General features: G+C 39.2%; 1 protein-coding gene and 2 non-coding genes across 4 annotated transcripts; 1 reads left to right on the top strand and 2 right to left on the bottom strand.

Annotated features, from left to right (window-relative positions):
* Positions 1–25,671: 25,671 nt before the first annotated feature.
* On the bottom strand, positions 25,672–51,846 carry UHMK1 (U2AF homology motif kinase 1). Of its 2 annotated transcripts, XM_005890484.2 has the most exons (8): positions 51,415–51,846; positions 49,838–50,130; positions 48,883–49,074; positions 46,893–46,987; positions 41,669–41,745; positions 41,422–41,520; positions 36,811–36,899; positions 25,672–32,756 (listed from the first exon to the last, which is right to left on the bottom strand). In XM_005890484.2, exons 1-8 carry the CDS (start codon positions 51,680–51,682, stop codon positions 32,610–32,612), a joined length of 1,260 nt encoding a protein of 419 aa, XP_005890546.2. In that variant the 5' UTR covers positions 51,683–51,846; the 3' UTR covers positions 25,672–32,609. The 2 variants fall into 2 exon arrangements, with proteins under 2 accessions (XP_005890546.2, XP_070222750.1); XM_070366649.1 differs by lacking the exon at positions 41,422–41,520.
* On the top strand, positions 39,041–39,111 carry TRNAD-GUC (transfer RNA aspartic acid (anticodon GUC)). The gene has a single exon. It is a non-coding gene; the product is annotated as a tRNA-Asp (tRNA).
* TRNAC-GCA (transfer RNA cysteine (anticodon GCA)) lies at positions 49,666–49,738 on the bottom strand. Its single transcript has one exon. It is a non-coding gene; the product is annotated as a tRNA-Cys (tRNA).
* Positions 51,847–72,089: the final 20,243 nt, after the last annotated feature.

Here is a 72,089-nt window from a genome sequence, read left to right as displayed (position 1 = left end):
GACCTGAGAAACAGAGTGCCTAAAGAACTATGGACAGAGGTTCATGACATTGTACAGGAGGCAGTGACCAAGACCATCGCCAAGAAAAAGAAATGAAAAAGGAAAAATGGTTGTCTGAGGAGCCCTTACAAATAGCTGAGAAAAGAAGAGAAGCTAAAGGCAAAGGAAAAAAGGAAAGATATACCCATCTGAATGCAAAGTTCCAAAGAATAGCAAGGAGACATAAGAAAGCCTTCCTCAGTGATCAATGCAAAAATATAGAGAAAAATAATAGAATGGGAAAGACTAGCGATCTCTTCAAGAAAATTAGAGATACCTAGGGAACATTTCATGCAAAGATGGGCACAATAAAGGACAGAAATGGTATGGACCTAAGAGAAGCAGATGAAATAAAGAAGTGAGTAAAAGTCATGTCTGACTCTTCGCAACACCATGGATTGTAGCCCACCAGGCTCCTCTGTCCATGAAATTTTCCAGGTAAGAATACTGGAATGGTTTGCTATTCCATTCTTCAGGGGAGCATCCTGACCCAGGTATTGAACCCAGGTCTCCTGCATTGCAGGCAGAATTTTTACTGTCTGAGCCACCAGGGGAGCCCATATTAAGAAGAGGTGGCAAGAACACACAGAAGAACTATACAAAAAAGATCTTCATGACCCAGATAATTACAATGGTGTGATCATTCACCTAGAGCCAGACATCCTGGAGTGCAAAGTAAAACAGGCCTTAAGAAGAATCACTACAAACAAAGCTAGTGAAGATGATGGAATTCCAGTTGAGCTATTTCAAATCCTAAAAGATAATGCTGTGAAAGTGCTGCACTCAATATGCAAGCAAATTTGGAAAACTCAGCAGTGGCCACAGCACTAGAAAAAAGGTCAGTTTTCATTCCAATCCCAAAGATAGGCAATGTCAAAGAATGTTCAAACTACCACACAACTGCACTCACCTCACACACTAGCAAAGTAATGCTCAAAATTCTCCAAGCGAGGCTTCAATAGTACATGAACCAAGAACTTTCAGATGTAAAAGCTGGATTCAGAAAAGGCAGAGGAACCAGAGATCAAATTGCCAACATCCACTGCATCATAGAAACAGCAATGAAAAACATCTACTTCTGCTTTATTGACTATGTCAAAGCCTTTGACTGTGTGGATCATGACAAAATGTGGAAAATTCTTAAAGAGATGGGAATACCAGACCACCTTACCTGCCTCCTGAGAAATCTGTATTCAGGTCAAAAAGCAACAGTTAGAACCGAACATGGAAAACAGACTGGTTCAAAATTGAGAAAGGAGTACGGTAAGGCTGTATATTGTCAGCCTCTTCTTTAACTCATATGCCGAGTACATCATGCAAAATGCTGGGCTGGATGAAGCACAACCTGGAATCAAGATTGCTGGGAGAAATATCAATAACTTCAGATATTCAGATGACACCATCCTTATGGCAGAAAGTGAAGAGGAACTAAAGAGCCTCTTGATGAAAATGAAAGAGGACAGTGACAAAGGTGGCTTAAAACTCAACATTCAAGAAACAAAGATCATGGCATCTGGTCCCATCACTTCATGGCAAATAGATGGGGAAACAATGGAAACAGTGACAGAGTTTATTTTCTTTGGCTCCAAAACCACTTCAGATGGTGACTGTAGCCATGAAATTAAAAGACACTTGGTCCTTAGAAGAAAAGCTATGACCAATCTATACAGTGTATTAAAAAGCAGAGGCATTACTTTGCCAACAAAGGTCCATTTAGTCAAAGCTATAGTTTTCCCAGTAGTCATGTACGGATGTGAGAGTTGGACTATAAAGAAACCTGACTGCTGAAGAATTGATGTTTTTAAACTGTGGTGTTGAAGAAGGCTCTTGAGAGTCTCTTGGTCTTCAAAGAGATCAAATCAGTCAATCCTACAGGAAATCAGTCCTGAATATTCATGGGAAGGACTGATGTTGAAGCTGAAGCTCCAATTCTTTGGCCACCTAATGTGAAGAACTGACTCATTGGAAGAGACCCTGATGATGGGAAAGACTGAAGGCAGGAGGAGAAGGAGGTGACAGAGGATGAGATGGTTGGATGGCATCACTGACTCGATGGACATGAGCTTGAGCAAGCTCTGGGAGTTGGTGACTGACAGGGAAGCCTGGTCTGCTGCAGTCCATTGGGTTGCAAAGAGTCAGACACTGACTGAACTATTTCACGTCTTTTTTTTTTTTTCTCAAAGCAAAAAAAGTCTGTATAACCTTCTCCTCCTTGCTCATTCTCAGCACATAACCTTGCTTCTCTCTTCATTGAGAAAACAGAAACAATCAGAAAAGAGCTCCACAAGCTCCCATCTAGCATATCTGTACCCATATTTTTATCTTATTTCCAAGTGCGTAAATAAACTATCATGATCCAATCCCTCTACCCATGAGCTGGGTCCCATCCCCTTATACCTTCTTAAAGATATCATGAATCCCTCATAGATATCTCAGAACTGGCATACTTTTCACTTTCTCTAGTCCCAGATTCAATCTACAGTAAATCCCATGGGCTCCATCATCAAAATGTATCCAGAATCCTACTAGTTTTCACTATCACTTGTTTCCATCCTTGTCTAATCCAGTATCATCTCTTACTTGAATTATATAGAGCCATAGCCCCCAATAGATCTCCTTGCTACCACCCTTGCGCCTATACAGGCCACTCTCAATAATAGCAGCCAGAATGACCTCTGGAATTACATCACTCTTCTGCATGAAACCCTCTAACAGCTTTTTATCTCACTGGGAATAAAAGGCAAAATCATCAAAAGACCCACAAAGTTCAACAAGGTCTCAGCTACCCAACCCTGGCCCCTGCGTACAATCCTTCTCTAATTTCCCCCCTTCCCCCATTTATGTTCTCCATATTCTGCCCTAGTTCACCAGACTCCAGCCACACTGCAGCTTAGAATTTGTCCTGAGGTCATTGGGAAGCCCCTGACATGTTTTATAAGCCATCTTTCTATCTTCTTTGCCTATAGCATAGGGCAAATGATAGACATTAATATCACAGACTGCATATTATGAAGTTGTTGTAATGGGCCTTACTGCTCCCAGCAAGGAAATAAAGGATCCCTTTGTGGGGCTTGAGATTCATTTTTTATTTTCCTTTTTGTTCAAAAGAAAGATTAAAAGCAGAAAATTTAAAGACTGAAACTTTCAGTGTTTTTAAAAGTTTTTTCTTAAATTTTTTGTATTATATGAGTATCATAAATATTAAAATTTGGAACGTACAAAAGAGATATGGAAGGAAGGAGGGAGAAAGGAAGCAAGGAGAGAGGGAAGGAGAAGGAGAAAAGAGGGAGAAAGAAAAAGTGATAGAAAGGAAGAAAAGCAAGAAAGGAAGGGAGGGAGGAAGGAAGGGAAAGAAAAGACAGAGATAGAAAGAGAAAAGGGGAAAAAAAATCATCCCAAGAGCCTGGCACACAGAACAAGTCCTATTACTAATTATGTTAAAGTGTTTTTTAAGCCACCACCCCAGTTATTCTCCCGGGGAAGTGAGAGGAACAGTGCCTTCTCCTCTAAAGTCCTGACTTCATTTAGGATGCCACACCCTGCCCTAGTTGAGCTCACTTCTCATGCGCAAGTTTGGAAAAGACTTACTGGGGTTTAAGAGTCCGACCTTTTTATCTTTCAATTTGTTAATGTAGTGTATCACACTGATTGATTTGTGAATATTGAAGAATCCTTGCATCCCTGGGATAAAGCCCACTTGGTCATGATGTATGATCTTTTTAATATATTGTTGGATTCTGTTTGCTAGAATTTTGCTAAGGATTTTTGCATCTATGTTCATAAGTGATATTGGCCTGTAGCCTTCTTTTTTGTGGCATCGTTGTCTGGTTTTGGTATTACAGTGATGGTGACCTCATAGAATAGGTTTGGGAGTTTACCTTCCTCTGCGATTTTCTGGAAGACTTTGGGTACGATAGGTGTTTGCTCTTCTCTAAATTTTTGTTAGAATTCAGCTGTGAAGCCATCTGGTCCGAGGCTTTTGTTTGCTGGAAGATTTCTGATTACGGTTTCAATTTCCATGCTTGTGATGGGTCTGTTAAGAATTTCTGTCTTCCTGGTTCAGTTTTGGAAAGTTACACTTTTCTAAGAATTTTTCCATTTCTTCCAAGTTGTCCATTTTATTGGCATATAGTTGCTGATAGTAGTCTCTTATGATCCTTTGTATTTCTGTGTTGTCTATTGTGATTTCTCTATTTTCATTTCTAATTTTGTTGATTTGATTCTTCTCCCTTTTTTTTCTTCATAAGTCTGGCTAATTGTTTGTCTATTTTATCTTCTCAAAGAACCAGCTTTTAGTTTTGTTGATTTTTGCTAGTCTTTGTTTCTTTTTCATTTATTTCTGCTCTAATTTTTATTATTTCTTTCCTTCTACTAACCCTGGGGTTCTTCATTTCCTCTTTTTCTAATTGCTTTAGGTGTAGAGGTAGGTTATTTATTTGATTTTTCTCTTGTTTCTTGAGGTAAGCGTGTATTGCTATGAACCTTCTCACTGCTTTTATTGAATCCCATAGGTTTTGTGTTGTTGTGTTTTCCTTTTCATTTGCTTCTATGCATATTTTGATTTCTTCCATGATTTGTTGGCTATTCAGAAACGTGTTGTTTAGCCTCCAAATGTTTGTATTTTTAATAGTCCCCCCGTAGTTGATATCTAATCTTACTGCATTGTGATCAGAAAAGATGTAGACAACAGTTAGGCCTAACTGGTCCATTGTATCATTTAAAGCTTGTGCTTCCTTGTTAATTTTCTATTTGGTTGATCTAACCACAGGTGTGAGTGGGGTATTAAAGTCTCCCACTATTATTGTGTTACTGTTAATTTCCCCTTTCATACTCGTTAGCTTTTCCTGTATGTATTGAGGTGCTCCTATGTTGGGTGCATATATATTTATAATTGTTATATCTTCTTCTTGGATTGATCCTTTCAGTATTATGTAGTGTCCTTATTTGTCTCTTTTTACAGTCTTTTTTTCAAAGTCTATTTTATCTGATATGATTATCTCAATAGATGCAGAGAGCGCTTTTGACAAAATTCAACACCCATTTATAATAAAAACTCTCTAGAAAGCAGGCATAGAAGAAACATACCTCATATGTTTCTTATGGCTTTTATTATGAGTCAACATAATAAAAGCCATATATGATAAACCCACAGCAAACATTATCCTCAAAGGTGAAAAATTGAAAGCATTTCCCCTAAAGTCAGGAACAAGACAAGGGTGCCCACTCTCACCACTACTATTCAACATAGTTTTGGAAGTTTCAGCCACAGCAATCAGAGGAAAAAAAGAAATAAAAGGAATCCAGACTGGAAAAGAAGTAAAACTCTCACTATTTGCAGATGACATGATCCTCTACATAGAAAACCTTAAAGACACCACTAGAAAATTACTAGAGCTAATCAATGAATATAGTAAAGTTGCAGGATATAAAATTAATACAGAAATACAGAAATTCCTTGCATTCCTATACACTAACAATGACAAAACAGAAAGAAATTAAAGAAACAATCCCATTCACCATTGTGATGAAAAGGATAAAATACTTAAGAATAACTCTACCTAAAGAAACAAAAGACCTATATATAGAAAACTATAAAACACTGATGAAAGAAATCAAAGACGACACAAATAGATGGAGAAAAATACCATGTTCATGGATCGGAAAAATCATCATAGTGAAAATGAATATACTATCCAAAGCAATCTATAGATTCCATGTAATCCCTATCAAGCTACCAAGGTATTTTTCAGAGAACTAGAACAAATAATTTCACAGTTTGTATGGAAATACAAAAAACCTCAAATAGCCAAAGCAATCTTGAGAAAGAAGAATGGAACTGGAGGAATCAACCTACCTGACTTCAGACTATACTACAAAGCTACTGTCTTCAAGACAGTATGGTACTGGCACAAAGACAGAAATATAGATCAATGGAACAAAACAGAAAGCCCAGAGATAAATCTACGCACCTATGGACACCTTATCTTTGACAAAGGAGGCAAGAATATACAATGGAGAAAAGACAATCTCTTTAACAAGTAGTGCTGGGATAACTGGTCAATCACCTGTAAAAGAATGAAAGTAAAACACTTTCTAACACCATACACAAAAATAAACTCAAAATGGATTAAAGATATAAATGTAAGACCAGAAACTATAAAACTCCTAGAGGAAAACAGGCAGAACACTCTCTGACATAAATCACAGCAAGAACTTTTATGACCCACTTCCTAGAGTAATGGAAATAAAAGCAAAAATAAACAAATGGGACCTAATTAAACTTAAAAGCTTTTGCACAATGAAGGAAATTATAAGCCAGGTGAAAAGACAGCCTTCATAATGGGAGAAAATAATAGCAAATGAAGCAATGGACAAATAATTAATCTCAAAAATATAAAAGCAGCTCATGCAGCTAAATACCAGAAAAATAAATGACCCAATAGAAAAATGGGCTAAAGAACTAAACAGACATTTCTCCAAAGAAGACATACAGATGGCTAACAAACACATAAAAAGATGCCCAACATCACTCATTATCAGAGAAATGCAAATCAAAACCACAATGAGGTACCATCTCACGCCAGTCAGAATGGCTGTTATCAAAAAGTCTACAAACAATAAATGCTGGAAAGGGTGTGGAGAAAAGGGAACCCTCTTACACTGTTGGTAGGAATGCAAACTAGTACAGCCACTATGGAGAACAGTGTGGAGATTCCTTAAAAAACTGGAAATAGAACTGCCACACTACCCAGCAATCCAACTGCTGGGCATACACGCCAAGGAAACCAGAATTGAAAGAGACACGTGTACCCCAATGTTCATCACAGCACTGTTTACAATAGCTAGGACATGGAAGCACCCTAGATGTCCATTGGCAGACAAACGGATAAGAAAGTTGTGGTACATATACACAATAGAATATTACTCAGCTATTGAAAAGGACACATCTAAATCAGTTCTAAAGAAGTGGATGAGACCAGTCTATTGTCCAGAGTGAAGTAAATCAGGGAAAAAAAACACCAGTACAGTATATTAATGCATATATATGAAATTTAGAAAGATGGTAACGATGACCCTATATGCAAGACAGTAAAAGAGACACAGATATAAAGAACGGATTTTTGGACTCTGTAGGAGAAGGCAAGGGTAGGATGACTTGAGAGAACAGCACAGAAACATGTATATTACCATATGTGAAACATGATCAGTCCAAGTTTGATGCAAAGAAACAGAGACAACCCAGAGGGATGGGACGGGGAGGGAGGCAGGAGGGGGGTTCAGGATGGGGGACACATGTGCACCCATGGCTGATTCATGTCAATGTATGGCAAAGCCATCACACTATTGTAAAGTAATTAGCCTACAATTAGAATAAATTAATTAATTTTTTAAGGAAAAAAATAGAGTCCATGACCTTTGTGACATTTCACTCCAGTAACTCCTGACTAGGTTTTGTCTTGGCCATAAGCCCGGTTTTAAAAAAGATTCTGGGTTTTTTCCTCTTGACAGAAAAAGATAAATTTAGTAGTACTATATTTTCAGCAGTTATAATGAATGAGTGATTAAAATATAAACGGGCCACCCAAGAACAGAATACCCTTGACTGAAATGAACATACAAACTCTCATCTTCTCACCAAAATACTATTAAATTACATCAGGGTAGAATTCTACTGATCTCTGTTTTTTGAAAGTTGATTTTTTTCCTTTTATTTGTCACTGGACTATCCTACACGGGCTATACTATCCTATATGTACTATACCATCCTATGGGCTTCCCAGGTGGCACTCGTCTTAAAGAACCTGCCTACAAATACAGGAGACATAAGAGTTGAGAGTTCAACCCACGGGTCAGGAAGATCCCCTGGAGGAGGACATGGCAACCCACTCCAGTATTCTTGCCTGGAGAACCCCATGGACAGGGGAGCCTGGCAGGGTCCATAGGGTCACAAAGAGTCAGGCACAACTGACTGACTTTCATTTTTTTCATACTATACTACTAGTATTAGGTTTTATTAGGTTCTATTGTAAATATATAATAAAAACTTATATTTTGTTCAAAGATCATCATTTTTGTTTAAATGACTGTTTAAAGATTGATATTTATTGTTAGCCATAAAAGATGCAGCTTTAGGTCACAATTTAGTACACAGAAATAGTTATTTTATAAAAAGTAATTTAGAAGTTTAAAAATGTAAATGAAACTTTCCAAATGGCAGTTGGTGACTCATTGATTATAGCATCTGATTATATAGTCAGCTTGGATTATTTTTAGAATAAGGGAAGTACACACTTAATTAACAAACAATATGAAATCTTTCCAAATATGTACAAAAATTTAAGAACATTTTCTAATAATTATTTTGGTCATTTTTTAATTGCCTATTCTCTTCACAATTGATCCAATAAAAGTCCATATCCATGAACTATGCAGAGCTGGACACGACTGAGGGACTTTCACTTTACTAGAAATGTTAAGTGGCTTTTGCAAGATTTCATACCAGTGGGAGATTTTTAATTTGAACACATATGTGTCTGACTAAAAATTTCATGTTCTTAATCACTATTTCAATAAATCCATATATCTCCAACCTTTTAATTTCCAAAATAGTAAATAATGTTCTCACTATTCACCATCCATTTAGATAAATGTTGCATGAAGTGAAGTGAAGTGAAAGTCGTTCAGTTGTGTCCAACTCTTTGTGAACCCATGGTCTATACAGTCCATGGAATTCTCCAGGCCAGAATACTGGAGTGGGTAGCCTTTCCCTTCTCTGGGGATCTTCCCAACCCAGGGATCAAACTCAGGTCTCCCACATTGTGGGTGGATTCTTTACCAGCTGAGCCACCAGGGAAGCCCAAATATTGCATGGTGATGTCTAAAAAAGACAATGGTGATTAATTAAGTACCTGTATACCTCTAATCAGTAGTGTAGTGATGTCTTATGGTTTTAATTTGCATTTCTCTGATGACATATAATGGAGAGCATTTTTCATGTTTATTCACCAACCATGTATATATCTTCTTTGGTGAGGTGATAAGGTCTTTGGTGTATTTTTTAAGAACTGAGTTGGTATATTATTCTTTTATCTTTTTATTTTCAGCCAGCTGTATCATTAATTCTGAAATTTATCTCATAGACAACATATAATTGTATCTTGACCTTTGTCCAGTCTGACAACCTCTGCCACTTAATCAGTGTTTAGTCCATTCACATTTAATGGAATTATTAATATGGTTGGATTTATACTTGGCATTTTGCTATTTGTTTTCTTTATGTCTCATGTCTTTTTTGACTGCTGCTCTTCCTTTCTTGCTCTCCCTATGTTAAATACTTTTTGTGCAGCATTTTAATTTCTCTGCTGGTTTGACTATAATTGTTTGCTGTTATATTCCTATGGTTACTTTAAGAAATACAGTATGCTTTCTAAGTTTTCACAATCTACTTTTGGTTAATAGTAACAATCCTGGCAACGTGTAGCAACTTTGCTCCAATATAGCCTCATTTTCTCATATATATTACATATTGATATGTTATAAATCCAAAAGTGTTAAAATTATTCTTTTGTACAGGAGATGGTGACAAAAACCACCCTCAAGAAAAAGAAACACAACAAGGCAAAATGGTTGTCTGAGGAGGCCTTACAAATAGCTGAGAAAAGAAGTAAAAGGCAAGGAAGAAAAGGAAAGATATATCCATCTCAAGTCAGAGTTCCAAGAAATAGCAAGGAGAGATAAGAAAGCCTACTTAAGTGAACAATGCAAAGAAATAGAGGAAAACAATAGAATGGGAAAGACTAGCGATCTTTTCAAGAAAATTAGAGATACCAAAGGAACATTTCATGCAAAGATGGGCACAATAAAGGACAGAAATGGTATGGACCTAACAGAACCAGACGATATTAAGGAGAGATGGCAAGAATATAGAGAAGAACTGTACAAAAGAGATCTTAATGACTGGGGTAACCACAGTGGTGTGATCACCCACCTAGAATCAGACATCCTGGACTGTGAAGTCAAGTGGGCCTTAGGAAAATGTTACTATGAACAAAGTTAGTGGAGGTGATGGAATTCCAGCTGAGATATTTCAAATTCTAAAAAATGATGCTGTTAAACTGCTACACTCAATATGTCAGCAAATTTGGAAAACTCAGCAGTGGCCACAGGACTGGAAAAGGTTAGTTTTCATTCCAATCCCAAAGAAGGGCAATGCAAAAAAAAAGTTCAAACTACCAATCAAGCTCATTTTACATGCTAGCAAGGTAATGCTTTAAATCTTTCAAGCTAGTCTGCAACAGTATGTGAACCAAGAATTTTCAGATGTAAAAGCTGGATTTAGAAAAGGCAGAGAAACCAGAGGTCAAATTGGCAACATCTGCTGGATCACAGAAAATGCAAGAGACTTCCAAAAATCATCTACTTCTGCTTCATTGACTACGCTAAACCCTTTGACTATGTGGATCACAACAAACTGTGGAAAATTCTTAAAGAGATGGGAATACCAGAACACCTTACCTGTCTCCTGAGAAACCTGTATACAGATCCAGAAGCAGTAAATAGAATTGGACATGGAGTGACAGACTGGTTCAAATTTGGGAAAGGAGTACATCAAGACTGTATATTGTCACCCTGCTTATTTAACTTACATGCAGAGTACATCATGTGATGGATGGATCAGTGAAAACGATCCATCCATCCAGTGACAATGTAAACAGTGAGACTTTATTTTCTTGGGCTCCAACTCACTGCAGATGGTGACTGCAGCCATGAAGTTAAAAGATGCTTGGTCCTTGGAAGAAAAGCTATGACAAACATGCTGCTAAGCCGCTTCAGTCGTGTCCGACTCTGTGCGACCCCAGAGACGGCAGCCCACCAGGCTCCTCTGTCCCTGGGATTCTCCAGGCAAGAGCACTGGAGTGAGTTGCCATTTCCTTCTCCAATGCGTGAAACTGAAAAGTGAAAGTGAAGTCACTCAGTCGTGTCCGACCCTCAGCAACCCCATGGACTGCAGCCTTCCAGTCTCCTCCATCCATGGGATTTTCCAGGCAAGAGTACTGGAGTGGGGTGCCATTGCCTTCTCCAATGACAAACCTAGACAACATTAAAAAATCAGAGACATGACTTTGCCAACAAAGGTCCATCTAGTCAAGGCTATGGTTTTTCCAGTAGTCATGTATGGATCTGAAAGTTGAACTATAAAGAAAGCTGAGCACCAAAGAATTGATGCTTTTGAACTGTGGTGTTGGAGAAGACTCTTGAGAGTCCCTTGGACTGCAAGGAGATCCAACCAGTCAATCCTAAACGAAATCAATCCTGAATATTCATTGGAACGACTGATGCTAAAGCTGAAGCTCCAATACTTTGGCTACCTGATGCAAAGAACTGACTCATTTGAAAAGACCCTGATGCTGGGAAAGATCGAAGGCAGGAGGAGAAAGGGACAACAGAGGATGACATGGTTGGATGGCATCACCAACTCGATGGACATGAGTCTGAGCACACTCCGGGAATTGGTGATGGACAGGGAGGCCAGGAGTGCTGTAGTCCACGGGGTCGCAAAGAGTTGGACACAACTGAGCGACAGAACTGAACTGAACTGAACATCATGCGAAATGCCACCTGGATGAAGCACAAGCTTGAATTAAAATTGCTGGAAGAAATATCAATAACCTCAGATATGCAGATGATACCACTTTAATGACAAAGTGAACTAAAGAGCTCTTGATGAAGGTGAGAGAGGAGAGTGAAAAAGCTCTTAAAACTCAACATTCATAAAACAAAGATCACGGCATCTGGTCCCATCAGTTCAATTCAGTTCAGTCGCTCGCTCAGTCGTGTCCGACTCTTTGTGACCCCATGAATTGCAGTACACCAGGCCTCCCTGTCCATCACCGACTTCCGGAGTTCACTCAAACTCATGTCCATAGAGTCGGTGATGCCATCCAGCCATCTCATCCTCTGTCATCCCCTTCTCCTCCTGCCCCCAATCCCTCCCAGCATCAGAGTCTTTTCCAATGAGTCAACTCTTCGCATGAGGTGGCCAAAGTACTGGACTTTCAGCTTTAGCATCATTCCTTCCAAAGAAATCCCAGGGTTGATCTCCTTCAGAATGGACTGGTTGGATCTCCTTGCAGTCCAAGGGACTCTCAAGAGTCTTCTCCAACACCACAGTTCAAAAGCATCAATTCTTCGGCGCTCAGCTTTCTTCACAGTCCAACTCTCACACCCGTACATGACCATTGGAAAAACCATAGCCTTGACTAGGCGGACCTTTATTGACAAAGTAATGTCTCTGCTTTTCAATATGCTATCTAGGTTGGTCATAACTTTTCTCTCAAGGAGTAAGCGTCTTTTAATTTCATGGCTGCAGTCACCATCTTAGTCTTTAATAAAAAAGTTAAGAGAAGAAAATATTAAAGTCTATTTTTAAGTCATATTTACACACATATTTACCATTTCTGATACTCTTCATTTCTTTGCATGTATTCAAATTGCCTTCTGGCATCACAATGTCCTTTCAGCCTGTAGTATATCTTTTAGCATTTCTTAGAGGCAAGCCTACTAGGAATAAATTTCCTAACATTTTTTAAAATCTGGGAATATTTGTAATTTGCCTTCATTTTCCTTTGCCCTCATTTTGAAGGATAGTTTTCTAGAACATGAGATTCACTCATTTCTTTCTCATAAAATCTGCTGTTTTTACTGACAATGCCAGTGAATATGGATTTCTCACTTTCCAGCCCCTTCTTGCAGTGAAGCTGCTGGTTTTTACAGCCAGCCCCACCTTGGTAGTACTATCAAGCGTGGGCTTGGGGAAGAGGAAACATTCCGAGGCAAGATTACCACAGACTCCCACTGCTTGTTCAGAAGTTCAGCAGTTTCTCACAAGTAAATACTTCCTGATTTGTTGTCTTTGGTCTTTTCCCAGACTCCTGAAACGATTATTTTTTGAAAATTTTGTCTAGTTTTACACTTGTTTCTTAAGAACATTTTCTGCTAGAAATACTGCTCTCTGGTTCTATATAGATTAGATATTCTCATAGAATTAACTCATAGAATAGCCATTGACTTAAGAATACTTTATAATTTGGGCTGCTCAGGGTAGTAGAGGTGATTTTCTGTACTATCATAGAAATTTATTGCTTTAGAATATCACATTATAACTTTTTTCTGCTGGAAGTACAGTTAGTTCCTTTTCATCAGAGATAAGAGACTTACATTCACTGAGCATATATACCAGGCCAATGGCATGATACATTCTCTAATGCTCTAGTTCTTTTCAAAATAATGATTGTGGGCTTTTTGTAATTGTAAATGTAACATACCCTTGTTTTTGAAAAATTGAACAGAAAAGAGTCCTCTCCCCAGAAATATTTTGTAATGATACCACCTAGAGAAAGACATATTTAATATCATCCCCTCTCCCCTTCTCTCCTTTCAATCTCTATGTGTGTTTGTGTGTCTGTATTAACATTAGCTTCAGGAGGTGCAAATAAATCTCCTATTGCTCTGAAGATCATAGCCCTCTTCCAAGGTTCTAAAATTTGTAAAAAGTCTTTTTTCTCATACCAGCTACTGGGGTAGAAGAGAAAGCTATAGCCCTCTGAATCTGAAGAGTGCCTAAGACATACATTTTGGTTATACAAAGATCAACAAAGATTCTGTTCTTTAAGGAGAAAACAGATGTTTAGCTCAAAAAAAAAAAAAAAAAAACCTATGTTGCTCTTGATATGCAAAACTTTTCTTCCTTGTGGGTGCATATTTCATCCTTTAAGAATTTTTAAAATATAACATGGACTGAGACCGATTTGCTCTCAAAAGCTATCATTGACAGTAGGATGGACGACCATCACGAGAAAACTTGGACTAGCAAAGAAAAGAATCTTAATTTGAGTCAGCGCCACCCTCCCTTTTTATAGGAAACAAAAAGTATTTATAGCCAGGCCTGCTAAGTCGCTTCAGTGGTGTCCAACTCTGTGTGACCCCATAGACGGCAGCCCACCAGGCTCCCACATCCCTGAGATTCTCCAGGTAAGAACACTGGAGTGGGTTGCCATTTCCTTCTCCAGTGCATGAAAGTGAAAAGTGAAAGTGAAGTCGCTCAGTCGTGTCCGACTCTTAGCGACCCCATGGACTACAGCCCACCAGGCTCCTCCATCCATGGGATTTTCCAGGCAAGAGTACTGGAGTGGGGTGCCATTGCCTTCTCCGATAGCCAGGCCTAGGAAAAAGCAAATCTTCAATAACTAAGGGGATGTTGGTTGAAAGGAGCAGCCAAATCAAGTCATCTTTAATGTTTTATCATGTTTCTTAAAGGGAAAAAATAAATGCTCTTGGTTAGTTTGAGCCTTACTCATTCATTCAGTTCAGTTCAGTTCAGTCGCTCAGTAGTGTCCGACTCTTTGCGACCCCATGAATCGCAGCACGCAAGGCCTCCCTGTCCATCAGCAACTCCCGAGTTCACTCAAGCTTGCATCCATCTAGTCTTTAGGTGAAGTCAATAGGAAATCATTGGTTACTCTCATTGATAGGGAAACAATTGGAACTGGAGCATCCTCTTCACGCTCAGTCCAGAAAGAACAGCTGGTTCCTCTTATCCCAGGAGCTGACACAGTCTGAGTGGGAAGGAGTCATCATCACCATTTAACCAAAGCTGGGAGCATTTCCCTGAAATGCTGAGGAAGAGTCAGAGAAGAAAAAGTTCCTTCTTTGTTGAGGTCCTTTAATGGACCGGAACCTGGTGATCTGGAGTCAAGGATAAGACAGTAAAAGAGAGGGAGAAACAGGCTGATGATATTCCTTGGTTTACACAGAAAACCAATAAAGCTCTTGGCACAGAGCTTGCACTGCTTCATGTAGGCACTGGGCGCCCTCTCGAGGGAGTGAAGGCACAGTGCGCCTTCTAGAGAAGGTCTTAGAAGCCTGGGCAAGAAAGAGAGCTCAGTGGGCTTCTGTGCTCCAAAGAATTAGCCCGGGGGGGTGGGGAGAGAGAGACAGAGAGAGAGAGAGAAAGAAAGACAGACACGGGGACCTACGCTCTGATGGAGGAAAGGTGTTTTATTCAACATAGTGTGGGTATATATACTGTCTTACAAGGTAGCTATTTTCAGCAAAGATAAAAATCAAAAGTCCAGACTTACAAATTATCATAAGGCAATCCATATCAAAGAGAGATGTTTGTAAATAACCACTTTTACCGTATGGTTCATAGAAAGGAAGAGGGTCGTAAATAGTTACTTATCACCGTATGGAAAAACTAACGAAGGAAATGCATGCATTCCTTAGCCCCGGGAGCAGTTTGCCAACTCCTCTTAATTCCTGAATATTCAGGAATTAATAAGGGACAGAGGATTCATGACAGATCCAAAACAGGACACAGGAAGCCTCCTGTTAAATGCTTCCTGACACTTCTTCAGTAGGTGGGACTAGAATTCCCCAAGAGAATAGTAGCTGTGGGTGATTCAATTGAGGGAGTTTGATGGCAGAGGATGAGAGAGAACAGAGAACTGAGGGAAGAAGGGGTGTGGAAGAAGACTGATCAGTCAGTGGGCATTCTGAAAACCCATTTGGTAGCCATGATGAGGATCTGCTCTTGACTCAGTTCTAAGGAAGCTGTTAGTCTAAGATACACGTTGTCACTGCACCAGAGTTCCTAACTATCTCAGTGGACCCAATATGTACAGCACCTGTACTGTAGGTTTTTAGCTTCCTGAGAGCAACGTATTTTTGATATCCAAACAAAATAATCCCAATTTCTTGTGTTTGGCTTCCCCACTGCAGAAAATCAGGTGACCACTCAACTTTCTCTGTAGCTAAGGAGCCCAGTCCTGGCTATTCAAAGCAGTTTGGCTCCTTATTTCCACACACTAGTCTGTGAGTACTACCTTTACGCAGCCCAAATGCCCATAAGTTGCTCCCCCAAAGAAAAGCTGAATTCTCCCTGGAGCTATGAATTGCAACTTGTAAAATCATAATAGTTTTGCAATCTGTGATGGTCACCTCAAAACTCTGTTAAAATGATCAGGGATTCCCTGGTTTCTTGTTCAGAGCATATATATAGTATCTTAATTATTCCATCTAATTTTTTTTTTAACATGGTAACTGTTTTATTACAAATAATATCTTTGGGTGGGAGAAATGCAACTTCATATATCATAGAAGGGTTCTGTTATCCTGCAGGCTTGGCTGCTAACTCAGCATGGTCAGGCAGACCTGCCCTCTTCTGTAGATGGGCTATGAGCATTTGCTGGGCTGTTTTAACAAAGATCAGTTATCATACTTACCTTGATTAAGAACTTTGTTTTTCCATAAACAAAGTTTCAAGTCTCTATGTTGCTGAGGAACTTTAGAAGGGCTGAACGGCAGTGTGGTGCAAGAATAATGAAAGGCCTGTGAAGTCGGGCAACCAGAAGGCTGAGACATGTTGTGGTCAGAGTCCATTTACATTCTCTGAGGTCACTCATTACTAGTGTGTGTGATTTTTGTTTTCTCTCAAAAAACTAGAAAATTAGTGTCCCAGATCATGTTTCTCAAAGAAATATCATAAGCAATGAATAAAGTATGGATTTTATCCAAGCACTGTAGTCTGCCTACACAGAGTGTAGGGATGTGAAGCATAGCTACAAAACTGTTCAGCCAACTGTGAAAAGCATAACTAAGGAGGGACTTAAGGCTGGAAATTCTGGCTACACTGGGGATAGACTGAATTAGGTCACAAAACTTTACTCTTGACACATAAACCAACAGCTTAAGAAAAAAATTAGCCCATGCAGGGTTGCACCTACATTAACAGAAAAATATCTTTTGTAAATTATCAGGCAACCTACTACGTTTTTCATCCTGAAATAATAATCCTCTTTCAGCTAATCACACAGCTATAAGCAAAGTGAAATGCTCAAGATCTTTGGAAGGAAAAGAGAATACTAAAATCCAAAACAAAAATCTTGCTCCAATCTTCATTTTGACCCGCCTGATAGCAAGACTGTATTAATGAGGTTAACTTGATAATAATTTTATATGAAATAAAAATTTGATGGTTGCAGTATTTATTTTTTGCCCACAACATCAAAGAGTAAAGAATATATAGTTTATATTTACTTATTTCCTAGGAAGGCTTAAGAACTTACAATAATAATAACAGTGATAACAGGGAAGAATGAAAAAGCCTTAATAATTATACTCTGGATCCATCATAGTTGACATATTTTCCAACAGTTTCAAGTAGAAATGAGTTTTCCAACTCCAAACTTGTTAGAAATAAAAAAGGATGGATTTACAAAAAAAAAAAAAAAAAAAACCTTCTATTTGGGATGTTTCTTACATCAAATGTGGTCAGGATTAACTGTGTACTAAACCAACAGGGTTGGAAAAATGGAGATAATACTGAAAGGAGAAAGCTGTGAAACCCTGATACGATTTGAGTAATTAGGATGATGATGAAAACAAAGCAAAAGGAAAGAAGAAACTCTTACTAGGGCATTGCATGTAAATTAGTTCATTTAGTCATCATAACAATTTTATGATGTAATTACAACCATTATCTGTTACAATGAGTTAACCAAGGCTTGGAGAGTTTAAGGACCTGCTTGTGTGCATGTCTGACTCTTTGGGACCCTATGGACTGTAGCCTGCCAGGCTCCTCTGTCATGGGTTTCTCTAGGCAAGTACACTGGAGTGGGTTGCCACTTCTTTTCCAGGGGATCTTCCTGACCCAGGGATCCAACTTGGGTCTTCCGCATTGCAGGCAGATTCTTTACCATCTGAGCTACCAGGGAAGCCCTAAGCAGCTGCTTAAGTCATAGTATTAATGTGTGATGGTCTCTCCAAGTCTAAAACTGTGATGGTGAATCATACAGTCCCTTATCACTGAAACTTACCAGTCTGTCTTCATTTCCAAGACACTTCCTTTGTGTGGTCTTTAAATGTCTAATTCCATCTCTGTGTGTCTTTGTCTCTCTCTCTCTCTCTCATACACTCACATGTATGGCATCAGATTATCTCTTTTATTGTAGTAATTTGGCCTTTGTAAGCAGACAAGTAGCCCTGATGTTCTATCCAAAAAGATACTGGGGAAAATATAGCATTGAAAAGAGCAGATACTAAAAAGAAAAAGAACCTTCTGTTCCTTTAACCCTTGGCCATTATGTCCAACTGCTAATACCAACCAGTGTTGCACCATCAATAGGCCTTGCCAGATAGATCTTCCCTATTCCTAAAGGTTAGCCAATTAGTTGATTTTCCTTTGGATTGGAAGAAAAAAAATGATTATGTGCATAAATAGGTATATGAATAAGTTTATGGAAGCCATTTTGAGTGACAGAATTCCAATCTGCCCAAACCTTGAAAATGACACCAACTCACTACTTCGAAGCAGCCTAGGTCAGAGGCTACAACTCCATGTTACCTATCATCAGAGCACCAACCTCCAAGTTCTCTTGGCTACAATCTAAACGTCAGATGCTGAGGTCCTTGATGACTATGCAGCAATGACAAGAAGAGACGATAAGCTGGGAACCATCTCTGAATCAAAGTGCTGGCCCCACTGCAGCTGTTCCATGTAGAAGGAACACATTTACAGTTTTACCCTTGCCATCATTCCATGTTCTTACCTGCTCATTTTTACAGGACCGTGAGTGAACCGAAGGGTAAATTTGGGAACAGGAAGGGGGGCATTCATAACTCATCTTTCCTTTGGCTCTGTACAAAGCACAGGTTTTCTGCAAATGTCAGCCATTTGGTAAGCTTAGTAGCAAATCCTCTGCACTTTCTGGGAGAGGCTGTCCCTGGATGCTAAGTCTAATTCAATCATATGGTATTAGAAGCTTGTTATAGTCATGCACCTGAACTGCATAAAGGTCAAGGAATGAATTTTAAATGACACTTAAGGTGTAGGATGGGCAGGACTTAACTGACTGCATATTGACAATGAGGGAGAAACTGGGTGGCTCCTGTTCCCGACATAGGTAACTGGGTGGATAGGCTATTACCAGGAAAGAGGACAATCAAGGCAGGTTCCCCACCCCCCCCACACACACAGCATGCAGGATTTTAGTTCCCTGACCAGGGATCAGACCCACGCCCCCTGCATGGAGTCCCAACCACGGGACCACCAGGGAAGTCCATTTTTGATTTTTTTCCAAGTTAAGTTTTGAGATACCTCCTCGGCTAATGAGCAACTGTTCCTTTTACAAAGGCTGCTCCCTGCCAAAGGAAGAGTCACAACAGTCTGCACAGTGGAGGCCAGCCATCTGGTCGTATCTTGTTGGTCTAGAATGGACACTTAAAAATACTGTGCCAAATAGATCATCTTTCTGATGGCTTGGGATCAGATCTATAGAAGGACAAAGTTTTCAAATCGTGGCTGGAATTTTAATTGTGCTGTGGGCAACCATATCCAGAGAGAAAACAGCAGTAGTAGTAGCAGGAAGAAGAGGAAGAGAGACACGACCAAGGCAGGCACACCCCCAAACTAGCAGAGAGTAAGAAAATAACCTGAGAGAGTATTGGCAGCGTCCCATTTTTGGTCCTTGTGTCTAAGACCTGGCTATATTGCTACCCATGTATTTCATAACCTCAGCTGTGTCCTTACATTTTTTGTCTCTTCTCTATTCAATTCAGCTCTATTTTATGCATCATGTAGGGATAAAGATCACATACTGGGTTTTGGACATACAAAATCTGAAGTATCCAAGTGCAAACATCTGTAGGATATTTGATATATTAGTCTGGTGTGCAATAAAGGAGGGAAATGGCTGGGATGAAATACGTATTTAATAAATACATGTTTGGCATATAGGTTGAGGTTGAGTGAGAATGGCTATGGTCACTTAGATCATAGGAAAGGAGCTAAATACAATCATCTTAAAAGAGGATTAAAGCGCTATTAAAGTGCTGCACTCAATATGCCAGAAAATTTGGAAAACTCAGCAGTGGCCACAAGACTGGAAAAGGTCAGTTTTTATCCCAACGAAAGGCAATGCCAAAGAATATTCAAACTACCAGACAATAGTGCTCATTTAACACACTAGCAAGGTAATGCTCAAAATCCTTCAAGCTAGACGGAGGAGCCTGGTGGGCTGAAGTCCATGGCGTCGCTAGAGTCGGACACGACTGAGCGACTTCACTTTCACTTTTCACTTTCATGCATTGGAGAAGGAAATGGCAACCCACTCCAGTGTTCTTGCCTGGAGAATCCCAGAGATGGGGAAGCCCGGTGGGCTGCCGTCTCTGGGGTCGCACAGAGTCGGACACGACTGAAGCGACTTAGCAGCAACAGCAGCAGGTTGCAACAGTACATGAATCAAGAACTTTCAGATGTATGAACTGGATTTAGAAAAGGCAGAGGAATCAGAGATCAAATTGCCAACATCCACTGGATCACAGAAAAAGCAAGGGAATTCCAAAGAAACATCTGCTTCATTGACTATGCTAAAGCCTTTGACTGTGTAGATCACAACAAATTGAAAAATTCTTAAAAGAGATGGGCAGAGAAATCTTCTTTAAACAGGTTGAATAAATTGACTAGAAAAATTTAAAAAAAGAGAGAGAGAGAGATGGAACACCAGACTACCTTACCTGTCTCCTGAGAAACCTGTATGCAGATCAAGAAGCAACAGTTAGAACTAGACATGGAACAACAGACTGGTTCAAAAATGGGAAAGGAGTATGTCAAGGCTGTATACTGTCACCCTGCTTGTAACTTATCATGATGCGAAATGCTGGGTGGGAAGGTTCACAAGCTGGAATCAAGGTTGCCAGGAGAACTATCAACCTCAGGTATGCAGATGATACCACTCTAATGGCAGAAAGTGAAGAGAAACTAAAGAGCCTCTTGATGAAAGAGGAGAGTGAAAAAGTTGGCTTAAAATCCAACATTCAAAAAACAAAGATCATGGCATCCATGATCTTCAAAAAACGAAGATCATGGCATCCAGTCACATCACTTCATGGTAAACAGATGGGGAAAAAGTGGAAATAGTGACAGATTTTATTTTCTGTGGATGTTGACTACAGCCAGAAAATTAAAAACTCTTGCTTTCTGAAGAAAAGCTATGACATACCTAGACAGTATATTGAAAAAGAGAGACATCACTTTGCTGACAAAGTTCTGTATCGTCAAAGCTATGTTTTTTCCAGTAGTCATGTATGGATGTGAGAGTTGGACCATAAAGGCTGAGCACCGAAGAAATTGATGCTTTTGAGCTGTGGTGCTGGAGAAGACTCTTGAGAGTCTCTTGGACAGCAAGGAGATCAAATCAGTCAATCCTAAACGAAATCAACCCTGAATATTCACTGGAAGGACTGATGCTGAAGCTGAAGCTCCAATACTTTGGCCACCTGATGCAAGACCCAACTCATTGGAAAAGACCCTGATGCTGGAAAAGATTGAGGGCGAGAGGTGAAAGCGGCAACAGAAGATGAGATGGTGGATGGTATCACCAACTCAATGGACAGGAGTCTGAGCAAACTCCGGGAGACAAGTGAAGGACAGGGAAGCCTGGCGTGCTGCAGTCCATGGGGTCACAAAGAGCTGGACACGACTGAGCGACTGAACAACAGGAACTGAACACAAGACACCGATTCTGGAGGAAAGTCAAAGACCTGCGATTTCTGAGGTCGTGAAAAACATCCTTTGGTTTCTGTGGTTAAAAACAGAATCTTCCCTAACTTTTCAAATTATTAAGTATGATTAAAGTCTAGAAACATAATTAATCTAATAATATTGTAAATGATGAGTAATGGCATACAGTGTTAGAAAGAAACTTCTACATGCAAAATTGACATAGTAGCATTTATTTCAGACGAGCAAGAATGTTCATGCGATTTTCCATCTTCTTTCAGGAAAACCCAGCTACTAGTGGACAACTTTGATCCCCTGTCACCTAATTCACAGAATACAGAAAGTCAGGATGCAGTACAACTGATTTCACTAAAGAGTTTGGGAAGGATTTCTCCAGTTAGCTACAAATGATGACCAGAATGCCTCATGGAGTCAAAACTTTACCACACCTAGTAAATTAGCAGGGCCTCTGGGATATTGTCTGGTATGATTCCCAAACATGTGTTAAGCATTATTTGTCATGGAACTTTGTGCAATAAAAGTTTATCTTTTTTATTAAAGATCACTAAGACATCTGTCAATTAAGATGGTTCCTTGGATCTTACTTGTTCCCTCCTTTTCCTTTTAAAGTCATATATTCCATTAAAATATTTTTTTAAAGTTTAGTCCCTGAAGCATATGCCATTTTCAGCATGCCAATTCTTCTGCCCCAAAAATGACAAGAAAGAAACATATTTTAATTCTTCCAGGTTTTCTTTGACCATGGAATTTGTCATCAGAAATAGAATGTAAAAAAATCTACTTGCTTGTATATTAAATTTAAGAGGTGGAGGGCTTCCCTTGTGGCTCAGTGGTAAAGAATCTGCCTGCCAATGCAGGAGACACAGAGTTGATCCCTGTTCTGGGAAGATCCCGGAATTCCCTAGTAGCTCAGCTGGTAAAGAATCCACCTGCAATGCAGGAAACCCGTTTGATTCCTGGGTCAGGAAGATCTACTGGAGAAGGGATAAGCTACCCACTCAAGTATTCTTGGGCTTCCCAAGTGGCTCAGCTGGTAAAGAATCTGCCCACAATGCAGGAGACCTGGGTTCGATCCTTGGGTTGGGAAGATCCCCTAGAGAAGGGACTGTCTACCCACTCCAGTATTCTGGCCTGGAAAATTCCACAGACTATATAGCCAATGGCTGACAAAGAGTCAGACAGGATTGAGCAACTTTCACTTTCTGGGAAGATCCCACAGGCCACAGAACAACTAATCTAATAAGCCCATGTGCCACAACTACTGAGCCTGTGCTCCAGAGCCAAGGAGCACCAATTAAACAATCTATGTGCCACAGCTACTGAAGTCTGCATGCCCTACAGTCTGTGCTCCACGAGAAGCCACTGCAATGAGAAGCCTGCATACCACAGCTAGAGAGCAGCCCCTGCTCACTGTAACCAGAGAAAAGCCCACAGAACAATAAAATCCCAGCACAGCCAAAAACAAATGAATAAAATTTTTCAAAAATTAAAAGGCATAGTCTTGAAAATAGTTAATTTTCTGTAGGATATTTACTATTTTGTCAGACATAGTCTTACTATAGTTCTACTTCCCCTGTGGACTGAGAAATCCACAAGATAAAATATACAGTACAGGCAATACAGTTTCCCCTAAAAACACACATTTTTAAATTTTTTAATTTTTTGGCCATGCTACATACCTTATGGGATCTTGATTTCCTGACTAGGGACTTAACCCATACCATGGCAGTGAAAGCAGTGAGTCCTAACCACCGGACCACCAAGGAATTGCTGGAAAACACATTTTAAATGAAGCGTTAGCATTTATTACAAGAAAAGGGACAGATTTAAATATAAATCTAAGCTAGTGTTTTGCAAACTATTCTGCAGGACACTAACATCCCACAAATTCTCAATAGGCATTTTTAAACATAGAAGAATTTTGATTGGGTCTTGCTGCTGCTAAGTCGCGTCAGTCGTGTCCGACTCTGTGCGAACCCATAGACGGCAGTCCAACAGGCTCCTCTGTCCCTGGGATTCTCCAGAAAAGAACACTGGAGTGGGTTGCCATTTCCTTCTCCAATCATGAAGTGAAAAGTGAAAGTGAGGTCGCTCAGTCGTGTCCAACTCTTAGCGACCCCATGGACTGCAGCCCACCAGGTTCCTCCATCCATGGGATTTTCCAGCCAAGAGTACTGGAGTGGGGTGCCATTGCCTTCTCCGTGATTGGGTCTTAGGGAGGAGAAAAAAAAAGGTTATAAAAGATATTGAGACAGTTGAAACAAACTGAATATAGACTGTGTATTGAATATTGCTGTATCAATGCTAAATTCCAAGTGTGTGATAAAGCTTTCATGGTTGTCGAAAGGTTGGGCAGACTTAGCTTCCACTGCAGGTCCAGATGCATGACGACAGTGGTCCCTGTGCCAACCTTAGCACTTCTCCACCAATAGATCTGCACTTGTATGCACGGTACCTGTCCCCAAATATAGGAAAAAGCATGGAATGTGTAAAAAGATGGGTAGTTTAGTATAGACAAAGCATAAACAGAGAGAGGGAGGAAATGCAGCACGATTTGTAGAAGCCAGATTGTGAAAAATCTTATGTGCCAATCCAAGGGAATTAGATATTATTTTGAAGGCAAATAGGCAGAAAAAGAGATAGGAAATAATGTGAAGAATTTTTGAAGTACAGAGTAGCATGATCAGGTTTATTTCTAAGAATTAAAACTGTCAACACTGCAAAGTAGAGGCTGGAGAGCATGAGACTGAAGATGAGGATCTTGTTAGAAGATAAAGTAAGGAGATCAAGGACTAATATAAGTAGCATCAGAGAAAATGGAAAAGGGAAGATGGACCAGAGAGGAATTGTTGAGCTGCCTAGAAGGCAATCCAGCATAGTGGTGTTAAGAGCACTATTTTAGAGCCAGGCATTCATTTACCTACTGTATAACCATCAGCAGTAAATCATCTAAATGAGCATTCCACCCCACCCCCCCACAATGAAGTGAATACCAGTTATCTTCTTCACTGGCTTGTGATTAAGGATTAAATGTGGGGTAAAAAATGATAATGTACAAAAAAGTGTCAGCACAGTGCCAGGCACAAAAGAAGTTCTGTTAGTTAATATTATTACTGCAGTAATCAGGGAGAAGAAGGGATTGACAATGATTCCCAATTAGCTAGAATTTGGTCTGGCTTTTCAATCATACAGCCCACACCCTTTGTTCAGACCAGTGCTTCTCAAAGTATGGTCTCCAGAGTACCAGCAGCCGTATAACCCAACAACTTGGTAGAAATGCAAATTCTCAAACCCAGCGAAAACTACAGTTATAAACTCTAGAGCTTAGGGTCCAGCACTCTACATTTTAACAAGCCCTCCCTGGTGACTCTGTTATACACGGAGTGTGAGAATTACTCATTTAAATACTCCTTTTCTCTAGTCTGAGCTCTTAAAACAGTCTCTTAGGGTATCCTTCTCGGCAGTCTCTTTCCCTTGAATTCATCACACAGAACAGCCAGGTTTTTTTCCTAAAAAACATGCCACACCAGGATATGATTACCATCTGTAAGTCACAGTAAATGTTGGGCAAGTTTATTTATCCTATTTGGGCTTTAGTTTTCATAAACGTAAAAGGGAACGTTAAACATGACATAATCTAAAATAGTACCATCATCTAGGAGATGCTCCACACTGATGGTTGAACCTACGATCTCACTCTGTTGTCAGAAATTAAGTCACTTGATTAAAGCCATCCAACTTGATAAAAGATTCAAGATTAGAACACAAGTTTCTCAATTATGAATTCTGGTTCTTTTCATGAGATAAGGCTGTTTCTACATCATCAAAAACATTTATTCCAAAATAAAAAATTACATTTTGGTATTGTCAGTTTATGCACTATTTTCAAAAGTGAAAAATTATATTCTTTAGAAATGAATGAAAGAAGCTACATGAAAAGTTTTCAATGGTAGCTCTCAGTAAAAATTAAATCATAAAATAAGTATACTTACCTGTTATCTAAACTTGAATATTTATACTAAAGACAGAAATAGTTGAAATATAAAAAGCAATTCATTTGTTTTTAAGCTTTATTTTATCACCCTTATCAAACAAACACACATCAAAAAGCATATCAACAGTGCATCTTATGGTAAGTCAGTTTACAACAAAACTGAACAAGGCAATCGTGTTTACAGATAAAGTTTTCAGCAAAAAAACTATATGCAATTCAGTTAATTGAAATGCTGTGTCCATACATTTTTAGCATATAGGAAAGTGGAAAATAAAAGTTCTTTGCTACTCAGCAAGAAAAAACATGTTTAAAAGACTTGAATAGAAATCAGAAATATAGAGATTTGAGAAAAGAATTTCTTGGTACTGATACACATCTACATTTATAGTCCCACTCAGTTATTTTTTTTTTTAATCACAAAAAAATAAGACATCACCGAGAACAGAGAACCATAGTGCCAAGAAATGCCAAGAAATACCACTGAAACAACTGGTAGAAATGTTACAGACAGCTGTTGTGTACTGTAATATTCTTGTAGTTCTGAGGTGAAGGTAAACCAACAGGAGAGAATACTCCTTATAACTGGCTTTGGTTTAAGTGATCGTTCACATTTTTCTAACCATACCTTCTAAGCAAGAACACAGCTATTACATGTTATTGAGGGAAAACAGTAGTAGGTTTTAATATTCACAACCAACCACTCCAGTGCCGATACAGGAAGCCATAAATTCTCAAAATCTATTGATCGTAACTGGATTTCAAAGAGTGAACAAAAGAACAAAGATGGAGTCCTTTGGGGGGAAAAATCTGTTCTACCCCAGATTTGACACTGTTTGGAGGATATAAAGGAATGTTAAATTATTTAAGATTTTTTTTCAAAAAAAAAAAAAAAAAAGAATGAAGGAGTTAAATTCTGCTGGAAAGAGATATGACAGCTTTACACTCTGCAAAGTAAATATTCCACAGAGATGCATCTTAACTTTTTCTTTATTGTACTTAACACTACTTACTTCCATAAGGTGCTACAACACTGCAGCTAGTGCATACTAATGCCACCCACTGTACCCCATGTGCAAAGGGAAACAGAGAAGGCTAGTCCCCAGTTGCTTTCTGATCCTTGATTTGCATAAGTGCTGATGTATACCAAATACACAAAAGATAGAGTCCCATTTAAATATTTAGTTTTAAAAATTTGACCAAACTGAATATGGATATTTAATCTGGTCTCATTCACTCTTAAAATAATTTTTTGGGCAAACAATGATGAGGAATGTATAGAAAAGGCAATGTTTCTATGTTACAGGTACCAAAGTTGGATTTTTAAAAATAAATATCATTTTTAGGTCATAAACTATATGAACAATTAATAACACCTTAAAAAGGAAGCCATTTTCTTCCCCTCATCTCTTTGTTTATATTACTTTTCTCTTCTTTACTCTTAAATCTGGGAGATTTTTGACAACCCATGCTAATAAAATAGCTATAGATAATTCAAAAAACTGAAAAGATTTTGAGTCCATAAATGCATGATTTTGGATGTGTGATACAGAACACCTCACTACATTTTCTTTTACACACTCACTATCCTGACATCATGAATACTATTAAGGAGAGAGCTTAGAAAGGGAAGGGAATTCCCACTGGGACAGAACCGACTACATATAATTCTCTTGCTGACAATCAAGAGTTTATGATAAGAAATAGCTCTGATGTTATTACCTAAGAGTTTTGCAAATAGGAATAAAAATTCTGACAACTCCAGTTTGGGGTTTTTTCCTTCAGAGTGTGACTTATGTTCATCATACAAAGTAGTATAACAAAATAAGCTCTTTTACTTCACAACAAGGATCAACAGTCACATGGATCAATAGTCACATAAGGCAAGACGATACAGAATGCTCTGTTCTCTCTGATCACAAAGCTAATCATAAAACATACATGACTTTCAAAAAAGCCCTCGGTTTCCTTTAGGATGCCGAATAACTTGCAATCATTTGATAAATTTCCCATGAATTCTGGCACTGATAGTGCCACAAACATAACTGCCATGATTATGACAACTCTCTGAAAAGCACAAATAAAGCAAATAAAACATTAATCCTTCTACATAGTAAACAGTAATGGACAACAAAAGTGCTGAGTTGTAGGAAAATGAAAACAAACTTCACATCAGGAGAACAAAGGTTATGTAAACCATGTATCTCATATCCTGAAGATCACCTTCATGACCACCCATAAACAATTTCCTAAATGCTCTCTGGTTTACAGGTACTTCTTTTACAGCCCATTTCTCCTATAAAAGCCCAAAATTGCAGCAAAAAGGTAAAACTGTATGCCTTCTTAAATGTCCATAAGTGCTTGTCAATCACATGTCACTGTGTTAATCTACTGGTCACTCACTGTGTGAATTAAAACATTTTTCACTGTGTTATCCAGTGAAAAACACTGGATAACAAACATGACATATCCTGTGGTGTCACAGAAGACGCTAACCTAAAACAAAACAAAATCTCTAAAATTTTGGGTACTTCAAAAACTAAAACCATACTCCTCTATCACTAAGAAAATGTAACTTATCCAAATATACCACAAGAGGCTCAGATGAATTCCATTTCACAGAGATTCAACATTCTTTTATTCATTGAGAAAGCTAGAAAGGGATCCTAACCTGAAAAGGCTAACATTTCAAAAGTAAAGGTGATTTATTGAGCACCTTAAGAAATGGAAATTCTTTTGAGCTGTGACCAAAGTTTGGTCTGTATTGTGACCACAATTAACAAGAAATTAATTTTATCAGAGAGCTAGAGTAGTAAGATTTGAAGAAGGAACGTAGTATTAAAAATGGAACTACATCCAAGGAAGGATTAGATTCTGCTAGACAACTGTGACTTTCCATTATACGTAATACTGGGGGAAAAAACCCAAATATGAACAGTTTTACACATACAAAAAAAAAAAAGGCAAACCAAGGATGTGTTGGAGTTTTATACTACATGACTCAAACTAAAAGCTATTCCAAGGAAAAGGCAAAGGAGCAGTAACTACTATCATCTGGGAAGGTTTCACCCAAATGAGTTTTAATATTTTCCAGGAAACACAAGGCACTTGCTTAAATCTTTGAGTGTCTACACATCCACCAGACTAAAAGTCATGATGTGAGTCCATCTGTACCCTAACCTGAATAAAGCCACCTAGCACGTACCCTTGCATGAAAGGCCAGGTAAAACATGTGGTTACTGAGTGTCTCCCCCACCCCCACCCAGTAACTATGTCAGTATAATTACCATCAGCTACTATGGTGCTGATTTTCATTAAATTATAAAAAATAAAATGTCACGCTGCCAAGTATAACTAATAGCAGAAATTATGTAAGCTAGGCCTAATTTTATATGGTTAGGATAAAAGCCTAAGAAAATGATGCCAAAATGTCAGTTACCTGCATTTGAGAAATAACTCAAATGAGTCATAACACAGCATCTGAGTATTGTAACTCTGGCTACAATTTATTCCAGAAAGGTAACTGACTCCCTTACCAGCATGAAGCCCAGTGAACTAAGACAGAAACAAACTTTAGCCTATAGTTTCTCTTCTACTTCCTTTACACGGCAGCACTCTTTCTGGCAACATTCCTTATAATAAATTTGCAAGTACAAGTAACATGATTCTAGAAGAGAAGTTAAATAATAATTCAGATTTTTTTTAAAGGCTAATTTAACATAGCTCAGCACTCTTTTATTTAGCAGCCAGAGTACCTTTAAAAAGAAGGCAATACCTGTTTCAATGAAAACAGGGAGAAGGATGAGAAAAACTGTATTTATGGTTTTGTTCTAAAAGCAGCCATAGCAGTGGCTCGAGGCATAGCAGAGAAACTTTTTTCCTAAAGATGTGCTATCTGATGGCCACAAAACAAGGAAGACATCCAGTAATAATAAATGCGATCGATCTCTTATTGCAAGAGGCTCATTTTGTTATTATGCCTTTAAAATGCAGCAAATAGTTTCTTTTGGCTAGTGCTATCTTTTACTGAGGCATCCAACCCCATTTATTCTTCTCTAAATACAGCATTAAAGTTTCGAAAGTGGCCAACTAGCCACCTCCTCCAAATATGTTTCCAAAGAACCAAAGATTTCCTACAGAATAATCAATTTACATGCCTTTTCTGGGACAAAAATGTACCAGGACAACATCATGGGACAATAAAGAAGAAACTTGAAGGCAAGAGGGAAGGAAGGAAGTACAGATATTAATTTAGGGAAAGAAAAATTACCTGAGATAAAATTTTCCCAAACTGGTAGGGGTTAAGTGAACATGAACCTTTGTTATGTTTACCCTACCTCTCCAAAAGAAATTTTTTTAAAACTTCAAGAAATCAAAATCTCTGTGTACGTATTTCATCCTAAAGGATGATGAAAACTGTATCTTTTAATATTTGGTTCAGGTTTTAAAAAGTTAGCAAGATTAAACTTCTTATAATATTAGAAGAGGGAGGAAAAATCTGCAAATGTCATCTTTGGTAGTAACGGGCTAAGAGCTATAAAATAACAATTTAAATCAAAAGAGGCATCTTTTTTCAATTTTGTGGCTCAAATATAAAACATTTAATTCAATGCATGATTACTTAGGCTCATCAGTTATTTCCTCAGCACACTTAAAATCTAGTTAGCATCTTCTGTAATAGAATTCTACAGTGTTAAACACTACATATACTCATGATGAATACATCAACAATAAGACGATCAAAGAATGCTGTGAAATTCAGCATCAAGATGTTAGCAGCACACTGCATCATTAAGCTTAGAAGCCTACCTGCAGTTTATTTGTAAGGACTTTTCTTTTTGGTGCGGTGGGGAAGGGAAATGAGAAAGGTGTACGTGCTAACCAGAATACTTGCCCTGAAAAGAGCTCATATGCACTGTGCTCATCAGTCTGTACGGAAGGACCTGGTGCTTTTAATCACCACAGAAGCTGCACCCACACAAACATTTATGTTTTAGGAAAGCTCAGGTCTCCATAATACTCTCTCCAATTTTCACCTGAAACCAAACCAGCTAATAAACCTCTGAAAGGGCCAAAATGAAAAACAATAGCTCTTCCTCCTCAGGGCACATATTAGAAGCTACTTATACAATTTTCCCTCGGGCACCAGGCCACAAGGTCTTTTGGCAAGTCATTATTTATCCTCCTTATACCAAATTTGGCTTCATAATAAATATTAAAGAGAGTTCTGAAGAATTAGGTAACTATGATTAACTAAAATATCAAATAGTAACTGTGTGAACAGGGTAAAATAATTCATCCTCTAAGACGTCAATTCTTAACTGGGCTCTCAATAACCTGCATGGCACCCACAGGGAAAACCATATGAGGAGCCTTCCAGCAGGGCAAGATAGAAAAGTGTTTTCCTTAGGAAAATAAATAAATAAATAAAATTTTCATTTAGTTATGAAAACAAAAAATTCATAACCTGTATATAACTTTTTTTGTATAATCAGTGCTTTATAAAGATTTCCTAAGATTTAAATCTCTGAAGACAATCTACTGTAAAGTGAGAGGAATCCATAATTAGAATTCCTAAGAGCATGTAATCAACCTGTACCCATGAACTCATGAATACTAGTAGCCTCTACCTGGGGTCACGTTAGATTGCTATAAATCTTTTTAAGAATTCTTCATGAGTTTTTCTTTCTTTCTACTTCCACCTTATTATAGCTACACCTTTCTTAACTTCCTTGCAGTCAAAAGTCAGACCACCTGACCAGCTAGGATGCTTTCCTCTAACTTCTCTTCAGCTAAGGATAGACAAAGAATGGAGGAAGAGGAAAAGAGGGTGTGGGACGGAGATGAGAGAAAAAGGAAGAATAAAGAATCCTTGATTATGCACCCTTCACCTATTGTTTTTTCTTTTCCCTTCACTGAACAACTAATTCTTTCTTTTTAATCAATATAAATTTTCCATCATAGTAGGCAGAACTCTATCTTGAGAAATCTTAACAATGATCCTAGAAGAGTCAGTACAAAACAGATGAGCTAATACAGGGTCGAAATCAGACCCTGAAAGATGGGGCAATCTATGTATACCAAAACTCTTACAAGAGTTTTCTTACTTTAAGAGAGGTTCAATGTAATCCAGTCTAGACTTGTGTGTTCTGGGCCTCTCAGGAATGGACTATTTTCTCATTTCATTGTTTCAGACACACCAACTCCCAAAAAACCTGTATCCTAAATCTTATAGACATTAAACAGGTAGGGAAGAAATGGGCATAGACTGTATTAACCCACAAGATTCACACTATAAAGAATGCTACTCAAATATTCTCTAACCTTTCATACCTGCACACTCACTCGAGCATACATACTAGACATAAAAATTGTGCAAGATCAAGCATCAGCTTTCTATTTTAAAAGCCTTAATTAAAAAAAAAATATATAGATAGGCTCACCGCAGTTTCTTTAAAGGAATATTCAGTACTACAGTACTCCTTTAAAAAAAATCATAACTCAGTGTTAAGAACACAGTAGGGAACTGCTGCTTGACAATTACTTAGAATTACCGAGAACATCCAGTGCCAACTACGGATATCAATAAGGAAGAACCACCTAACAACATAAAGGAATAATCTGTAGGTGATGTCACCAATGCTAACAAATTTGTTAATATTCCTATGACAGGATAGTATTCATCCCTGCTTCATGATCACATGAAAAAGTATCTTTTTAAGTTACATACTGAAGAGCAGCACTTGCCCTACTGCACAAATAAAAGATGCCCACATGGATGCTCTAAAACCCCTCAATGAATAGCTAAAAGGGCTTGTCCTAAGCAGTGCCTAATGTCTGCAACCCAGTCACTGCTTGAGCAATGGCTGCACATTAGCAGGATTGAATAAAGATACAAAGTATTCCCTTAAAATAGTAAGGGGGGTACTCCTGCATTCAGATGTAGAATAACCCAGGAGATGGAAGAGGAGAAACAGGAAACAGTCCTCAGGTTACTGATTAAAGCAAAGTTTGATACAGATATCCCCTCTTGTAGGCACTCAGTGGGTAAAATGTAGCCACAACAAACTTTCCATCAAACATCCTTCCAGTCAGTAATTTCTGAGCAGCTTTGGAATCACCAGCATTGGCATACTCAACAAAGACCTGTAAGAGAATAGAGAAAACAAAGTAACTTCATTTTCATCAAAACTGTTTCAGAACAGTGCTTCTCCAACTTCCTGTGTGTGTGTGTGTGTGTGTGTGTGTGTTGTGTGTCTCCCAACTTCCTGTGTGTGTGTGTGTGTGTTGTGTGTCTCCCAACTTCCTCTGTGTGTGTGTGTGTGTGTGTTGTGTGTCTCATAACTGTAGTAAGGAAGAAATTTAAAACTAGGTAATTTCCTTTCCTGCTGCTGCTGCTAAGTCGCTTCAGTCGTGTCTGACTCTGTGTGACCCCAGAGACGGCAGCCCACCAACACTGGAGTGGGTTGCCATTTCCTTCTCCAGTGCATGAAAGTGAAAAGAGAAAGTGAAGTCGCTCAGGCGTGTCCGACTCTTAGCGACCCCATGGACTGCAGCCTACCAGGCTCCTCCGTCCATGGGATTTTCCAGGCAAGAGTACTGGAGTGGGGGGCCACTACCTCCTCCGAGGTAGCTGAAATACCTTCCTTTATTAGTCTAATTTAATTTATTGTGACAATCTAAAGCAACAGTTACAAGCAAGTGCAATGACTTGCTCAGTTACTGTGTTAAGTATGTGAACCAGGAAAGAACTGCCTCTCCCACCTCAGTTGGATGCCTCCTTTGTTACGTCAATATTCTTCAAACTGAGATGCGAGCATCCTAGGACGCTCAGAGACTTTCAAAGTGGAGGCAAGAACAGACAGACATCAATCTCCAGATTCTTAACTTTCATTTGTACATTTTCCTAAAATTGGATCTACCTGTAAGTTCAGGCAGGTTTTCCCTTTTCATTTCCCCTCTCTTAGGAGCCCTTTTCCTAGCTGAAAAATCAAAGTATTTCCCAATCGCATAAAAACTTCCAGTATATAAAAAGAAACAACTTTAAATCCAATACTTTTTCTTTTTTTTAATGAACTCTGCCTGCATTGGTAAACAAAGTTTCATGCCTTGCCTATGACTGGTCACGCAAATATTTCTGTTAAGGATGAAGTGTGACAAGGAGACCTAGGACATTCTGGCTTATGATGGGATTTTCCGAATTCATTAATATTGTAAAATGGACATGTAGAACTGATTCTGCCTCTTCTGTTCTATGCATTACTCTTAAAGACAAAGTTTGAGACCATCCAGTGCTAAAAATTGATGCTCATTTTACTCATCTTAGATACAGTTGATATTTTATATCTCCTTTTCTTCCAAAAACCAATGTGTTTAGCTATAGTTTCTAGCAATAAATACTTCTTCATTAAATATAAAAGGAAGATTAGATGATGTCCAATGAGAATATGAAGCTCTTCCTGATTTTTTAAACTGATTAGTAATTACTCCAAAATCTACTGACCAAAGTTCAATAAATGAGTAGACATGCACTTATAGAAGAAATACAATGCTTCCTATCTTACTCCTTGCTTCATAGATAACCTACAGTTTTACACATTCTATCACTGTAAACTAAATAAAGAGGAAACACATTTTATAACTTATTTTGTAATTAATTACAGTAGAGTTCTATCATTTTAATCTTGACTACTGTTTATAATTGTAAGAATTTTTCTATTTTCCAGTATCTTTTGAATATTCCTTAAAAAATTAACATGATTGAACTGAAAAATTCATGCTGACTTTACCAACTAGGCAACATCTTCAATAACTGAAAGAAGTTAAATCTGTGATTTTAAGAATTTATCAAAAGTTACATTCACTCTCCACTTAGAAGCTTATTTCTTTTGTTGATAAAGAAGCTTATTTTTTCTGCTCAGTCGTGTCAGTTCAGTTCAGTTGCTCAGTCGTGTCGAACTCTGTGACCCCATTGACTGCAGCACGCCAGGCTTCCCTGTCCAGGATCACCAACTCCCAGAGCTTACTCAAACTCCTGTCCATCAAGTCAATGATGCCGTCCAACCATCTCACCCTCTGTTGCCCCCTTCTCCTCCTGCCTTCAATCTTTCCCAGCATCAGGGTCTTTTCCAATGAGTCAGTTCTTCACATCAGGCGGCCAAAATATTGGGAATATCACTTTCAGCACCAGTCCTTCCAAGGAATATTCAGGACTGATTTCCTTTAGGGTGGACTGGTTGGATCTCCTTGCAGTCCAAGGGACTCTTAAGAGTCTTCTCCAACACCACAGTTCAAAAGCATCAATTCTTCAGCACTGATAAAGCCAGTGTCTCTTTGCTTATGAAAGTAAAAGTGAAAGTTGCTCAGCCATGCTGGACTCTGTGACCCCATGGAATGTGTAGGGGTGAATTTTCTGGTCCAGAATACTGGAGTGGGTAGTCATTCCCTTCTCCGGGGGATCTTACCAACCGAGGGATGGAACCCAGGTCCCCTGCACTGCAGGCGGGTTCTGTACCAGCTGAGCCTCCAGGGAAGCCCAAAGCTACACTGACGGCAGAGACGGTCTGGCCCAGTGACCTTCGGGTACAGGCCCAGCCGCTTCAGCTGCACCACGCTGCTGTTACTCTTTTCAGTCAAACTTATTTTTTTCATCACCCGGGTTCAATCCCTAGGTCAGCAAGATCTCCTGGAGAAAGAAATGGCAACCCACTCCAATATTCTTGCCTGGGAAATTCCACGGACAGAGGAGCCTGGTAGGCTACAAGATGGACACTTTTGCCCTGAAAAGATTCTTCCTGTTTCTCTATTTTGCCACTCAGATTGAGTCCGATCATGTTAATTCTTAATTCAAAATCTTCCAATACCTTTCCTTCTCGTTCCTTGATCTGTCCTATACTCCCATACTTCCTTGATCTAATCTCCCATTATACTCCATTCTTCTCATTTTGCATAGCCACACTGCCCTTCTCAAACCTACCGGGAATACTCAGGGCCTTGAAATTTGCTGTTCTCTTTGCTAGAATTCTCTTCCTTACCTCCTTCAAATTTTGTCTCAAGTGTAATCCATTATGTTCTTCCTCACCTGCTTATTTAAGACTGCCATCCACCCCTCCACAGCACTCTTTATATCTCTACTCCAATCTCCTTTTCTCCATAGCGCTTATCATTATACATTCTTTTGTCTGCTTCATTCACTGTTGTATCCTACCTGTTATGCTCAATAAATACTGGCTGAATAAATAAACAGCAAGGATGCAGCTATTAGTATGCTCCTGACACTGAATGAGGTAAATGCTGTTATAACTAGACTGGCAATAATAACTTTTCATTAAGACGAGAGTGAAATTTCTTTCACTTTTTTTCAGTTGCCAAGAATTTTCCTAATATTTAACCATGAAAGACAAAATCCACAACCAGAGGTGATTTCACCAGGGGACATTTGGCACTGTCTAGAGACATTTCCGGTGTCACAACTGAGAAGGAGTGTGGAAAGAGGCTAATCCAGTAAGCAGAGGCCAAGGACGATGTTACACATCCTGTAACATACATGACAGCTCCCCAAACAAAGAATTACCGAGCTCAAATGTCAGTGATGTTAAGATTAAGAAACAGAATCAAACAATATTCTATTTTCGGGGGGGGGGGGAACCTACAGATAAAAGAAAGACTTAATTTAGGATCACAGAGTTTTCTTCAAAAACTGTGATCATACTTTTAGCCTATACATTCTATAGATTAAAAAACTAAGGTTCCTCATAAAACAAGCCAAGTTGAAACTTGAACTCAGCTTTCAGGATTCTCAGTCCAGTACATTTTCCTTGTTTAAATTATCACTGATAATTCTATTACAATCAGAACCTAACCTAAATGGTTCTCCTACTGTACTTAATTAGAAAAAACTGGGCCAAATATTTCTGTAGCTGACCCTGACCTAAATTAGCATATGATTCAGCTGGCTGTATACAATGGCTTAAAAAGTAGATTAACAACTTAAAAAAATTTTTTTTAACTGATAAAAAGTACATGCATATTATAGAACTTTTGGAAAAAAAAAGAAGTACAAAAAAGTAAAAACCGTGATAATGCAAATTCTTAATTCCTAGCAACATTTTGTATGTATCTTTCTTTAAAATTAAAACATTTTGTACAGGATTTTAATAACCACTGAATCATTTTCAAATTATGAAAAATATTCACTTACTTGTCCTCTGCCAGGATTTTCTTTTGGAACAAGCAGAGATACCACTGGTCCATATTTTTGACATTCTTCTTTTACATCTTCTACAACATCTGGTTATTAATAAATACAGAAGTAATCACTTTGATGTAATTTGCGAGCATTCATTATTTTCAGATTTTAAATTCAAGAATACACAACTAGGTAATGAAATCATTTTCTGTAATTTTTAAAATTATGCTTAAGTTAAGAATAATATAAATGTAATGCATTTAATGATTTTTTTATATTTTAAATCTGTTTTAGTTAATACATTCAAATAATTTGAAATCCAAAAGAAAAGTCTTCTTGCAACTTTCCAAAATGTCATTCTGTTCCCCTCCCTGAAGACAATAAGCGTTATTAGCTTCTTCTGTAACCTTCCATAAACTTTATAAGCTTACACAAGCAAACATAATCATATATGCTTTAAATAAAAAGTTCCAATCTTTTTTAAAACTACATTTTTAGACCTTTCGATATCATTACACAAAATTTTCTCATTTATTTTTATGGTGATTTAATATTTCATTCTATAAATTATCTAATGTGTCCTACTGATGAATAATTAAACTATTCTGAAACTGCTTGCCATTATAAACAATACTGTAACAGATAAACTTGTATATACATCTCATTTCACTTGTGTACTTCTAAATTAACTTTTTGGAAATGGAACTGCTAGGTCAAAATTCATATGAATTTGTAATTGCTAGAGTTACCAATTGGCTTTTCATATAGGTTCCAGTGACATATGAGAATATGTTTTCCTATACCTTACCCACATCTTCACTGTCAATGTGACAAGTGACAAAGATATCAGAGTACAGTATTAATATTTCAACAAATGAGAATGAAATATGTGTGTGAGATATATTGTACATTCTTTCATATAAATTGTGTCCTTTATCCACTATCTATTGGCTTGCGTTACAGGGGTTCTTTCTGTGGTAAGAACTGTAAATATTTTGTCTACGGCGGTTCACGTCACGGTAAAATTTGCTGAATCAGTATGTTGAGTTCTGTGCACACTAGTGCACACTGTGCCTTCTCCACTCCAAGAATATGTGTATTTTAATCTCCTATGATTTTTTAGCTAATTTTTTTTCCTTTACTCTCTCCTGCCTGCCTGCCCTTTTTCCTTCCCTCCCCACCCTCTTCCTACTTCCTTGTTTTAATACTCTAATATATACAAAACTTGCAATTCATTTTGGTCTCAGTGGAAGGTTCAAATCTAACTTCTTCCCCGCTGCCATCAAGATTACAAAACAGCTGTCCTCACATGATTTCCAGCAAGGCAAGCTTACCCAAAACTAGTGTAATCTGAAGCTGACCTTGCTAATCAGAACTGACAAAGGTATTTAATGCTACTAAAAAGTCTGTTGCACTTTAGTTCATGTACGACTCTTAAATATTAAGACTTAATAGCATGAACTTCAAGGAGATCCAACCAGTCCATTCTGAAGGAGATCAGCCCTGGGATTTCTTTGGAAGGAATGATGCTGAAGCTGAAACTCCAGTACTTTGGCCACCTCATGCGAAGAGTTGACTCACTGGCAAAGACTCTGATGCTGGGAGGGATTGGGGGCAGGAGGAGAAGGGGACGACAGAGGATGAGATGGCTGGATGGCATCACTGACTCGATGGACGTGAGTCTGAGTGAACTCTGGGAGTTGGTAATGGACAGGGAGGCCTGGCGTGCTGCGATTCATGGGGTCGCAAAGAGTCGGACACGACTGAGTGACTGAACTGAACTGAAGCATTTAAATGTTTAAATGCCATTAAATGTTTAAATTAACATGTCAGCATTTAAATGCTTAATGTATTTAGAAGTAGCAAAAAAGGTGTTACACAGCAAGATACACAGGAAAGAACAGACACAGTCTACCCTAAGGTTTACTCAAGAAAGTTCACACTTGAATTTTACAGCAATCAAAATGATCAGGAGACACTTAAATACAGTAGGTAGACACTTAAAAGACTTAATAATTTGAAATAGATGTCAAGAGATTATTTAGAACTACTGTAAATGACCTAATTAAAACAATGCTGTTGTTGTTTAACTGCTAAGCTGTATCCAACTCTTTTGCAACCCCATGGACTGCAGCCCGCCAGGCTCCTCTGTCCATGGGACTTCCCAGGCAAGAATACTGGAGTGGGTTGCCATTTCCTTCTCCAGGGAATCTTTCAAGCGTAGGAACTGAACCCAAACTGCGCATGGGTGGTTCAGCGGTAGAATTCTCACCTGTCATGAGGGAGGCCCAGGTTCATTTCCTGGCCCATGCAGCCGCAGTGACCCCTTTTTGGGCTTCCCTTGTGGCTCAGCTAGTAAAGAATCTGCCTGCAATGCAGGAGACCTGGGCTTGATCCCTGGGGTGGGAAGATCCCCTGGAGAAGGGAAAGGCTACCCACTCCAGTATTCTTGCCTGGAAAATCCCATGGATGGAGGAGCCTGGTAGGCTACAGTCCCTAGGGTCACAAAGAGTCAGACACGACTGAGTGACTTCACTTTACTTCACCCACTCCAGTATTCCGACCTGGAGAATTCCATGGACTATACAGTCCATGGGGTTGCAAAGAGTCAGACATGACTGAGTGACTTTCACTTCACTCCTGCATTACAGGGGGATTCTTTACAACTGAGCTACCTGGGAATTCCAAAACAATAATGAGGGTAAGAATATTATTTCAAATAAAAAGACATCCTAAAAAGTATAGATTGGAGATTCCTACAACTGTCACAGATTCAAAGAAATTAGGTTTGTTTCATTTGTTAGGTAACTATATTAAGCTGAGGGACATAAAATGATTTACCCTTACAAGAAACAGTGTGGTAAAACTAGCTCCATCAGTAATGGTTTAATTTTCCACAAAGAAAATGTTCAGTGCTAAGCAACTGCTATTTCTGAACTTCCCGAGTCGGGGAAGTGGTAAGAACGCACCCGCCAATGCAGGAGACACAGAAGACCTAGGAGACCTGGCTTCAATCTTTGGGTCGGGAAGATCCCCTGGAAGAGGAGATGGCTACCCACTCCAGTATTCTTGCCTGGAGAATCCCATGGACAGAGGAGCCTGGAGGGCTGCAGTCCACAGAGTTGCAAAGAGTCAGACTGAAGCGACTTAGCATACGCACAATTGATATTTCTAAGTTTGGTCCTGCTTTTTAGTCCATTCACCACTCTGCTTCCAGAATGCTCTTATTAAACCCAAGTTTGACTATAACACTCTCCTAGTTTAAATTTTAACAGCTCTTTATTGCATTTTACAATGGACAAATATTTATTGAATACTCATCAGAAGCCAGGAACTATTCTACCCCTGATACAAAGTTCTTTTGTGTAATTTACATTCCAGTGTTACTATCTCTGGGATTAAAGTCCAAATTCTCAAACGTATCAAACAAGTCTATTAGATACCTGTATTCTGGCTACCTTTTTAGCTTTAACTGACTGTTAAATATCCTAAGATACAGCCATTCCAAACAATTTACTGTTTTCTGAATATGCCACATTTTCTCTCATCTCTGTGTCTCTGAGCTACTTTTAGCTCAACCCCTCAACTTTTAGTCAAGCAACTTCAATTACTAACAGAACTCAGATATTATACGTCTGTAGAGATGTCTATTCATGCATCACTCAGACTGAGTTAAATAGCCCTCCTCTCTGCTCAGTACTTTACCATAACCTTCAGATTTATATAAGTAATCATTTATATACTTGTAGTTGTTTATAGAACTGTCTCCCCTATTACACTAAAGACAGGAAATAAATCCACAGTGGCAAGTGCATACTCAGTAAATATGTTTTGAGTCAATGAATTGTTAAAAGCAAAATAAATAAATAAGAGCTAAAAAGAAGTGAAAGCGTAGCGCAGATTAGCACAGACAGAAAGAAAGAAGTTGCTGGGAAAGATAATCTTCTTTCTTTATTTAGTAAAGGTTTATCAGATGTAAAAGAGTTGAAAGAGCCTTAGGAACTGTTCCAGTCTGCTGGGACTGCTGTAACAAAATGCCACACACTGAGTGGCTTCAACAACAGTCATTTGTTTCTCACAGTTCTGAAGGCTGGAATTCAAACATCAAGGTGCAGGCAGATTTGCTGCCTGGGTGTGGACAGCTGCCTTCCTGCTGGATACTCACATGGGCAAAGACAGAAAGAGGAGAAAGAGAAAGACTGCTCTCCTGTCTATTCTGTTTTAAAGGCTGCTAGTAACCCACTACAGTATTCTTGCCTGGAGAATCCCATGGACAGAGGAGCCTGGGCGGCTACAGTCCAAGGGGTCACAGAGTCAGACACGACTGAGCAACTTCACTCACTCACTCAGTTCCATTAGAAGGGCCCCAGCTTCATGACCTAATCTAACCCTATTACCTCCTAAAGTCTCCAAGTCTATCACACTGGGGCTTAGAGCTTTCTCATAGGAAACTGGTGGGGGACACATTAAATATACAGCAGGAGTCAAAAGTAAGTGTACTTTAGAGATCATATAGTTCAATATCCTCACTATATAAACTAGCAAAATATGAGAATGCTATGAAACGGTATGTCTATTCTACACAGGAAAGACACATTAAAATAAAATTTAGGAAGCCCTGACCTTCATATTCTTCTTCATTCTCAAGATAATCATCGTCCAGCACATTCAGCAGTCTTAGCACTGGCGTAGGAAGCATCACCAAATCTTCAATATGAGGGGCTGTTAAATTCATTACAACATGATTAAATGCAAACTCCCCCAATAAACTGATGAATATTAGACAAAGGAGCTTGGGAATATAAATTAGTTCTGATATCTTATTTGATTATAAAATAACCAAGAAAAAATAAAGATGTATACAACTTACCAAAAGGAATGCTAAAGAATGGGCTGCACAATGCCATTTCAGCAGGAATTCTTCTGCTTGGATCATCATGAAGCATGCTAAAACACAAAAATAGGTATCTTTACATCAAATCTTTTGAAAATATAACCAATAAAGAAAATAAAAACGTCTAAATATTCACCACAACATTAATTATATTAGCATGACTTTCTGAATCATTCAACTACAAAAATATTAATGCCATTTATGAGTAAACAGTTCAGTAAATTATTATACATACCTAAGACATACTACTATATTTTAATGTAAAATGTTTTTGATTAATAAACACAACATAGGAAAATGATCCACATTCTGTAACACTAACTGAAAAAAAGCTAGACATAGATTTACGGTAATTGAATTAAAAAAAAAAAGAGGTGAGATGACTTTTGTCTTATTAAAGCCTCCTAATAATAAAGCATCTTGATAGCAAAATAAAAACAATCTATGGACAACATCTCTAACAAAAGTAAGTAACCTCACTAGACAACAAAATCCGAGTGGCTAGGGATAAACCATCAACAGCAGTAAGACTTGTACCATATGGGCATCTATGAAGACGGAACTTCTTGCGTTGTTTGTTTCTTTCTCTGAGAAACAACAATTAATCTGATGACCCAGAGAAAAAATAATCCCCCAAAACAGGTATTCACTAGAAAGCACAAAAAACCAATTTGAGAAAAGCAGTTTAAACTCAACTAGGGGTTGCACATTACAAATGAATACAAGGGGTCCTCTGTAAGATTTGAGGGGGCTGAAGTAATCTAGACACTGCTGCTGCTGCTGCTAAGTTGCTTCAGTCGTGTCCGACTCTGTGCGACCCCATAGACGTCAGCCCACCAGGCTCTCCCGCCCCTGGGATTCTCCAGGCAAGAACACGGGAGTGGGTTGCCATTTCCTTCTCCAATGCATGAAAGTGAAAAGTGAAAGTGAAGTCGCTCAGTCGTGTCCGACCCTTAGCGACCCCATGGACTGCAGCCCACCAGGCTCCTCCATCCATGGGATTTTCCAGGCAAGAGTACTGGAGTGGGGTGCCATTGCCTTCTCCGAGTTAGAAAAGCTACACCTTCCTAAATTTAGGAAAATGAATTTCGCATAAAAATGAGCCACATACAAAGTATTATAACCAAGTTACTAGACAAGGAAAGAAGACTGCAAAATAACCTGCCCTCAGACAACAAATGCATGCAGGAAAGACATGACCACAACACACAGGAACACCATAACCAACCATCTGAAAATGAGGCCAAGGCATTTTTTACAGATATACAAGATATTAAAGAGTAACATAAATCAAAATTAGAAAATATCAAAAATCAGGTAACTAAAAGAATTAGGAATAAAAGGAAAAAAATCATTACATAAACTAAGCTTAAGCTAGAAGTAACATAACGATGAATAAAAACAAAAGATGATGTCCAGAAAGGAGGAAAAATTGTTAAATCAAAAAGAAATGATAAAACAAATAAAAAACTATTCAAGAGAGTGATAACACTGAATAGTCAGAGAAAATCTATTAATAATGCATATAGAATGGGAGTGTTTGAAGGGAAAAAAAAGCAAAGTAATGGAACAAACACTAAGAATTGTAACTTAAGAATACTTTCATACAACAAACAAAAAGATCTAAAACTACATATTTCCTGAGAATTCAGACCCAAAGCAATCAAAATCTATTATTCTGGTAAAATCACTAGACTTTTAACAAAAACATGAAATCCTCGCAGCATTTACACCAAAAGACCAAATTACTTAAAAACAAAGTGTCATCAGCACTCTGCTTTCAACAGCAACACTATTTGCTACAAGAAAATGGACTACAGTTGACCCCTGAACAACTTCAGGTTAGGAGTACACCCTTTCCCCAGCTGAAAATCCATTTAACTTAGAGCTGGCCCTCCATATCCAGTTTCTCTGTATCCACAGTTCTGCACCGCAGATTCAACCAACTGCACATGATGTAGTAACAAAATCTGTGTATAAATGGACTCATGTAGTTCAAACCCATGCTATTCAAGGATCAACTGTAATATGTTTAAAATGTTCAAGAAAAATGTCTGCCAAGGATTTTTATACTCAGATAAACAGAGGCTTAGAGGGTAAAGCGTCCGCTGCAATGCGGGAGACCCAGGTTCAATTCAATTCTTGAGTCAGGAAGATCCCCTAGAGAAGGAAATGGCACCCCACTCCAGTACTCTTGCCTGGAAAATCCCATGGACAGAGGAGCCTGGGAGGCTGCAGTCCATGGGGTCGCAGAGAGTCGGACACGACTGAGCGACTTCAGTAAACAGACTTTCAAGTGTAATAACACAGTTTAACTATTATTAACAAGCACGAACTCAGAGAATATTAATCCTACAATCAAAAGAACAAGCTTAAGTACACTAAAATGATTAGAATACAAGGACCAGTGATGAACATTAAATATCTAGTTACACACAGAACTAAGACTAAATCAGAGTGTTTGAAAAATAAAGAGCGCATAGCATGTAATAGCCATATAATCTGACAACACGGTTATAACTATTTTTCAAATGGGAGAATAGGAAGAGCATATGCAAAACCAACTGTTTTCAGTAATCTTACTATAGCACTATTATTGAGACTGTTTTAGTGTAATGTGGAATAAAGCAAATGAGTAACAACGAAATATTCTAATCTGGCATTCTCTTTGTCCTTAAGAACCAGAATTCTTGACATAAAAGCAAAGAGGTATACAACAGAAGTAAAAACGCTGTGGTACTGAACTTAAATGAGAAATGTCAGTGCGAACTCCACCCACTTAACAGGCCTAGAATCAATCACCCCCCCAACAGCGATGTGTATTCTTAATACCCAGACTATGGTTTTGAGAGCTTGTTTGGGCTTCCCTGGTGGCTGAGCTGGTAAAGAATCCACCTGCAATGTGGGAGACCTGAGTTCGATCCCTGGGTTGGGACGACCCCCTGGAGAAGGGAATGGCTACCCACTCCAATATTCTGGCCTGGAGAATTCCATGGACTGTACAGTCCATGGGGTCGCAAAGACTCAGACACGATTGAGTGCCTTTTACTTGGAGGTTCTAGCAGACAGCACAGCTACTCATATACCCTTGACCAAAGACTGGTTCTCTTCTATCGGGGATGGTCATCCACTTCGACCCAGCGAACAGCTTCGGGGGGGCCGCACATGGAGCTGTGCGGGAGGGAGGAGACACCTGCCCAGTCAGCCAGTTTAGCTGAACAGGGTGACAGACGTCACAACCAGATGGCCTCACATCCCAGACTGCGGGAAACACTACTTCCTACTAAAAGAAACCAGGCTTCTTGGAGAAATGGCTACTTCTAAGTCTGGAGCAGGAAATGTATACTTTGAACTGGAAACATCTTCTCATACCAGATAGTGATGAAGCTATAAAAGATAGCAAGGTATGCCAAAGCTAACCTGCAGAGCCTCACATTCATCAAAGATGAGATAATTTCAGTTTCAATTAGGATAAGAACTGCAACGGATTGAACTATACCAAATATATTTAGATTCATTAGTTAATACTGATATTTTGACCTTTCAAAAAGGAAATGATCCACTTTGAAAGATGATAAGGAACCAATTCATTATGAAAACAAGCTAATTAAGAGAACCAAGCGTTTATTTCATCTTTAGTTAACGAAACGAGGAGACTAAGAACATCACTGTTCTACAATTCCTAACAAAGTAATGGATCTAGGCATTGAGTATTAACAGCTGTTAACACATCAAATGGAGATAGCCACCTTATGTGCTAACCTAAAAAAACACAGTACCATATATACAACCACCAATTTACAGAAAATAGGGCAATATGTTAAACCATACTACAATAACACCATCTGTAAAATTCAGACTGTGGACAACTATACTGAGTCAGCAATCCAGGCTGTTCAACAAATAAACAAGGGAAAAGGAGGGTAGGAGATGGAAAGGGACCTTTTAAAGTAAATGAAACTTAAAAGTGTTCTTAACAGAAGAGCAACATTAAACTATAGTATTTAGGGATGCACACTTAGGTAACAGAACTATAATAAAAACAAGGAAGTAATAACCATGAAATCAGGGCAGCGGTTCTTTAAGGAGGAAGAAGGGGCTTGCAATTGGGATGGAGTACACAGAGGACTTCTACAGTGGCTGGTAAAGTTCTATTTCTCAACCTAAATGGTAGATATAATAATATTCCTAAGTATTCACTAAGCTATGCATTTTTTTTCAGTATTTATGTTTTAGTCTAAAAAAAGAAAGGTCTGAATGATTTGCATGCATACACAACAAAATACGAAGGAAAATACTGAAAAGAAATAGAGCAAAGTGCTAACACTAGAAAATGAGCTTATAATTTCTCATCACAATTTTTTATAGCTTCCAAATCTAGTATTAGTTGCAGAAAGAAAAAGAATAAAGTTATCATTAAAAACAAAAAAAACTCTCAAGCTAAATGACAAAGTCAATGCTAAAACTGAGACTTCTAAGTCTATCTTAGAATCCATGATATAATTTGACTTCTATCCTAGAATCTATAATGTAATTTTACACTGCCTCTTTTCAATGTAAAATGCAACATGCAATATCTAGTATCAGCTACTAGCAGCTGCTTAAAACTACTGTAATTTGTAAAACATACACACAGACACACAAATATGTACACGTAAAACTGGTGAGATCTGAGTTCTATGTACTGTAATATCAATTTCCCAGTCTTGACATTGTACTCAGATTTTTAAGATGTTACCACTACGGGGAATGGGTGAAAGCGAAACACTCTATCTGTCCCCAAAGTTTTCAATGGTAATTATTTAAAGTATAATATATAATTACTTTACATGAAACATTATTTTGGCGTTCCAAAGTAAACTTGGTCTTTAGTTAGTAAAGACTCTTTAAACACCTATTCTCCATTTTCAGAACTGGCAGCGTTACAGAAGGCCCAACATACAGTGACTCGTCATCTATCTTCCACTGAACAGCGTAAGAGCCTGATACCTGGTACTAGCCATGAAAAAAAGAACACTCTTTTGAAAATAAATTTACTACAATGACTTGACTACTTTGTTTCTTATTAGAAACCAGTCTGTATAGAATATCTAAAGATTTTTAATTCTAAGGAAGCAAAACCTGTACATGACTAAGCAAACCAGAAAATAATATAAATCCCTTCAGGAAAAAAAGCAAGTTTAAAGTACATGTAATGTACCTTTTGATAAGGTCTCTTAGGTGATAGGCTGGAATTGCGGCATTCACCACTGCTTTACTGGCAAATATGTGATCAATAATAGCAGAACTATTTGCCTAAAAAGACAGAAAAGTCCTTCTTTGGTTATCCAGTTCAGTCCTTATTTGTTGAGTACTAGGCACACAGCACTGAACAGTTTGATAAGTTAAATATAACAGAAAACACTCTCTTCTAAAAGATTATAATCTTTACGAAGGAGATTGCATACATTATTATAAAACTTCTAGAGAAGAGGAATTTTTTCTCCATTCTCAGTATCTAACACTGTGTGAACATTTACTAGGTGAATGAATAAAGAAACAAATACCAAGCAACCACACAGAAACGTAATTTAACGCAAACTGAGAAAATAAACGTGTGCTAGGTGAGTCAGAGTGTCCTCATAATGAGTCCTCAATTGGTTTTCAGATGGAATAAAATCAACTATCAAGGAGAAACCAGGGCAGAATTTTAAAGTTGCGCCTGTCACATTATTCACACCTAAATCCTTGTGGAGCATTACGTTTTCTCCAGGAGCACTATGGAAGGTGTACATGAGTCAAAACACTCAATTTATCATCACCACCAAGTGTCAATACTTACCACAGGCCACACACGATGCTAAGAATTAGATATCATTTCAACACCCTTATCATCATTTTACTGAAAGTAAACCACAGTTTAGTAAACCTAAATAAGTCACTTAGAGGTGAAGGGAAGATATAAACCCTAGAGATTTAACTTCAGAGCCTAAGCTCATATTTGGTAATTGTGCCTCCACAGAAAGTGATAAAATACAGAATGATATTTTTATCTAGGGGGCAAATAGTGGGGACTGCTTTAATACACATCAGCCTCTAAATTTCATCAAAAAAGAAAAAAAATTAAATGCCTAAGTTAATAATTAACTAGATCACTGAATGTGATCTAATTCTAACTGGCCCTGTCCTAAGCAGAAAAAGTCCAAAGAATTCAAAGTGAGTCAAGCCTAATGCAGGAAATTGATGTGTTTATCTGTATAAGCACTAGAGAAAGTACCCCCAAAGTACACTGGACTGTGTGCAGGTACTAATGACAAAGAGTGATACTGGTTTTACTCCAATAGCAGCATTTTTTTTTGCCAAATGTAAGGTACAACTACTAGCCTATTAAAGTATTCCTTCCAAGAACTGTTTCAACAGACCTAGATGACTAGGGGTTTAAGAGAAATAAAACTCTGTAGCAGCCACACACTAAGTATTATATGCTTAAAAAAATACTTGCTTCTTATCAAAATCAGTAATTCCTAAACACTGTATTGCTTTTCAAACACCTAGTCTAAAAGAGACTGATACCACCACAACATTCAAGCCCCAATACATTTGAAAAAATTCTTAACTCACAAATATGCACAAAGTAAATTCCTATGTCAGTTGGAACTTACAACCCATGTTCCCAAGCAAACAATGTTATAAGCAGCAGTCACTTTCTCAGGACAGTTCACATATAGAGCACAAATAGGAAGCAGCGTGGAACTGTGGACAGAACACTGAACTTCTGACTACGAGGGGCAGAACATCCAGTTGTATGACCTTGAGCTACTGGTTTTACATATTCGTGCCCCCAGGTTTTCACGTGTAAATAACCAATATCCATTCTAACAATCCTCACAGAATACTACTGTATTAGTAATATTTTAGAATGTAATACAATTACTTTACTAAACAAACCACTTTTGCTTCCTCAGGAAAAGGCATTCATTCAAACACTTTATTAAGCACTTACAACATGCCAGGCCTCAGCTAAAAACAGTGAGCATGCAATGCTCCCTAGCGCATCTGTAGCTATGGGACTGAGGAGTAAGTAGCATTAAAGGTAGTAAGGGGAATATGGAGGCAATAAAGCAATCAGAGACCTCAACGAAAATCATTATAAATTGAGTACTCTTACACTGGGATTAAGGACCTGAAAGCAAAACACAGGTTCAGTTTACCTTCCATTCCTGAGATCTGACTGTATGTTTCAATTTCATTCCTGAGAACATTTCCAGTAAAATGATTCCTAGGCTCCACAGATCAACAGCTGAGGTACATTCTGTATCACTCTGCAGGCCAGCCTGGGCCAAGCAATTCTGCAGTTCTGCTTCCGGAGCCCGATACCCGTCTGTCTGAATATACTTTACATCCTAAAGAAAACGAGTAAGTATTATAACCAATCAAAAACTGCCCACCTTCCAGCCATCTCTACAGTGTATTTACCTCTCAGAATGTGTGATAAGCCAATGTCACACTAAATGCCAGAATTTTTAGTCCTTGGCGATCATAATTCTTTCGTTCATTAACTGGACAGTTCTCAAAGGCAAGCTGCACACTTTCCATACAACTGCTCATTTCTTTAGATACTCTCTTGCCTATGAGGCACTGCTGAAAAATAAGGACACTCTGCAAAGAGCAGACAAACTATGGAGAATGGGCCATTTGCCAGAACTGTCATGTGAGTTCTTCCATTCGAGTCCCAAGACTGAAGACATCAGTAACAGTAATTCAACAACTAACCAAACGCTCAAAGAAAAACAGTGTTCTGTGTAAAGTACTTTTAAAAATTTCAGAGCCGTCTTGTATTAGCTCTCCCTACCTGACTCAAACACGCGTATTAGACACTCAGTCGTGTCCGCCTCTTTGCAACCCCATGGACTGCAGCCTGCCAGCCTCCTCTGTGCATGGAATTCTCCAGACAAGAATACTGAAGTGGGCAGCCATTCTCTTCTCCAGGGGATCTTCCTGACCCAGGAATTGAACCTGGGTCTTCTGCATTGCAGGCAGGTGCTTTACCATCTGAGCCATCAGGGAAGCCCCAAATATCTCTTAAGTCTCTACTAAATCACCTCTGTTATTTAAAAATATTTGTTTTAGACCATTGAGGAGCTCGGGAGAGAAAGTATGTCTTACCTGATTGCCTTCTTTGAAGCTAAGTCCAAAGTCAATGAGTTTAAAACATTCATTCTCGGCACTCCACAATATGTTACGTGGCTTGAGGTCTGCATGGACATAACCCTCATGATGAAGAAAAGCAAGGGCCTCTAGAACATCTCTGGCACAATGCTGTATCATCCACATGGAACAACCCTGGTGACTGGAATATAAAAGCAATTCCGAAACACTGACATCCAGGAGTTCAAGCAACAGACAGCGTGATGGCACATTTGGAGAGAAGTGGATTGTGAAGACTCCATACAAAGTCACTAGAAAAGAAATTAATTACAATAGTTTAAAAACCAGACTCAGAATGAGTGACTATTAAAGTAGATAAATATCGGGGGGAGTCTAGAGAAGGGTAACTTTAATGAGCAAGCCGCTATGATTTATTTTTCTCATGAGTAAGATTTTTGGGCAACTCGGTTATTTTAACAAAATAAGATGAGATGACCTTCAGCAGCAGATTACTACTAAAAGATATTAAATATGACACAATAATTCAAACTGTTTCCCAAGCACTCAGTGATGGGTGAATATGCACTTAGGGTGCCAAGCAAAACTGATCAGAAGAAAAATCCAAATACTAAGTACTCTTAACCTAAATGTCACAACACGGAAAATCAAAACTGAAAATCCTTTCCTGATTCAGAATAGCGCTCTATTATCTAAATATTAAAAGGAGAGATTAAGACATTCAAGATGACATTTTAACAATCTTGTAGAGATTCATCAAGTCCTTAGGCCAAAAAAATTCCCTCCTAAATAGCCAGGTTATATACACCATTTGGCAACCCTTGAAAAAGAAAAGGGAAAAAAAAGCAACACTAGTATTAAGACATTCTTCTTTAAATGGCAGTATTAAAGAGGTCACTCTTTAAATTAAATATGGATCATGTCTGCCGGGAAGTAAGACATTTATAAAGCCATAACTAATTACAAGCTCTCTGTTGGTATAATAAGAATGAAAACTGTTTTCGTAGATCAATCACCAGTAATCATTATATATCTTACATTCTAAATATCTGAATGATGAAACATGGTCTTACCTGGCTAAAAGTATAAAGTTCACATGTATAATTTTCACACTTCCATACGAACACCTATGTAAAATTTAGGAGTCATTTCTCCCAAATCCATACCAAATATGTATCAAGAACAACCTATACGAGTTATTAGTACTGACGTCACAAGTACGAGAAATATTTCCCATTTTTCACTGGTGTGCAAAGATTCAAAAATTTCCGTACAAGAGATGACAATCTACTAAAGATACACCTCCTTTCACTTGAGAAGACAATTCTCTGTGCAACATTCTCTAATGAGAACTGAAGCAAAACAGAATTTACTGAGCATCTACTACGAGCAAAGCAGACAATCTTCCCCGTACTGCAGAGTGAAAGGGGGATGGGAAACGGCCTTGTACCCGGTGATGAGTACAGGACAAGACCCACTTCTCCAGCCTAAAAGACGGAAGACGGAACGCCAGGCTGAGAGACAGCACGCTAAAACTGGGACCTGGGCAAGACAAGAAGGGAGACAGCGGCAATTACCGATGTTCCTGTGACCCTGCAACTGCTCCAGCGCCGCCCTCTCTTTGCGGAAACCATACTCGGCGGCCGAGGCCGCAGCCCCGGTGGTTCCTGGCGGTAGGAACTGCTTCAGCGCTCCTGGGGGCGAGCCGGGTGTGCCGCAGCAGCGCACCCGATACACCGAGGCCGAGGAGCCGCTACCCAGGCGGCTCTGTACCTGCCACAGCCGCCCGAAGGCTTCCAGAAACCGCGGCGGCTCCGCGCCCCACGCGCAGCCGGATCCCGCCATCGGTGCGGACTGAGGGGGCTGACACGGAGCTGACTCGACGCCCGGGGCAGGCCGGCAGGGCCTGCGGTCACATCCCCGCCTGCCGGACCAGCGGCTCCGCAGGGACGGGCCTGCAGCCGCCTCACTGACTGCCGGGACCTCACGCCGCCATGACACCGGAAACCGTCTCCTGGGGCGGGGTGGGGAGGGAGGTCCCAGAAGCCGGAAATAGGGGAAGAGCCAATCCTGCCGGCCGAAGGAGGCGGGCCTAGCGGGGGCAGGCTTCCTACTGGCTCAGACTGTAAAGCATCTGCTTACCTGGGATGCAGGAGACCTGAGTTCGATCCCTGCGTCGGGAAGATCCCTTGGAGAAGAAAATGGCAAACCACCCCAGTACTCTTGCCTGGAAAATCCCATGGACAGAGGAGTCTAGTAGGCTACAGTCCATGGGGTCGCAAAGAGTCGGAAACGACTGAGCGACTTCACTTTCACTAAGAAGAAATGCAGGAAAGCTTGCTTTTGATAGGGACAGAGTAAAGGGACAAAGGAGGTGATTAAATAGTGACTCTCACTAGGGGATTGTAAGTAGAAAAAAATACGGGTTCAGTTCATTTCAGTCGCTCAGTCGTGACCGACTCTTTGCGACCCCATGAATCGCAGCAGGCCAGGCCTCCCTGTCCATCACCAACTCCCGGAGTTCACTTAAACTCATGTCCGTCGAGTCAGTGATGCCATCCAGCCATCTCATCCTCTGTCGTCCCCTTCTTCTCCTGTCCCCAATCCCTCCCAGCATCAGAGTCTTTTCCAATGAGTCAACTCTTCGCATGAGGTGGCCAAAGTACTGGAGTTTCAGCTTTAGCATCATTCCCTCCAAAGAAATCCCAGGGCTGATCTCCTTCAGAATGGACTGGTTGGATCTCCTTGCAGTCCAAGGGACTCTCAAGAGTCTTCTCCAACACCACAGTTCAAAAACATCAATTCTTCGGTGTTCAGCCTTCTTCACAGTCCAACTCTCACATCCATACATGACCACAGGAAAAACCATAGCCTTGACTAGACGGAATTAAAGATTATCCAAAAAAACAGGTTTGCTTAGCCACAAAGCCAAGCAGGCTTGCTTAGCAACAAAACCATGCAACAGAAGCGTGAGACGTGCCCCCAAGCAATAAAACAATGGTGGCATGAGACCCACATCCTGCCCAATGAGCTCAGTAAGTTAATGATCTATAGGCTATGCTCTCTGAACGCATGAAAAACACTAATTTGTGGACCTAACTTGACCATGTAGGGACAAGAAAACCCCCCTGCTGAACCTGGAGGAGAAGCTGCTGATAGAAGCATGACATCTACTCAAGAATGAACAAGAAGTTCTCCCCATCCCTGCTTTTCCTTTCATTATAAAGCTGTAGTGTAGTAAGTTCTTGGGGCGAAGCATTTCTCGCCTGTCTGCTTCTAAGCCTTACAAGCGTCCTGTTCTAATAAATCACTTCTTATCTCTCACCTTGCCTCTCACTGAATTCTTGAGACATAAATGACTGTGTTACCAGAACTCTTTGGAGCCCTGGAAATGACACCAAATGGTTTTACCTTCTCTTTCTGCTCTCCATTGTGTGAGGGCACAACAAGAAGTTGGCAGTTTGTAAACCAAGAAGAGAGTTTCATTAAGAACCGGACTATGCTGGTATCCTGATCTTAGACTTCCAGCTCCCAGAATCATGAGAATATAAATTGTTATTTAAGCCACCCAGTCTCAGATAATTTGTTATAGCAGCTTTAGCTAAGGCACAGTGATTATCATAAACTTTGGGCCACCCAAGTATTCCTGTAATAGAACCCATTTCTTCTGGTATTTCAGGAGACTTTGGTCTCATTGCCTTGTTCTATACCTAAGGTAGGTGGACCATTTTGGTGGTCTGTCGTGACATTTACCATCTTTTCAATACCCACATCCTCTCTAATGCCAGAAGCATCTCTAGAAGGAGGCTGAGCCAGGGCCTTTGACTGGTGCTTTTCCTGTGGGTCTGGAGACCACACCCTGGCTTCAGAGTCAGACTTAATTTCAATCTACCATTTAACTGTCTATGCAACTCTAAGTAAACTAACCGAACTCTCTTAGACATAGTTTCTTTGGCTAATTTGAAGACAGGATGAAATATCTGCCTTGCTTTACCATCTGAGCCAGCAGGGAAATCCATCTGCCTTGCTATAATTAAATAAAATAACAAATGTAGATTATCTCATGGAGTAGTTGACACACAGTAGGTGGGATCTCAGTAAGATTTGCTTATTTTTATAATTCTACACTTAGAGTGACCACTAGAACCTTTCTCATCATGACTCCTCCTCAGTGGACTGCAAAGTTCCTACAGATGACTTTGTTTCTTGACTCTACCTCTAAATATTTCCTCTATGTATTCTGTCCCCTTGTGGTATCTAAAGGACCTGAATCACACTTCTTTTCCTGTCAAGGTTACTGCCCCTCAGATGGAGGAGGATAATGTGATGCAGGATTCATTCTGCAGATACTTTTTGGAAAGTCGTTGTGAGCCAGGTATGACAGGGAATACCGTCACCTCCAAAAGTTTGAAATCTTAATGTCCTGGAGGCTACTGGTGACTCACATGATCTGGGAGAAACTTAAATTTAGAGGGTGCATTGGTGCCCTCTGTTGTTACAATGGAGAAATTACAGCCTCTGAGGCCCTAGAGCTATGTCACAAAAATTGCAGAAATAGTCTCCCAAACTCAGAGTAAAACAGAGATACAGAGTTTTGTTTTTTGTTTTCTTTTGTTTTTTTATCCCCCCAGGTTGTAAAACAGGTGGCTGAGAGGGACAACTGATTCACCCACTGGGTCTGATCCCAGGAGCGCTGTCCTTGGCCAAATGGCACAGAGAGCTAGGCAGGTTCACTGATGCTGGAGCTGCAGCAACAGAGCCCAAGGAGGGGTAGAATGACTTGGGGGAAAAAACTAATCTGTGATCAAAAAGGAGAGATTTTTTTAAGAAAATATGGAAACTAAACTTTATAGAGGACTTATCGTGAGCTGTTACATCATGAGGGCTCTTTGATAAACAATAGCTCTTCAAAAACTGTACAGAATTACTGCTTCCTATCTGCAACCCTATATCACCCTTTGCAGTTATCTTCTCAAAGGAAGCATGGCAAAACTTAACAGACATGGTTTTTCCTTCAAACTACTTTGGGATTGAAAATCCAAAAGAATAAATTGAAGGGATATAAAAGGAGAGAGAGTAACTCAGCTATGCCTATGGTTAGGTATGCCTTTTCCAACTGTCATTCTTGTCAGGATAAAACACAGTACTATGCTTGAAAAGAGCTTGAAAGCTATAAAACATGGTATTATCATTATTTTCCCTTAGAGATGAAGGCAGCAAAAGTGGAGAAGTCACAAATAGAAGATCATGTAAGTCTCCAACCAACATTTGTATGAAAAGTCGGTGCTTAATAATACAGGTGGGTCTAAATAACAGAGACACTTATTCCTCAAGCATTAATGAAAATCAATCTAGTCTTGGTCTTAAGACCAAGAGAGATAGAATATTCTAGAGAGAGGACTGTGAGCCCAAATCCAGAAAGGCAGAAAAGCCAGGCAGCTTGAAACCATTCATTCATTTATTCCTGACTTCAATAAATATTTATAAAGAACTACTACAATTTCTGGGCAAAGAACTCAGAGTTTGGTGAAGGAAACAGATAAGATTAAAGAAAAATAAACACGAGTGATGAACTATGCTTAGAGCATAAGAAAAAGCTCATTATTTAAGACTGGAGAAAGTTGAGATAATGATTGTGAGAAAGTGATATAGTAAACTGAAAAATGCAGATGACCCTAGCTTTCCCATTAAGGTGGTGTGATACCATCATCCCAAGAGGGAAGGGAAGAGGTGGCAATTGAAAGAGAAAATAATTTCAGTGAAATGTACTGAGAAGGAGGGTGGCACTAAACTTCTCGAGATTCAAAAGTAGGTTTAAATGCAATGGTACATAGTTGTCCTGCAGTGATCAGAGCAGGGCAGAGGAATTGGCTCCAGGTAGATACCAAATTCATGGATACTCAAGTACCTTACATAAAATTCTATACCCCAGAGGACCCTCCGTATTGCAGATTCCCCATTCTTAGATTCAACCAAACCCAGAGAAGACTGAAAATCCTGACTATGAAACTGTGAATATGGAGGGTAGAGTGTATTTTGAAATTAGGTTTGAGACTGGACTTTAGATAATATTTAGGAGGCAGTTCTGCATTATATACGCTGTTGAGGAAAAGGCCAAGTAAGAGGTGGGGGTATGCCTCAATGTCACTCTTATCAACTGGCCCCAGCAACTAATTGTCTTGAAAAAAAATTTTGGCCTGGGAATGCCAAATCAACACTTTACTAATATCTCAAGCTTTATATATTTAAAACTGTAGTTCTGATCTTTCTCCCCAGTCAGCTCCCAAACCCTGGAGTTATCCTTTGATTTTTATCTTTCTCCCATCTTCAAAATACCCATGGAATTCTCCAAGCCAGAATCCTGGAGTGGGTGACCATTTCCTTCTCCAGGGGATCCTCCCAACCCAGGGATTGAACCCAGGTCTCCTGCATTGCAGGCAGATTCCTTACCAGCTGAGCCACAAGGGAAGCCCAAGAACACTGCAGTGGGTAGCCCATCCCTTCTCCAGTGCATCTTTCCAACCCAGGAACTGAAGCAGGGTCTCCTGCATTGCAGGTGGATTCTTTACCAACTGAGCTACCAAGCAAATCCCTTCAAAATATACTCAACCACTTTTTTTAAAAGCCAACTTCTAATTACCAGCCTGGTCTAAGCTTCCATCACTTCTTGCCTAGATTATTGAAATAACCTACTGACTGGTCTTCCTGCTTCCACTCTTGTCTTCCTCTAGTATCCTCTCAACACTCTCAGGCCATTCATTTCTCTATCTTCCTTTCCTCCCTTTCTCTCCCAGCTCCAGCTCTTACAAGAGCCATCTTTGCAGACAGTGACATTTATGTGATGCAGATTTCTGGTGGGAGTGTTAAGCAGTGAAAAGAGAATCAGCTAAACCAAGGAAAATCAAAGGCCTTGATGATCCAGAAATTTCATGAACAGTTACATATAATTAAGAATTGTCTCTAGATTCAAAAGTACTGTGTTTATATTCTTGATCCTGAAATAATGAAAATCATAAAAGAGAGATAAACCATCACTTGTCACTGTTTTACTTAGTATTACAAATTGCCTTAATTACTAATTCCACTGAGCTGCATTATTATTGCTTCAAGTGCTAACAGTTTTCCTCTAAAATTTTAAGACTTTACTTATGAATTATTATCCTGGTTCTTACAGTTTGAGCAAATTTCATTAAACTTTTTATCTCATGGGTTCATATCTGATATTAAGCTGCTGATCCTTGCTAAATTACCATGTCTGTATATGGGTACTATATATTTTAATGTTATATCTTTTAATATAATTTTATATCATATTTATTCTTTGGGAGAGAAATGGATGCAGAGTGAGAGTTAGCAGTTTGAAGTTTCTTTATTTCTTCCCCTGCCCCTTGGTTAATCTGGAACTGTATTATAACATGAAACACATTGATGAGATATTGGCAAAGAAATCTAATTGGTGTCTAGTGGAAAAAGATAGATTCTATTCTATTAATATCTACACCCATCTCTTCCCTGATAGCTCAGTTGGTAAAGAATCCACCTGCAATGTAGGAGACCCTTGTTGATTTCCTGGGCCAGGAAGACCTGTTGGAGAAGGGATAGGCTACCAACTAATATTCTTGGGCTTGCCTTGTAGCTCAGCTGGTAAAGAATCTGCCTGCAACGCAGGAGTCCTGGGTTCAATCCCTGGGTTGGGACCCCTGGGTTGGGACACGACTGAGTGACTTTCACTTCACTGCACACCTATCTCAATCCTAACAAGTCAATTCAGTTCAGTTCAGTCACTCAGTTATGTCCGACTCTGCTACCCCATGAATCGCAGCATGCCAGGCCTCCCTGTCCAAAACCATCTCCCGGAGTTCACTCAAACTTGATGTCCATCGAGTTGGTGATGCCATCCAGCTATCTCATCCTCTGTCGTCCCCTTCTCCTCCTGTCCCCAATCCCTCTCAGTATCAGAGTCTTTTCCAGTGAGTCAACCCTTCGCATGAGGTGGCCAAAGTACTGGAGTTTCAGCTTTAGCATCATTCCTTCCAAAGAACACCCAGGGCTGATCTCCTTCAGAATGGACTGATTGGATCTCCTTGCAGTCCAAGGGACTCTCAAGAGTCTTCTCCAACACCACAGTTCAAACACATCAATTCTTTGGCGCTCAGCTTTCTTCACAGTCCAACTCTCACATCCATACACGACCACTGGAAAAACCATAGCCTTGACTAGACGGACCTTTGTTGGCAAAGTAATGTCTCTGCTTTTCAATATGCTATCTAGGTTGGTCATAACTTTTCTTCCAAGGAGTAAGTACCTTTTAATTTTATGGCTGCAGTCACCATCTGCAGTGATTTTTGAGCCCAAAAACATAAAGTCTGACACTGTTTCCACTGTTTCCCCATCTATTTCCCATGAAGTGATGGGACCGGATGCCATGATCTTCATTTTCTGAATGTTGAGCTTTAAGCCAACTTTTTCACTCTCCACTTTCACTTTCATCAAGAGGTTTTTGAGTTCCTCTTCTCTTTCTGCCATAAGGGTGGTGTCATCTGCATATCTGAGGTTACTGATATTTCTCCCGGCAATCTTGATCCCAGCTTGTGTTTCTTCCAGTCCAGCGTTTCTCATGATGTACTCTGCATATAAGTTAAATAAGCAGGATGACAATATACAGCCTTGACATACTCCTTTTCCTATTTGGAAGCAGTCTGTTGTTCCATGTCCAGTTCTAACTGTTGCTTCCTGACCTGCATATAGGTTTCTCAAGAGGCAGGTCAGGTGGTCTAGCATTCTCATCTCTTTCAGAATTTCCCATGGTTTATCATGATCCACACAGTCAAAGGCTTTGGCATAGTCAATAAAGCAGAAATAGATGTTTTTCTGGAACTCTCTTGCTTTTTTGATGATCCAGCGGATGTTAGCAATTTGATCTCTGGTTCCTCTGCCTTTTCTAAAGCCAGCTTGAACATCTGGAAGTTCATGGTTCACGTATTGCTGAAGCCTGGCTTGGAGAATTTTGAGCATTACTTTACTAGCGTGTGAGATGAGTGCAACTGTGTGGTAGTTTGAGCATTCTTTGGCATTGCCTTTCTTTGGGAATTTCTTTCCACATCCAAGGTAAGAGATACCCACGTCCAAGGAAAGATTGCCCATGTCCAAGGTAAGAGAAACCCAAATAACACAGTAGATGTTGCAAGAGGGCATCAGAGGCAAACACACTGAAACCATAATCACAGAAAACTAGTCAATCTAACACTATGACCACAGCCTTGTCTAACTCAATGAAACTAAGCTATGCCCTGTGGGGCCACCCAAGATGGCCGGGTCATGGGGGACAGGTCTGATAGAATGTGGTCCACTGGAGAAGGGAATGGCAAACCACTTCAGTATTCTTGCCTTGAGAACCCCATGAACAGTATGAAAAGGCAAAATGATAGGCTACTGAAAGAGGAACTCCCCAGGTCAGTAGGTGCCCAATATGCTACTGGAGATCAGTGGAGAAATAACTCCAGAAAGAATGAAGGGATGGAGCCAAAGCAAAAACAATACCCAGCTGTGGATGCGACTGGTGATAGAAGCAAGGTCTGATGATGTAAAGAGCAATATTGCATAGGAACCTGGAATGTCAGGTCCATGAATCAAGGCAAATTGGAAGTGGTCAAACAAGAGATGGCAAGAGTGAATGTCAACATTCTAGGAATCAGCGAACTCAAATGGACTGGAATGGGTGAATTTGACTCAGATGACCATTATATCTACTACTGCGGGCAGGAATCCCTTAGAAGAAATGGAGTGGCCATCATGGTCAACAAAAGAGTCCGAAATGCAGTACTTGGATGCAATCTCAAAAATGACAGAATGATCTCTGTTCGTTTCCAAGGCAAACCATTCAATATCACAGTAATCCAAGTCTATGCCCCAACCAGTAATGTGAAGAAGCTGAAGTTGAATGGTTCTATGAAGACCTACAAGACCTTTTAGAACTAACACCCAAAAAAGATGTCCTTTTCATTATAGGGGACTGGAATGCAAAAGTAGGAAGTCAAGAAACACCTGAAGTAACAGGCAAATTTGGCCTTGGAATACAGAAGGAAGCAGGGCAAAGACTAATAGAGTTTTGCCAAGAAAATGCACTGGTCATAGCAAACACCCTCTTCCAACAACACAAGAGAAGACTCCACACATGGATATCACCAGATGGTCAACACCGAAATCAGATTGATTATATTCTTTGCAGCCAAAGACGGAGAAGCTCTATACAGTCAGCGAAAGCAAGACCGGGAGCTGACTGTGGCTCAGATCATGAGCTCCTTATTGCCAAATTCAGACTGAAATTGAAGAAAGTAGGGAAAACCACTAGACCATTCAGGTATGACCTAAATCAAATCCCTTATGATTATACAGTGGAAGTAAGAAATAGATTTAAGGGACTAGATCTGATAGATAGAGTGCCTGATGAACTATGTACGGAGGCTCGTGACATCGTACAGGAGACAGGGATCAAGACCATCCCCATGGAAAAGAAATGCAAAAAAGCGAAATGGCTGTCTGGGGAGGCCTTACAAATAGCTGTGAAAAGAAGAGAAGTGAAAAGCAAAGGAGAAAAGGAAAGATATAAGCATCTGAATGCAGGGTTTCAAAGAACAGCAAGAAGAGATAAGCAAGCCTTCCTCAGTGGTCAGTGCAAAGAAATAGAGGAAAACAGCAGAATGGGAAAGACTAAAGATCTCTTCAAGAAAATTAGAGATACCAAGGGAACATTTCATGCAAAGATGGGCTCAATAAAGGACAGAAATGGTATGCACCTAACAGAAGCAGAAGATATTAAGAAGAGGTGGCGAGAATACACAGAAGAACTGTACAAAAAAGCTCTTCATGACCCAGATAATCATGATGGTATGATCACTCACCTCAAGCCAGACATCCTGGAATGTGAAGTCAGGTGGGCCTTAGAAAGCATCACTATGAACAAAGCTAGTAGAGGTGATGGAATTCAAGTTGAGCTATTTCAAATCCTGAAACATGATGCTGTGAAAGTGCTGCACTCAACATGCCAGCAAATTTGGAAAACTCAGCAGTGGCCACAGGACTGGAAAAGGTCAGTTTTCATTCCAATCCCAAAGAAAGGCAATGCCAAAGAATGCTCGAACTACTGCATAATTGTTGTTCCTAAGAAGGAACAGCAACAATTCTTCAATGTGGTAAGGATGGGTGAAGAACAAGGAGAACATTTTCCTTTTCCCCAAAGTGGATCTTGCTTCTTTCTTACTAAAGTGTTCAACCTCTCTCCACATGGTAGCAGGGCATGATGCTCAGTCCATTACATAGGGCATTAACAGAGCCTACCTTAGAAATTCAGAAAGGAAAACACTAAACTTTTCTAGTTGGAGGATGTGGGGTTGGAGGAAGTGTAGATTTAGCAAATTCTTAAAAATAAAAATCCATAAATTAGCAAATGAAATTTCTCAAGAAGATAGTGTCTCTAATACGTTTAGTATACATTATCTAAAGTCTCTGTCCTGCAAATATGTAGCAAGCCTCAGCAGAATTCCCGGTTGGGTAATACCATTTCTTTGTAGATGATATATTAAGACATCCAGGATGATGGTTGAAAGCATAAGCTTTGGAGTTGAATTGTCTGGCTCCTAACCCTGGATTCACTACTTTGCCATCACGTGTGTGATCTCAGTCAAGTGACTTCTCCTGACTAAACTTTCAATTCTTCAACTGTAAAACATCATTTGGTTACTATGGAGACTAAAAGAAATACTGTGTTTAAAGTGGTTGCCACAGAAAAAGCACTCAGTAGATGTTAGCTATTTGTCTCTGGAGTTTGACTTATTTACCACGTGACCCCTCAGAATGCCTCGGAGAATCAGATTGAAGAACTCAAACTGCCTTACTGGTTGGGGACCTACAGATGGTGCTATGACCTCATCTGCTGTATTTTTAGGATAGTGGTAAGCATTGACCAGGAACCCCTCAGCAAGATCCAGTGAGTAAGGATGCGAGCCAGAGCAGCAGATGGAGTAGAAGGCAGGAAACCGAACTGATGCAGTGGAAAATTCTTCTCTTTTATCTTTGAATCCCATCTTGGACAGTTTTCTCTGAAATTTAGCCCATGTGTTTTATTGAATGAGTAGACTTGATGCCTCCAAACTCCTCTCCTCCCCAAGTGATCATGAACCCAAGACATTACCCTTAAAACTATCCTCTTTTTAATGCTAGTGGTAAATAATCCGCCTATCAATGCAGGAGATGCAGGTTCAATCCCCGGGTCAGGAAGATCCCCTGGAGAAGGAAATGGCAACCCACTCCAGTGTTCTTGCCTGTAAAGTTCCATGGACAGAGGAGCCTACAAGCTACAGTCCATGGGATTGCAAAGAGTTGGACATGACTGAGTGCACACACACACACACACACACACACACACAATGATTTTAACTTGATACATTGGCCCTGTCAGAAAACTGTGTTCTCCAACAGATTTTTCAAGACATGAAATCTTCATTAGTTGCTGAATGCATGCATGCCAAGTCCCTTCAGTCATGTCCAACTCTTTGCAACCCTATGGACAGTAGCCTGCCAGGTTTCTCTGTCCGTGGGATTCTCCAGGCAGGAATACTACTTGGTTGCCATAGCCACTTTCCACACCTTTACCAAAAGCAAGAATTATTTTTAGTCTTCTGGTTGTTGTTACTACCAAGACTAGACAAAATTCAATGACAGGGGCTTGCCTGGTGGCTCAGTGGTAAAGAATCTGCCTGCCAATGCAGGAGACACATGTTCCATCCCTGGTCAGGAAGATCCCACATGCCCTGGAGCAACTAAGCCCGTATGCCACAGCTACCAAGCCTGTGCTCTAGAGTCAGGGAGCTGCAGCTACAGAGCCTATGTGACACAACTGACGAATGAAGCCCGGGCATCTGTATACAGCCTGTGCTCCACAACAGGAAAAGCCACCTCAGTGAGAAGCCTGTGCACGGAAACTACAGAGTAGCCCCCACTTGCCTCAAATAGAGAAAAGCCTGCGCAGCATCGAAGACCCAGCACGGCCAAAAATAAATAAATAAAACTATTAAAAATTTCAAAGACAAAAATGATTTTAGTGAATTTTAAAGATTGGTAAAACTGATGATTCTGAAACGAACATCATATAGAATGTTCATATAGAATGAAACGAACATCATATAGAATTCAGTTAGGCAACTTTCTATAAGTTTTTACTTTTATATCAAAACACCTTAAACTTTTAGACATAGGGTTTTCGCATCTAAGATTTTCTGTATTAGTCTTCTGTATAAAGAGAAAACCTAAGGGAAGATATTTTCTGTATGTGTATTAACTTTGTACCTGTAGTATTGGAGACTAATGATATAATACACCTATACATAAATTAGGCAAAGGATCATGAATATCAAAAATGGGATGAGAGAAATATGCTAGTGAATCAGCTAGTGAATCAGCTTCTTATTAAAGAAGAAAATATAAAGTGGGAGAGTCATGTGAGTTACAAGTCAGTCAGTTCAGGCTTCACTAGAAACCCCTTGGTGAAACTATTGAACAGTAGTGGATCATAGAGCACTAATGGTCAATGTAGACTAGAATGATTCTTTTGGAACTCAGTGCTCCCTAGCTTTTCTATTTCACACGCAAAAAATATCTCAAGCCATCAGGTATTTAAAATATCATCTTATTACTTGAAAGATGAAAGTGAAAATTTTAAGCTATTGTAGCTGTATCATTTGCAACATCATATGGCTTTAAAAGCTTGAAAATGACATTCCCATAAAGCCATCAACTTAAACTGTTGATGAAAAGTACAATCTACTTAATACGGTTTTCACTGATCAGAATAGAAATACATTAAGAGGATGGGAAGTGTATTCGGTTGAGGAACAATTACACTCCATATGTTCAGTTAGAAAGTTTATAAAGATATAATTATGTGATGATATATGCTTGGAAATATTCCCCATGCTCTGTTAACAGAAATAGAACATCCTAAGTAGAACACTTGGGAGATAGATGTCTTAGTTAGCAGGAAGATGCAATGTGCCTGTTATCAATTTATTGCCTTTGATACAAATCCATCTTTTTTGACCTGCTTTGGGATACTATGACCATTTCTCCATTGCCATCTGTCTCTGCTAATAATACTGAGGGCACTTGGACGACCCTACCAGAGGAGGGGGCTTCTTGCCCTGCTTCTGGAGTGCTTTGTTTTCCACCTCCATTGTGGCTGCAAGTGACATGAGAGAGGCCTGACAGAAGCACCGTACAGTGAGTTTGTCCAGCGAGTTTCTCTTTTTCCCTGTAGACTAAGCTGCGGTGGATACTGACCAGGTTCTTGGCCTCCCCCAGTTCATTTCAGTTCACTTCAGTGCAGTTGCTCAGTCATGTCCAACTTTTTGCGACCATGGACAGCAGCAAGTCAGGCTTGCCTGTCCATCACCAACTCCCAGAGCTTGCTCAAACTCATGTCCATCAAGTCGGTGATACCATCCAACCACCTTATGCTCTGTCATCCCCTTCTCCTCCCACCTCCCATCTTTCCCAGCATCAGGGTCTTTTCCAATGAGTCAGTTCTTCGCATCAGGCGGCCAAAGTATTGGAGCTTCAGCTTCAGTATCAGTCCTTGCAATGAATTTTCAGGACTGATTTCCTTTAGAATTGACTGGTTTGATCTCCTTGGAGTCCAAGGGACTCTCAAGAGTCTTCTCCAACACCACAGTTCAAAAGCATCAATTCTTCAGCGCTCAGCTTTCTTTATGGTCCAACTCTCACATCCATACATGACTACTGGAAAAACCATAGCTTTGTCTAGATGGACCTTTGTTGGCAAAGTAATGCCTCTGCTTTTTTATATGCTGTCTAGGTTGGTCATAGCTTTTCTTCCAAGGAGCAAGCGTCTTTTAATTTCTTGGCTGTAGTCACCATCTGCAGTGATTTTGGAGCCCAACAAAATAGTCTATCACTGTTTCCATTCTTTCCCCATCTATTTCCCATGAAGTGATGGGACCAGATGCCATGATCTTCGTTTTTTGAATGTTGAGTTTCACGTTCATCAAGAGGGTCTTTAGTTCTTCTTCATTTTCTGCCATAAGGGTGGTGTCATCTGCATATCTGAGGTTATTGATATTTCTCCCGGAAATCTTGATTCCAGCTTGTGCTTCATCCAGCCCGGCATTTTGAATGATGTACTCTTCATATAAGTTAAATAAGCAGGGTGACAATATACAGCCTTGATGTACTCCTTTCCCAATTTGGAACCAGTCCATTGTTCCATGTCAATAGAAATTGACTAGAGGCCAGACAAGAAATCCAGGCAGGGCTTTATTGGGATTCCTGCTGCAACAGAGGGAGAGTGAAACAGAGAACATTTTCCCTTGCTTGCTCACTCCCCAGGGGATGGAGGGGGCGAGCTTGTTCTTTATATGGGGTGAGGGTAAGGGTTTGTCTGGATGTCGACCCTGCTTTTACTCCCAACCCCATACTTTTGCTCTGGACTCTTCAAAAGTGACAGTTGGGTTTTTCAGTCTGTTTGTGTCTTTTGCTCAGAATTTGTCCCAACTGTGCATGCACAGTTATTTTTAGTCCCACATGGTTTCTTTGTATTTTGTTGCTGGAGGAGAGGTGTGTCCAGGTGCAAACATTGCAGCACAGTGGCAAAGGGTCCCAATCCCCAGCCTGTCCCATGGCCACACTCTCTCCCACAGGATCTGAACCTCAGCCTTGTGTGGTGGGTACCCTCTGCTAAAGTCTTTGCTTCTTCTTTGGACACTCTTTCTCTCAACCCTGGAGGTGGAAGCTGCTCCTTCTGTTTCCTCTTCTTGTGCTCCTTTGTGTCCTCTCTTAGCCCTTTTAGTTAACTGCTTTTTACCACAAAAATTCTTATATTAAATTTTGCCTGCTCAAATTACTAGTGTGGTGTCCGACCCCTAACTGGATCCTGATTAATAAATGAGATAGGAAGTGGAGTCCAATTGACTGTTGAGGCCAGCTTTTCTCAATCTACTTACCCTGGAAAAAAAACCTGGAAATAATTTTCAGGTCCCAAGGAAGCCTTACTTATAAATTATTAAATCTCTGGTTTATATTATCAAGAAGGTGTAGATAATAATGGTCAATGTTCTGTTTAGAAGAAAATGATGATTTTCTGCAGATTTACTTATTTTGATCCACCTACTACTGTATTTTTTAATGTGGTTCTCCCTCCCTACAAAGAATCACAACTCTATTGCAAATCATTAGTGTAGATAGAGAAAACTTTCCTAATTTTCCAAAGTTTTCCCTCTGTTACCTTGACCTTTTACTTTATCCAATGAGGCCTAAAAGTCTTATAATAAATTCCTACTGTGTGAGATACTAATGAGATATACTATGTGGACTATTTCCTAGGGAAGAGTAATTTTCTCCTATTCAAAACTAAAAATTACTTTTTAGCTAGACTTTCTTGGAAAATTTTGGAATTAAGTTTAACTTATCTTTTTTGAAATCAATCTTTCTTTCTTTTCATAATTTTTTAAAATTCATAAGGAAACAATGAATTTTTGTTGGATAACTGACTTAAACTGAATAAGACTTAATTTTTCTTAAGGTAGGCTTAGGTCATTTAAATTAAATAACAGCTATATATTTATCTTAATTAATGCTATCTACATGACATTTTAACACTTATTGAATAGTTAATCTATTAAAATCATAAGCCAAACAATCTGAATAAAAATCTAGTTAAGATACATATTTATACAAGAATTAAAAAATATTTTCTTAAGCCAAACAATCTGAATAAAAATCTAGTTAAGATACATATTTATACAAGAATTAAAAAATATTTTCTTGCTGTTTGCTGTGATCCATCTCAAATATAAATGCAGCAGTAACAAAATTAATATATATATATGAATTTTTGTTTTAAAGCATTATTTTAGAAACTACAAGTGCAGAAAAACTTTCTTTAAAAATTTTTTTTAAGTTGAAGTATAGTTGATTGAAAATGTTGTGCTAGTTTCAAGCATAAAATTTAATGTGTAATCTGTGCTAGATTTTTTTTTTTTTGCTACACAAATATTTAATTCTCAGTTGAACTTGGAATGAATTTCATTTTCATTTCATTAAAATCCATTTAAATGGATTTCATTTGAATTTCATTTTAAAATGAAATAAGATCATTTTTTGATCTGTGGTGACCTAAATTGAAAGGAAATCTAAAATGAGTGGATACACGTATACAAAAAAAGATTCAATTTGCTATGCAGCAGAAACGAACACAACACTGTAAGGCAACAATACTTCAATAAAAATTTATTTAAAAAATTAAATGAAATAAGAACATTTTTGTCTGTCCTCTTGATGCTTGGTATACCAGAAAAAATATTCTTACCCATGTAAATAGTTGAATACTGAAGCAAAATGTCTATTGTTTTTCTTTCTTTCTTTTTATTCTTTTGCATTCTTTTTTTTTTTTTTTTTTACAATATTGTATTGATTTTGCCATACATTGACATGAATCTGCCATGGGTTTACATGTGTTCCTCATCCTGAGCCCCTCTCTCATCTCCATCCCCATCCCATCCCTCTGGGTCATCCCAAGGCACCAGCCCAGAGCACCCTGTATCATGCATCGAACATGGATTGGTGATTCGTTTCATATATGATGATATACATGTTTCAATGCCATTATCCCAAATCATTCCACCCTCGCCCTCTCCTACAGAGTCCAAAGGACTATTCTATACATCTGTGTCTCTTTTGCTGCCTCGCAAACAGAGTTATCATTGCCATCTTTCTAAATTCCATAAGGAGATCCAACCAGTCCATTCTGAAGGAGATCAGCCCTGGGATTTATTTGGAAGGAATGATGCTAAAGCTGAAACTCCAGTACTTTGGCCACCTCATGCGAAGAGTTGACTCATTGGAAAAGACTCTGATGCTGGGAGGGATTGGGGGCAGGAGGAGAAGGGGACGACAGAGGATGAGATGGCTGGATGGCATCACTGACTCGATGGATGTGAGTCTGAGTGAACTCCGGGAGTTGGTGAGGGACAGGGAGGCCTGGCGTGCTGCGATTCATGGGGTCGCAAAGAGTCGGACACGACTGAGCGACTGATCTGATCTGATACTGTATTGGTGTTTTTCTTTCTGGCTTACTTCACTCTGTATAATAGGCTCCAGTTTCATCCACCTCATTAGAACTGATTCAAATGTATTCTTTTTAATGGCTAATATTCCATTGTGTATATGTACCACAGCTTTCTTATCCATTCGTCTGCTGATGGACATCTAGGTTGCTTCCATGTCCTGGTTATTATAAACAGTGCTGCAATGAACATTGGGGTACATGTGTCTCTTTCAATTCTGGTTTCTTCAGTGTGTAAGCCCAGCAGTGGGATTGCTGGGTGATATGGCAGTTCTATTTCCAGTTTTTTAAGGAATCTCCACACTGTTCTCCATATTGGCTGTACTACTTTGCATTCCTACCAACAGTGTAAGAGGGTTCCCTTTTCTCCACACCCTCTCCAGCATTTATTGCTTATAGACTTTTGGATAGCAGTCATTCTGACTGGCGTGAAAAGGTACCTCACTGTGGTTTTGATTTGCATTTCTCTGATAATGAGTGATGTTGAGCATCTTTTCATATGTTTGTTAGCAATCTGTATGTCTTCTTTGGAGAAATGTCTGTTTAGTTCTTTGGCCCATTTTTTGATTGGGTCATTTATTTTTCTGGAATTGAGCTACAGGAGTTTCTTGTATATTTTTGAGATTAATTATTTGTCCATTGCTTTGTTTGCTACTATTTTCTCCTATTCTGAAGGCTGTCTTTTCACCTTGCTTATAGTTTCTTTTGTTGTGCAAAAGCTTTTAATTTTGATTAGGTCCCATTTGTTTATTTTTGCTTTTATTTCCAATATTCTGGGAAGTGGGTCATAGAGGATCCTGCTGTGATTTATGTCATAGAGTGTTTTGCCTATGTTTTCCTCTAGGAGTTTTATAGTTTCTGGTCTTATGATTAGATCTTTAATCCATTTTGAGTTTACTTTTGTGTATGTTGGACTTCCCTGGTGGCTCAGACGGTAAAGCGTCTGTCTACAATGCAGGAGAACTGGGTTCCATCGCTGGGTTGGGAAGATCCGTTGGAGAAGGAAATGGCAATCCACTCCAGTACTATTGCCTGGAAAATCCCATGGATGGAGGAGCCTGGTAGGCTACAGTCCATGGGGTCGCAAAGAGTTGGACACGACTGAGCGACTTCACTTTCCTTTCACTTATGGTGTTAGAAGGTAATCTAGTTTCATTCTTCTACAAGTGGTTGATCAGTTTTCCCAGCATCACTTGTTAAAGAGATTGTCTTTTCTCCATTGTACATTCTTGCCTCCTTTGTCAAAGATAAGGTGTCCATAGGTGCGTGGATTTATCTCTGGGCTTTCTATTTTGTTCCATTGATCTATATTTCTGTCTTTGTGCCAGTACCATACTCTCTAGATGACTGTGGCTTTGTAGTAGAGACTGAAATCAGGCAGGTTGATTCCTCCAGTTCCATTCTTCTTTCTCAAGATTGCTTTGGCTCTTCGAGATTTTTTGTATTTCCATACAAATTGTGAAATTATTTGTTCTAGTTCTCTGAAAAATACCATTGGTAGCTTGATAGGGATTGCATTGAATCTATACTCATTTTCACTATATTGATTCTTCCGATCCATGAACATGGTATATTTCTCCATCTATTTGTGTCCTCTTTGATTTCTTTCACCAGTGTTTTATAGTTTTCTATATATAGGTCTTTTGTTTCTTTAGGTAGATATATTCCTAAGTATTTTATTCTTTTCATTGCAATGGAAAATGGAATTGTTTCCTTAATTTCTCTATTTTTTCATTGTTAGTGTATAAGAATGCAAGGGATTTCAGTGTGTTGATTTTATATCCTGCAACTTTACTATATTCATTGATTAGCTCTAGTAATTTTCTGGTGGAGTCTTTAGGGTTTTCTATGTAGAGGATCATGTCATCTGCAAACAGTGAGAGTTTTACTTCTTCTTTTCCAGTCTGGATTCCTTTTATTTCTTTTTCTTCTCTGATTGCTGTGGCTGAAACTTCCAAAACTATGTTGAATAGTAGTGATGAGAGTGGGCACCCTTGTCTTGTTCCTGACTTTACGGGAAATGCTTTCAATTTTTCACCATTGAGGATAATGTTTGCTGTGGGTTTGTCATATATAGCTTTTCTTATGTTGAGGTATGTTCCTTCTATTCCTGCTTTCTGGAGGGTTTTTATCATAAATGGATGTTGAATTTTGTCAAAGGCTTTCTCTGCATCTATTCAGATAATCATATGGTTTTTATCTTTCAATTTGTTAATGTGGTGTATTACATTGATTGATTTGCGGATATTGAAGAATCCTTGCATCCCTGGGATAAAGCCCACTTAGTCATGATGTATGATCTTTTTAGTATGTTTTTGTATTCTGTTTGCTAGAATTTTGTTAAGGATTTTTGCACGTATGTTCATCAGTGACACTGGCCTGTAATTTTCCTTTTTTGTGGCATCGTTGTCAGGTTTTGGTATTAGGGTGATGGTGGCCTCATAGAATGAGTTTGGAAGTTTACCTTCCTCTGCAATTTTCTGGAAGAGTTTGAGTAGGATAGGTGTTAGCTCTTCTCTGAATTTTTGGTAGAATTCAGCTGTCAAGCCGTCTGGTCCTGGGCTTTTGTTTGTTGGAAGATTTCTGATTACAGTTTCCATTTCTGTGCTTGTGATGGGTCTGTTAAGATTTTCTATTTCTTTCAGGTTCAGTTTTGGAAAGTTGTACTTTTCTAAGAATTTGCCCATTGCTTCCATGTTGTCCATTTTATTTGCATATGGTTTCTGATAGTAGTCTCTTATGAACCTTTGTATTTCTGTGTTGTCTGTTGTGATCTCTGCATTTTCATTTCTAATTTCGTTGATTTGATTCTTCTCTCTTTGTTTCTTGATGAGTCTGGCTAATGGTTTGTCAATTTTATTTATCTTCTCAAAGAACCAGCTTTTAGCTTTGTTGAGTTTTGCTATGGTCTCTTTTGTTTCTTTTGCATTTATTTCCTCCTTTATTTTTAAGATTTCTTTCCTTCTACTAACCCTGGGGTTCTTCATTTCTTCCTTTTCTAGTTGCTGTAGGTGTAGAATTAGGTTATTTATTTGACTTTTTCCTTGTTTCTTGAGGTAAGCCTGTATTGCTATGAACCTTCCCATTAGCACTGCTTTTACAGTGTCCCATAGGTTTTGGGTTGTTGTGTTTTCATTTTCATTTATCTCTATGCATATTTTGATTTCTTTTTGATTTCTTCTGTGATTTGTTGTTTATTCAGCAGCGTGTTTTTCAGCCTCCATGTGTTCGAATTTTAAATAGTTTTTCTGCTGTAATTGACATCTAATCTTACTGCATTGTGGTCAGAAAATATGCTTGGAATGATTTCAGTTTTTTTGAATTTACCAAGGCTAGATTTCTGGCCCAGGATGTGATCTATCCTGGAGGAGGTTCCATGTGCACTTGAGAAAAAGGTGAAATTCATTGTTTTGGGGTGAAATGTCCTATAGATATAAACTCGTCTATTGTATTGTTTAAAGTTTGTGTTTCCTTGTTAAATTTTCTGTTTAGTTGATCTATCCATAGCTGTGAGTGGGGTATTAAAGTCTCCCACTATTACTGTGTTATTGTTAATTTCCCCTTTCATACTTGTTAGCATTTGTCTTACATATTGTGGTGCTCCTATGTTGGGTGCATATATAATTGTTATATCTTCTTCTTGGATTGATCCTTTGATCATTATGTAGTGTCCTTCTTTGTCTCTTTTCACAGCCTTTGTTTTAAAGTCTATTTTATTTGACATGAGTATTGCTACTCCTTGGAGAAGACCCTGGAACCCCACTCCAGTGTTCTTGCCTGGAGAATCCCATGGACGGAGGAGCCTGGTGGGCTACAGTCCATGGGGTCGCTAGGAGTCGGACACGACTGAGCAACTTCATTTTCACTTTTCACTTTTATGCATTGGAGAAGGAAATGGTAACCCACTCCAGTGTTCTTGCCTGGAGAATCCCAGGGACGGAGGAGCCTGGTGGGCTACAGTCCATGGGGTCGCTAGGAGTGGGACATGACTGAGCAACTTCATTTTCAGTTTTCACTTTTATGCATTGGAGAAGGAAATGGTAACCCACTCCAGTGTTCTTGCCTAGAGAATCCCAGGGACGGTGGAGCCTGGTGGGCTGCCGTCTATGGGGTCACACA

Source organism: Bos mutus, chromosome 3, assembly GCF_027580195.1.
Source record: "Bos mutus isolate GX-2022 chromosome 3, NWIPB_WYAK_1.1, whole genome shotgun sequence".
In the NCBI taxonomy this organism is placed as follows: domain Eukaryota; kingdom Metazoa; phylum Chordata; class Mammalia; order Artiodactyla; family Bovidae; genus Bos; species Bos mutus.
This window is presented reverse-complemented; position numbering and strand designations above follow the sequence as displayed.

Bases quoted from the DNA above. Each gene is read 5' to 3' on its own strand.
- UHMK1 (XM_005890484.2), bottom strand. From the start codon at position 51,682: ATGGCGGGATCCGGCTGCGCGTGGGGCGCGGAGCCGCCGCGGTTTCTG. The intron at 49,075-49,837 runs GTAAGACATACT...CGTTTTCTTTAG, and splicing joins GCTTCAAAGAAGGCAATCAG to GATGTAAAGTATATTCAGAC. The intron at 36,900-41,421 runs GTCAGGGCTTCC...ATTAATAACCAG, and splicing joins GAATGAAGAAGAATATGAAG to ATGTTGTAGAAGATGTAAAA.